The sequence below is a fragment of the Malus domestica genome, chromosome 11 (assembly GCF_042453785.1).
Source record: "Malus domestica chromosome 11, GDT2T_hap1".
Classification (NCBI taxonomy): Eukaryota; Viridiplantae; Streptophyta; class Magnoliopsida; order Rosales; family Rosaceae; genus Malus; species Malus domestica.
In genome coordinates, this window is record NC_091671.1 from 12,401,779 (window position 1) to 12,473,867 (window position 72,089).

Sequence of the window (72,089 nt, forward strand, 5' to 3'; positions counted from 1 at the left end):
CCGTATAGTTTCCCAAAAAATAATAATACATACGTATATAGAAATCATGCTTGAGAGTAGTGAAAATCAAGTGTATGCCATGTCAAGCATCTCAGCAATGAAATAAGTAAGCCATGAGGAATAAATCAATGTAAAATGATATGTCAACCGAAGTCACCTAACATGACCTGTACGGCTAAGCCTATAGCTTATCTACCAATTCCTGCACACGTGTTGGAACCACCTAATGTGGTCTGTACGATAGGCTGGGTGTAAATAGATACGCTCAAGTTCTACTATCACGTGAAGGTTGTGCGAAGTATCGCAAGTCACCTACAAGTTGGAACCACCTAATGTGGTCTGTACGACAGGCTGACACTTGCCTTAGATCCAAGGTGAGCGTGTGGCAATGGAGCTCGTAGACGGTCGGAAAAGGGGTTTGAAAGTGGTCTTAATGACCACGGTTGGTTCCTTCCAAAAAATCTAGAAAATGATCTCTGATGTTCCTGTGTTCTCAGCTTCACCAAGGCGACACTTAAGGTTAAATATGACTAGATCAAGCTATAACAAAGAAAAGTTTGAGGAGTCTCGAAGCTCTCTATGGTCAGATAGATGAATGAACAGTGATGAAAGTCACTGTGTAGTTCCATTTGGGTGTCCTGAATAATTGGGTACGAAGGAGGTGGTCTTCCGCGAGATTGTTGGTTTAGGTGGTCTGAGGAAGAGCCAACAGAGATGATGATCATGTTGGGTGGTCCTCGGCATGGTTTGTACGTAATAGGTGGAGAGTTTGAAAGTTGGAAGGTGAGGGATGAGAGAGTTAGAAAAGAGAGAGGAAAAATGTTTGAAAATAAGAAAAATAATGGGAGAGAGAGACCGAAATCTCTGGAAGGTGAGGGTATGGAACAAAAAAATATCCTTATGTTGTGAAATTACCAAAATGCCCTTCATCTTCGTAGTTCCATAAAATCTTCATCGTAGCTCCAAATTCAATTCCGTTTGTGCCTATGCATTCGTATCGTCAAATACTTCAAGAATACACTAAAAGAATATTTCGTAAGTCCCACTATAATCTGGTCAAAGAAAGTCAATACCCTCGCCACTAGGGCATTTTCGTCAATTCCCTCAATTAAAATAAATAAAAATGTAGATTTAGGGACGGGTTGTCACACGATCATGCTCGTGCAGAATACATTTTTTGAACCACGTTGTGCTACACTCGACTTACACGTTTTAAATGTATTTATATGTGTGAATTGCTTCAATAATTTTTTTTATGACAAAAAGAAAGTCAAATATTTGAAATAAATGAATAATATTCGACCATGCTAGAAGAAACCACTCATAAACCAATCAAAGTATTTGAATCCACATAATAAAAACGGTCTTTCAATTTCCATATACATTCTATTGAATTTGCATTAAGAATAGAGAAAACAATATTTAATAAACAACTGATCGAATTACATTATTGCTAGCCCATTGTGAGGCTAACCCCACCCCCTCTCCCCTTAGTGTAGGAAACATCGTTTGTTCAAAAAAAAAAAAACATCAGTTGTCAACTAATTGAATCACATTATTATGCGTGAGCGAAAGACCTTCTTTATAATTGGCACTACATGCCTCTTGAGTGTTTAAAAATAGAGAAAATAATACAACTGATTGAATCACATTATTATACGCATGTGAAAGACCTTTTTTTATCATCGGCGATACACGGCTCTTAAGATGTTTTGAACATGTTTAAAAATAGAGAAAATAATATTTAATAAACAACTGATTAAATCATATTATTGCTAGCCCATTGTGAGGTACCCACCCCCTCCCATTTAGTGTAGAAAATATCGTTTGGTTAAAACAAAAATACAATCATTTGACAACTAATTGAATCTTGAAGGAAAAATTTGTGAAAACAAGTTCATTTGAGCAACATCTATGCATGCAATTAACAATTAAAGGTGGAATCATGCTTGTTTGCACTAAAAAACAAAACTTTACCCATGAAATTCAAGGCCTAGTAGTTGTGGTGAACCAAGACTCAACTCAAATCTTAAAGAAAAGTGTTGAGAAACTTTTATACCTTTGAAGCACCTCTTTGCTTAGCAAAGGATATTCACCCATGTGAGGGCTTTCTTTCCTTAGTTTCCTAGCTCCTTGGCTCCATGGATGTGGATGAACTTTGCTTCGTGGCTCCATGACTTCTTAGATATGGATGAAGGAATGGATTCTCCAAGTTCTCAAGAAAGGGAACCTCTAAGTTTCCACAATAAGGAGAGCATTGAGGAAGAGATGAGTGACCTAGGAAGAAATGGATGCTAGTGCATTCTTCCCAGGGTGGCCGGTCTCCTAAGAGGAGAGAGAGCTTTTGTGTTTTTCTCTTTCTCACTAGAAAACCCCTTGTGAGGGAATGAGTTATAATTTCCTTTCTATAGCCACTTACATTGAGTGGCATAATTGAAATTAAAACCAATTCTCACTCACACTCTTTATGGTCGGCCATGTGGGTTCATTGGGCTTTCATGCCCTTTGTGTTTTCAAGTTGTCATACAACTTGAGTTATTGGACTTGACATTCGAAGCCTATTGGGCCTTGACGCCCAAAACTAACCCGAGGTCTAAAACGAACTTATTCGTTTGATTAATTAACATATTAATTAATGCTCGCCATAAATAATTAAACTATTTAATTATCCTTACTCATCTCCGTTGTTTCTTCAATCTCTACCTTTCACGTTGTTTCTTCATAATGTGAATTGAAACCTTTTCAATTCTCCCTTATTGATTATACACCTTTAGGGTTTCCACAAACCATGAGTGACACCTAACAGTATGTCATGGCTACCCAAGCTAATCAGAATGCAATACAGTCTTTCTCTAATACAATACTCTTGACCACATTGTTTGATTTGATAGTTTATTCATGTCTACTATCCAATGTTATTATTTTACTTATATGATTACCTTAAATGTGATTTGGAACGAATTCCTAAATCTCATTCATACTCTGGCTAGAGATTCTTAATCATATCATAGAGTATCACTACAAGAAAACATGGATTAAGTGATTGAATTTTTTGTGGTGCGTGAAAATTCATCACATATAGGTAAAACAAGTGACGTTTTTTTAAATCGTCACTTTAAGATTTTTGCAGGACATCAAAATATTTTGCGTCACTTATACTTTTGGATTCGCCACAAAAAAGTAGGCGGGAAAGTTTACTACCAAACAAAATTTTAATAAGTCACGCAATGTTAAATTCATCACATAAGAAGAGGGAAGGCCACATGGCCATTCCTCACATATAATATTGATTTAAAAATAAAAAATATAGATGCAATTATCAAAACCCCCAAATAACAAAACCTATCTATTTATTCTCATTTATTCCCAGTCTTCAGCACCTTTTCGTCTACTCCTTCACCCTAACGTCGACGACCGGCTACTTGGTGGTTGCCAGCGACGGCGACTACCACCTCTCCTTCGTCTCCCTCCCTCAGCCATTCTCCCACCCTTTGATTCTTGTTCACTAACTCTCTTATCTCTCTGATATAATAAGATCAAAATTGGGGAAAGAGAAGTTTGATTTTTTCTCAAGTTTTTTCAGTTGACAACAAGGTACTTTGTTTCTCTACATTTCTTTAATTTTTTTTGGATTTTTTTTCTTTAATTATTCCCCAGATTCTGATTTTCTTTCGCTAAAGATCCTATTGCTGGTGAACTGTTCTCTACTTCAGGGAGAGTTATACTAGCAGTGAATTTTCTGTTTCAGTCTTGATTCTTCTTTACTCTTTGGAGTCAAAATTTTGGTCTTGGTGGTTAATATATGTTTTTATATTTTTTCTTAGTCCCCTAACTAAGTGTTATCTTTTTGATTTTTTTTTGTTTTTGTTCAGATGTTGGAAGTTTGTAACCATTAAGTTGCATGTTGTCTTTCTTGAGAGAGGCGTGTTGTCAAGAGTCAAGACTAGGTTCGCCTTGAAAATTTTTGGGTAGGGCCTACAGTTATCTTAGTGCCGTTTCTTATTAGCTACTTGTGTTGGGAATTCTTTAGATGTGTACTTTCTTGTGTTTTAGTTGGCTGAAAAATGGTGATGGTAGGAGATCTAGTAGCACATAAATATAAGAAATGATTAAAACTACTTACATCCCTCCATTTGAGCTCCGTAAATCACTCGTAGAGTTCTCTGGAAAATTTAAGTTTGTTTGAATGTATTTTTCATAGATTGATTAATGTACAAAAGGGGATATATAATGAGGTAGAAGGTTACAAGCAACCCTACCTTGGCAAATCCTACTAACTCGGTAAACCCTAAAGTTGTCACTCCTTAAATTAAGGGAGTGCAGCAAGTAGCTAGCACACACTATCAACAAGTCATCTAGATGTCAATCTTTCTCAAATTAAGGGATTAGACTTAATAGAGAATCCCATGGAAAGAGGAAACATAAAATCTGGTAGCATCAGTCACCCCATATCGTCTAATATCCATATGCAACATCAGTATGCAGGATCAGTCATATGTAGCATCAGTCACCCCATATGTATGCAGCATCAGTCATATGCAGCATCAGTTATGTAGCATCAATCACCCTATATCGTCTAATAATCAATCAATATGCAACATCAGTCACCCTATATGTATGCAGCATTAGTTTTTCATTGTGATTCGGGGAAAAAAAATGTTTATATGACATGAAGAGGAAAGGTGGGAAAATGTGAATATGATAGTTTGAGATGATGGATTAAGAGCCGCAAAGTGGACTTCATACAGCACCTTATGGTTGTGCTCTCATCTAACTATACTCTAATGCACATTTATCTTTGTACATATATGAAATTTTTATACTTTCATGATTTTCAGGATTGAAGGTGCTCAAGGTCGAGATTACTTAAGTACAAGACCAAAGCTCCAAGTTGGTAAGTTGTCTTTAATGCTTGCAATTTACAATGACAGATTATTAATGCTACCACTAGCCAAATAATCATTGCATTTGAATAGTAATGATGAATACGAAGTATTGTGCATGTATATGCTAAAAGCATGGTGGTTTTTTTGTTAGATTATTGCAAATTTAGTATCTAGCATGGTGATTTTTGTATGATTTCTCTATTTTCTAGTACGTTTATTTTAGCATCTAGTTGTTATTGAGTTAGGATATGTGAATTTTTCAATTGAGCTTCTTGACGTTTTTTGTTGTTATATTATACATCTATCTTAACAATTTTACATATATTTATTCATATATATATATATATATATATATATATTTTTTTTTTTTTTCAATTATGGCAACCTATTGAAATATGTCAGAATGTGCAGGTCAATACTAGGATTGAAGTGATCTGATTTTATGGATCGACAATGGATTCGTAGTCGGGATTGCCTTAGTTCCGAATATAGAAAATGGATCAAGTCATTTATTGACATTTCTTATCACCATGTGAATGAGAATAATCAAATACCATGTCCTTGTAGAGTTTTCTACAACATATTTTTTCACTTAGTTGAAGATGTTCATCTCCATTTGTTGAATTCAGGTATGGATATGAATTATGATAGATGGATATATCATATGGAGCATATCCAACAAGTGCAAGAAGAATCTTTGGTATCTACGAACAATGAGGCAACCAGTAACTCTAATGTCAACATGTTTAATATGATTGAGGATGTCTTTGAAGGAATAGATGATGATGATGATGATGATGATCAAGATACAATAGGGAACCAAGATACCATATGGGGTGGTGATATGACCAATGCATGGACAGATGTTGATACTTATGAGATGTTGCTTGGTGAAGCTCAAAAGGAACTATACCTTGGATGTAAGCAATATACAGTTTTGACATACGTCGTGGAGTTGATTCACACCAAAGTTGACAACCACATGGAAAACAAGGCAATTGATAAGATGTTAGCAATGATGAAGAAAATGTGTCCCCAGCCTAACAATGTTCCTAACTCATTTCGTGAGTGCAAGAAGATATTGAAAAGTCTTGGATTGGGGTGTGAAAATATACATGGTTGCTACTATGATTGTGCACTATTTTATAAAGAACACAAAAACAAAGATAGATGTCCAGTTTGTAATGAGCCAAGGTATAAGGATAGTCATTATGAGCAGAGGAAGAAAGTTCCAAGAAAAGTGTTGCGATACTTTCCACTTAAGCCAAGGCTACAGAGGTTGTTCTTATCGAGATATACAAGCAAAGACATGAGGTGGCACAAGGAGAAAAGAATCAATGATGGGAACACAATGAGGCATCTAGCAGACTCGAGTGCTTGGAAAGAATTTGACCAAATGTACCCTAATTTTGCTCGAGACCCACGAAATGTCCGATTGGGCTTTGCGAGTGACGGGTTTATTCCTTATTCAGATATAAGTAAGTCGTATAGTATGTGGCCAGTTGTTGTATTTCCATATAATTTGCCCCTATGGAAATGCATGAAAAAACCTTTTTCTTTTTTGACCTTATTAATTCCTGGACCAAAAGCACCTGGAAATGAGATTGATGTTTATTTGCGTCCATTGGTTGATGAGCTTAAGGAACTGTGGGAAAATAGTGTTCCAATCCATGATAAGATGATTGGGAGTACATTTAATTTGTGTGCAGCTATTATATGGATCATTAACGACTTCCCGGCTTGTAGAAATTTATCAGGTTGGAGCACTCATGGCAAGTTGGCATGTCCAGTGTGCAATGAGGATGGATCTCACACTAAGTTGGGAGACAAGTATTACCATATTGGGCACCGTCGTTACTTACCTATGAATCACTTATGGCACAAAAATACTTAACTTTTTAATGGTCGCCGAGAGATGAGACATCGTCCTAGAGAATTCTCAGGTGATGACATACTTGATCAACTTGATTCCCTTTTACTTCATACACTAGGCAAGCATCTTACTAATAAAGATAAGAAGAGGAAGCGGAATGTCGAAGAATTAAATTGGACAAGGAAGAGTTTTTTTTTCGAGTTGGAATACTGGTCCAAATTGAAGATTCGGCATAATCTTGATGTTATGCATATTGAGAAGAATATATTTGACTGTTTGATTGGGACATTGCTGAATACAGGGAAGTCAAAGGATACCTTAAAGGCACAGATGGATTTACAAGACATGAATATTATAAAGAGTTTGCATTTGAAACTAAATGCACATAATACATTGGATAAGCCTTTGGCTCAGTATGTATTTAAGCCATATGAGCGTAAAGATTTCTTGCATTGGTTGAAATCAATTAAATTTCCATATGGTTATGCAGCAAATATATCACATAAAGTGAATGTGGATGAAGGAAGTATATTTGGTTTGAAGAGCCATGATTGTCATGTGTTGATGAAACATGTGCTTCCTATGGGAATTCGAAAATATTTGAAAAAAAACATATATATGGTCCAATTGTTGAGTTTTCTAGTTTTTTTTTCAACAAATATGTGAAAAGACTCTGACTGTTACTGATCTTGACAAATTGGAGGAAGACATTGTCCTCATATTGTGCAAACTAGAAAAAATTTTCTCGCCTGCATTCTTCGTTCCCATGGTTCACTTAGCAGTGCACTTACCACGCGAAGCAAAATTGGCAGGACCAGTCGAATATCAATGGATGTATCCTGTAGAAAGGTAAATGGCCATGATGTTTTTGTTAGTTGCATAATTTTTTTATTTCTACGTACTAACAATTGTTCATTTATCTAGATTGTTGGGTTTGTACAAGAAATTTGTTCGTAACAAAGCTCGTCCTGAAGGCTCTATTGTGGAAGCACACTTGGCATACGAGTCTTCAACTTTTTGCTTAATGTATTTATGTGAAGTTGAGACTGAATTCACCCGACCAAAAAGAAACGATGATGGTAGTAATCCCAATGCGCTCATTTCAGTGTTTGCTCAAAAAGCACATCCATTTGGTGTTCATGTAATGGTTCAACTTTCAAGGGAAGATATAGAAGTGGCTTATTGGTATATCTTAGATAATTGCGACAAAATAGAAGACTTTAGAAAGTATGTGATAGTAATAGTTGAACATTTATTTAAATAATTATAATTCCACAACTTTCACTTACATTTTATTTATTTATGTAGTGAGCATATCGAGATTTTGGAAAGAGATAGTCATGCTAATGTACAACAAAGGCATAGACAATTGTTTCCAGAATGGTTTAGGCAACGGGTCACGTCATTGTATTATCAAGAGCCTAGATTGGTTAGTGAAGAGATTTTTTCATTAGCCCAAGGTCCAAATCAACGTATTGTCCAATACACAGGTTGTATTGTGAATGGCATTCGATATTTGGTCAGACATGTTGATCAAAACCGTACAACACAAAATATAGGGTTATGATGCCGGGGACGCATAATGGTGAAACATGTAACTTTTATGGCATCTTAGTTAATGTCATTAAAGTACAATTTACTAGAGGTTTTAAGGTGATTCTTTTCAAATGTCATTGGTACAATACAGAAACAAGAGGTAAAAAAGTTATACGAGATTATCATCTTACATCATTAAATGTAAATAATCGTTGGTACGATGGTGATCCGTATGTGTTAGCTAAACAATCACATCAAGTATTTTATATTGATGACTTAAAATTGGGTTATCCATGGAAAGTTGTGCAAAAGATACAACATATACACATTTGGGATGTTCTTGAGAAAGATGATGATGAGGAGGAGAAGGACAATGCCACTGACGAAGACAATGATGAGTATGTAGATGAAACTGAAAATTCTACAAGGCGGGTCCATAATGACGATGAAGTTGATATATCATTATGTAGAGATGATGTTGATCCTGAATCTTTTGATATTAACAACGAGGAGGTTCGAAGATTGCTAGGGCGAGGGATGAGGAGGAGGAGGAAGAAAATGAAGAGGAAGAGGATGAGGATGAGGATGAGGATGAGGAAGAGGATGAGGAGGAGAATGTTGGAACCAATGATACTAATGATGATTACAATTGATGACTATGGTGAGATCTATGCATTATAAATTAATATTTATTATCCTACAATAGTAAATATATTTGCCTATCATTTTACAAATAGTCACTATGCTTATAATGGTTTGTGTTTGTATATATTATTATTTTGGTTGTGTTATTTACTTTTATGTTTCATATTTAGATGGCAACTTCTACACAACAAGGAAAAAGGGTGAAGCGGGTGAGGGATCCCTTACCTCCTCCTCCAAATGATGCATTTGCACCGCCACCACCACCTCCTTTGCCACCTCCTCCGCCACCACCACCTTCTCCACCACCACCTGCAGCTCCGCGAGGAAAGAGGGTGAAGTGGGTGAGGGATCCCTTACCTTCTCCTACAAATGATGCACTTGCACCTCATCCACCACCTCCTCCACCAACACCTTTTCCATCACCACCTGCACCTTCGCCAACAAACACTAACCCAGGTAAGAAAGAACCCAGGTAAGAAAGGTAGTTACAATTATTTACTTTTTCCTTATTAACGTAGTTTTCGACAACACATTACATTGATTAGAGATACGTATATTTTTCTAGAGACAGATTTTGATTTTTTTGCAAAAAAGATGACTCGTGGAAAGTCATGTGGGAAAGGTGTCCATGATATTTCAGAGGCCAATAACGAGCTGAAGATGCCAATCATCTTTGATTTTAAACATCAAGTTCCAAGTGATCCAGTTGTGTTAGGTTTTTTCACGTCCGAGATAAGGAATATTGTTCGAACTTATTCACCGGTTTGCTATGAGAGATGGTTTAAGGTCCCAGCTTCAGAAAAGAAGAAACTGCAAGAGAAGTTTGCTTGTGAGTTTTGAATTTAATTCAATTAATTCATTGTAATTTCAAGCATTCACTTGCATATATTTATGTTTAACAATAGGGATTATTTGTTGTGGACTTATCCCATCCGAAGGTTATTAAATATGTTGACAAGAAGATGGCAAAGTTGTACTCTCAGTTTAAGCACCGGTTGCATCTACACTACTTGTCATGTGGAACACCTGCAAGAGGACGAGCTAAGCTTCCAAATGATATGATATGGAATGGGAGACCAAAGAGTCATTGGGATTGGTTATGTGATAATGTTTACAATACTACACTCTTGTTGGTATGTATTCTATACAATCTTTTCTAGTATAAATCCAAGTTAGAAACCAATTCTTTCAACATGAAGACTTCTTGTCGTGTTCTACAAATTCAATTTTTATGGTAAGAACCTCTAACCTTTTATGCTTCATTTTTATTTTGGTTGTCATCTGCTTAATTTTCCAATGCGAAATTGTGACTTGTCGTGTTCTTCGAACATAGTGTTTCTAGTTATAACTCTTGCATTCTAGCTCTTACCTTATATGCTTCTTCATTTTCATTTTAGTTGTAGGCTGGTTAATCCTTACAAAGTGAAATGCATAGACTTTTTTTGTGTTCGTTCTTTAAATTCAGTATTTATGGCTAAAATTTCTACATCTTGGCTTTGTTACTTTTTGTTTCTTATTTTCCCTTTATTTATTGAGATTTTCCTTGTCTTGTAGTTGGTGGCTTTATTCATCTTATTTGTTCTTATGGAACTCATCTGCTTAGTGTCATTTTGCAGGCCACCGATTAGTGTTTCAATTGTTTGTTTTATATGAATTTTGTTTCTTTGAGTGTGATTAAGATCTCATGTTGTTTGTCTATAACATTTATATTTTGTTAGGATAGGATTTATGTATCTTAGCTTACTTGGCTATACAGCCACACACTTTTTTACTTGTAATTTTCAAATCTGCTCAAACACCTATTTAATTAGGTTAGAATTAGGAATATGGCAAAAGTAATATAACCTCTATTTCTGTGGAAATTTTAAGTTTGTTTGAATGTATTTTTCATAGATTGATTGAATGTACAAGGGGGATATTTAATGAGGTAGAAGGTTACAAGCAACCCTACCTTGGCAAATCCTACTAACCTGGTAAACCCTAAAGCTATAACTCCTTAAATTAAGGAAGTGCAGCAAGTAGCTAGCACACAACTATCAACAGGTCATCTAGATGTCAAACTTCCTCAAATTAAAGGATTAGACTTAATAGAGAATCCCATAGAAAGAGGAAACATAAAATTTGGCAGCATCAGTCACCCCATATCTTTTAATATCCATATGCAGCATCAGTCACCCCATATCATCTAATAATCAGTCAGTATGCAGCATCAGTCACCCCATATTGTCTAATAATCAGTCACCCCATATCGTCTAATAATTAGTCACCCCATATGTATGCATCATCAGTCATGCAACATAAGTTATATGCAGCATTAGTCACCCCGTATCATCTAATTGTTTCGATAGCCATATTTGAAATAAAAATATCCTAACATGCATTAATGAATTTCACCTAGTGGTTAAATTGATTGTTACTTCTTTACACTTGGGTAATTTTGAGTTAAAATCTGAAGTTTGTTGACTGTTACTTCTTGAAACTTAGATAATTTGGAGTTAAAATTTAATGTTTGAAAATGATTATCATATACTCATTTGACTAACTGTGTTAGCCTAATGCCCTTGGTAGAAGAAAGAGTATCTTCCATTCAATTTCCTTAAGCTTGGTGTTTATATGTTTCTCTCTACTTAGCTTGTGATGTTTCTAACATTGTTGACCGAGAGAATATAGAAGGTGAGGTGAGATAACCATCTAAGGTGAATGAATATGTACAACTGAAATACATGACGTTATATATGACAAGTTTGAGAGCTTGAAACTTTCCAAATTGTACACATGTATAGCTAACTAAATCTTCTTTTGTATGTCATGTACCAAATGTGTAATGTAGGAGCTTTCAAGGCAAAATGTTGATAATAGGAAGACACAGAAGTATCACCACAATGGAGGGGCAAGGCCATTTATCCAACATGTTAGGAAGGCCCAGATGGTAATGAAATTAAATTACTTATTATACTCATTATGGAATTTACATATTCTAATGTATGTTTCTGCATTATTGAGCAGAAAGGAAATCCATTATCTGTGATTGACAATTGGGGGGCTCTCCATAATGACAAGAACGGTTAGTGGATAAATGATGTTGCCCGGGACAAATATGTAAGTCATTCACGAACTTATCATTTGTGTCATTTTAAGGGAGATGGAGATTAAAAAAAAAATCAAATTTGACATGATACAACTTAGGAAACAAAAATAAAGTGAACATGCAAGATTGAATTGAAAAAAAACTAAATATAACTAGATAGAAGCTAAAAGGTTATATCTAACATACATTCAAACATAAACTACTTTAAAGGTTATACGTTGTATGTTGCCTAATCTTATGTAAAACACATTGAACCATAAACTACAAAATCATATGTAAAGACAGTTTATACCCAATGGTTTGCTTCTACATCAGTTCAGGATCACATCCAAGTATTTAAGTGGTGTTTTCTTAAGCATATTGTGGCTGATATGTTTGAAACAAAAGAAACTTATTTGTTTGTATTTTAATATGAAAGGATAACATGAAGAAAAAGAAGAATGAAGTTAAGGAGAAGCTAATCCAAGAAGCGCTTGAAGGTACTATATTCGATTCCCTACAAGTACCATTGGAAGATGAATTTGGAATCATGGCTAAGAACCTTGGAAGGAAGGGAAAATCTGTTAATGGTGTAGGTCTTTTTCCTCGTACGTATACCTTTAGTTGTGTTTCTTCTATGTCTTCAAGTTCTGAGTTAACTGATATGAGAGATCAGATCAAGATTCTATCAAATGGTTTCCTCAAATTGCAACAGGAAAATGAATAATTGAGAGCTCGGTTGGATTTACAAAATGATGATGAAACCTTGGCATAAAAAATTATGGCTTTTTTGGCTGCAAGTCAGGGGCAGACCAACAATAACTTGAAGGAATCTGATGGTAATAACTCATCTAGTGAAAATGTTTATTCTGAACTGGAAAAACATTACTCGGAAAAAGAATGATTTCGATAGTTATGTCTTTTGTTATTAGTTAAGTATGCACATGGTAGACATTTTTGTTAGCACCTCAATGTGTCTTAGACTTTTCTTTTGTTAGTTAGTACCTTAAACGGTCCATGTATAGGCCTTGGTACCCTTCTTCACAAATTGCTATTATTAAGATAGGTCACTATGGGTTAGATTGTTTTTGGGATGTTTATGTTATTTTGTTGGATGTATAGTTGTTGAACATATTCGAACTTATTTGGTTTAATTGTTGATTAATGAAAATGGGAAGTATTACCTTATAATTGTTATGAGTTGCTATTCTAGATTACGAAAACACGAATAAGTAATGGATTCCTCAAATATTATTCCTAAATAGTTATTTGATTATAACATATGTGACATAAGCCACTTCACCCATCAAAAGAATATGTGACGATTTTAGCGTCACTTAGTGTAATTATATAATTCTGGGATCATATTGAGTGACCCAAAAAGCATGACTTATAAGTCTGATATGAGACGAAAAACATAGGTCATTGAAATTTGTATTTTGTGATGCTAATTTCGTCACATATTAGAATAATAAGTGACGGAAGAAGCGTCACGTAAAAGAAAAATATGTGGCAACTCCAATATTCGTCACTTAAACTATCAGTGACGCTGTATAGGTGACGCTAATTGTGACACTGAAATTTCGTCACATATAGTCGAATGTGACGATTTTTCATATTTATGTGACGAATGTTAGTCGTCACAAAAGCCATGTTTTCTTGTAGTGTATTCTCCCTCAAACGATTTGAAGGTTAGAGATCCCTTGTTGTGCATTCACTTGCCTCTATGGCTAAGTGGCTTAACCCCAACTATGTCGTGGACACCCTTTGACGAAGTGACCTTGACATAGTCAAAGATCAATGATTTAACCATAAGACAACTATGATGCCTCAGGTCAAATGACTACTTTGCATTATCCCAACCATGAGTTTTCATGTGACATGAGTATGAGAACTTTGTTGATCGCGTCCTACATGCTTGTCTTGGTGTCAGTCACACCAATGACTCGAGACTAGTCACTTTCTCCATGTACTGATCTTAACGGACAGTCAATTCCCAATTGGCAATCCTATGATCATGAATGTTTAGGATATGTCTACGAAAGAGAATGACCTCATGAATCTAACTTCTTTATATCACATTCTCCCAATTACATATTCCTTAGACTTATCATTTAAACATAAACATTTATATGAGACGGCTTTAAACAATAATCTTTGCCCTTTATGCTAAACTATATTAGTTTAACATGTGAAATGTCCGTAAAGTATCATCATATGATTGACTTTAGGGCACATTTCCAACAATTTTGAATAGGTTTAAAAATAGAGAAGATAATATTTAATAAACAACTGATTAAATCATATTATTGCAAGCCCATTGTGAGGTGCCTGCCCCTCTCCCTTAGTGTAAATAATATCGTTTGTTCAAAAAAAAAAATCATTTGACAACTAATTGAATCACATTATTATGTGCGTGCGAAATACCTTTTTTTTTATAACCGGCACTACACGCCTCTTAAGATGTTTTAAACGTGTTTAAAAATAGAGAAAATAATATTTAATAAACAACTGATTGAATCACATTATTGATAACCTATTGTGAGGTACTAATTATTAAAAAAAAACTGTAGAAACAGAATTAATTACTAAAAAACACTGTTTATATGACGAAAATACCCATGCAATATTTGGTGCATTTTTTTGGATTGCTTTTGAATTTTTTTATTTGGGGGCATTTTTATCCACTTATTTTGGTGAAACTTGTAACCCCAAAAAACACTGTTCACAACAGTGTTGGCTTTATATATAGAGATAGAGGTACAACAACCTTCAAACTTATGCAATTCAAGTACCAGAAATAGAAATAGATTGTTCAAAAAGAAAAGAAGAAATAGAAATAGAGGAAATTAGACATAAGCATTCAAAATTTACATTTTCTAAACATTTGTGGGTTTTCAACTTTTAATTAGAGTGCTTCCACCTTTATTCATGTCATTTTTCTAATTTCCAACTAAACATTTATATATACATATATATATATATATATATATATATATATATATATTAAAGAATATAAGAGTTCGTATGAAAACAGAAATCGTCCTAAATTCATGGCAATTGAATTTTTTTTGAATTGTGTAACAATTGATTGAGAAAACTGTGAACTAACTCCTTTCCTTTTCTTTTGTTTCTCTTTTTCGTTTTTGTAAAATATGAGTCCTTATTCCAAGAATTAGTTGTTAAGAATTAATATATCGTTGTGCTAAAAGAAAGAATTAATAGAATATTTTTAGTACAACATTTTAACATGAAAACTTATATTTTTTAGGGTTACACATAATGTACCATTATATTTTTATACGTATCAAAATTAGGATAGCACAACGTACCAATAGCTTGGTATTGGTATTTACCAATAAAGAATTACATAGTGTACCTAAATTAATATTTTATAACATACTAAAATACAAATACGTACCCAACTTAGGAATATTGTATAACGTACCAATAATTTGGTATTGGGACGTTATATTTAGACATATGTGCGTGCTTTTATCATTTCTTATAATTAGATGTGAATAGAATCTTTGTTGTAATTTTTTAGAATTTAAAAACTTTTCTATTTGAGTAAAAATTTCTTTTGAAACCAATTTTTATAAGATAAGATTTTTTATTTTTTATTTTTTGAAAGGAAATGATTATATTGAAGCAAACTCAGTGAGAGTTACATTTGTCTTGGAGAAGAAGCTTCTGAATAAGAGTAGGAGGCTCCTCAGTCCAAATTAGTGCATTATTAATAGACAAAGCAAACTTAGCTAAACAATGGGTAACCCCGTTGCATAATCAAGGACCAAAATTAAGCTTCAAATCTGAAAAAACAGGAGCAATTTTTAGCACATCGTCCGCAAATCATTCCCAAGGCCGATGAATCCGAGTGAGTCTTGTTGAGGAGTTTTAGTAGTTTTGTGATATTAATTCATTTGTGAATTAATTGGTAAATTGAATATAACAAAGAACATATTTTTTAATTAAAAATTTGTAAAAGAATATTTAATCAAAAGTCTTAAAGCTATACATGTTTGATTTAAAAAATTCAGAATTGAAGGACCTGCGAAAACGATTTCCCTAACAAAAACAGAAGAAGAAAAAATTGATATGTAAAGGGTAAATTTATTAATTCAAAGAATAAAACAACTTACGACCTCTAGTGGCAGAGCACTTTACCTTACGCCAATGACAAGGGTTTGGGACTTGCCCACCCCCTTTTCTGGACCAAAAAAAGTAAAGACAAAAACCATTTACACCAATCAAAATGTCTTACTTTAATAAGACTGAAAATTCAGAGTGCAATAATACACATACATGAAATCATATGATCTAAAACTCTTATCAATCAAACAAGAGAGTTCTTAGTTGATTTCTTAACCTCATGGGTATCATTATCTTGGCTCAAAAGTGGAGTGCCATCCTTTCCTTTAATCGGAGATCCCAATGAGACGTCACCACCAGCTTGTTTCTTCTTGTTTTCCTGGGCACAAAAATATGAATACAATCCCATCCCAAAAATGGCAACCAGAATTCCAATTATATTCCTCTCAGTGAAGGGGTCATGAAGTAATGTGTAGCCAAACCCTAGAACAAGGCATGTCTTGAGGTGACCTAGCACTTGATATGTAACTGGGGATGTCTTGCCAATTACTAAGAAGGTGCTGAAGTTCACAGACACAGCTATCAGGCATGAAAGTACGATGAATACCTGCACACAAAAAACAAAAAATAATGTAAAAATATGTGAGAATAATATCTTCTTGTCAATTTTATAATATCAAACAATCTATCAAGAGAACATTCAATCGTATGTATTTTTATCATCTAGATGAGCAACTTCTCTTGTTAAATAGGTTGACATGTTACAGTGTCATATTTTATATCAATTAGAACCATTAATCGTGAACATGTTTCATTAGCTCATTTTCTTCTTAAGCAGCCTTAAGATGTTTATATATATATATATATATATGTTGCCACATTATCAATCATAATCATAATTCCTCTTATATTAATCAATTTGACATATTATATATGTTGCCAGATTACAAATAAGAAGAGTTACTATGTTTAATTGAAATCAATCATGGAATATAAATTGCAATTAATATATGTAAAGGAGAATGTACCTACCAATACTATAGAAGAGTATTTATGGGCAAAAACATTTTGCTTGGTAAGGAACTGGTCCACCACAGGGCCTGATACAAAAAGAATAGCTGCTTGAAAAGGGGCTGATTGGTAGAGAAGCTGAGTAGAGGAGACATTGAGCCTTTTCTGTATTGTGTTTGTTAGCTAAATTGGAAACTTAGTTAAGAATTAACTTGTTCTACAAGCAACTGAGCCAGATGACCTGCCCAAAAGAGACTTGGAAAATAGATGGTAGTTGGAAAAAAAAAAAAATTGATATACAAAAAAATAAAATAAAGAATACGAAGGATACAATTTGTCCAACACAGGTTGTTACGATGGCTAGAAGAGAGAGAATCGTTCCAACAAAATTGAGCTGGAGGTCTGTCACTGAGGCAATTCCAACTCCAACAACTAATAAGAAGAGAGAAAACTTGATCTTCTGGCTGCAATAATTAGATAAAAGTAAAAGGGTTACTAATTTTGAAATATATATATATAAACTTGTGGACCTTCCATTTAAAAATGCATAATACCTGAATTGCTTTTTAAGGAAAAGAGTTTCCAATAACACAGTAAAGGGTATAATTGCAAGCTTGGTCATCTGCAAAAACAGAATCCAAAATGTTATAACAAAGACAATTGTGCAGAACATATGACACTCTCGAGGTGACCTAAAATTAAAACTAAATTAAATTACCTGGTAGAATCCAATGGAATTGAATCCGAGGCTCAAGTTTAGCAATCCAATGGAAACTCCATTAAGAATGCCAAAGAGCATGACAGTCTTCATGTCAATTGACTTACTCTCGAAAAATTTGAGACGTTGTGCCGCATGAAGGGTGCCAAATGTTACCATCAGATGCCAACTGGTAAGCGTCGTTGCTACAAAAAAAAAAAAAAAAAAAAGAAAAAAAAAAAAAAAAAAAGAAAAAAAAGATTATTGAAATGACAAAAGAAAATTTAGTTTATCATCAAATGAGAAAAGAAAATTTGAGTTATTACCAAAAGGGAAGCCGAGATTGCTCATCAAAGCTTTGTTGCATATAACAATAGAGACGGACGATGCCACTGAAAGAAACAGTGCACCAATAACGCCCAATTGGAATCCAGCCATTTCTCCCATGATCTTCAGTGATGATGTATATTCTATCATGAAAAGAAAAAGAGGATTATGATATAGTTTTGAGAACTAATTACGTACCAGTATTAATATAATATGTTTTTCCAAACTATGTCAAGTGCTGCTTGCAATTGAAATTTAGATAACTAATGAACGGTTGCTGGAAACTTATCATTTCTAAAGTACACTAATGAGGAAATTTTAATACAATGTATGACTTGCCAACCTACACGGTCTAATGATAATACTAATTGGTAAGCTTTAGCTACCTTCTTAATTTAATATTGATCAACTTGGTTAATTTACACCATCATCTTCATCACACTTCTGAATTATATGCAGTAATATCACTTTGTCAAATAAAAAAAAACATGTAGAACTAATGAGATCATAACGTGAAAACGACCATAAGAGTTCCTTCTTTGACTATTATATGAGTAAAAACTGGATTAGAATATGATAAGGAAAAAGAAAAAAAGACGATATGAGTTGCTAATGAAACCAGAAAACCTGATGGGAGTCTAAGAGCCCCAGAAACCTCAGCAAAGAAAACCAATTGCAACAAATGTGATCAAGGTTACTGGTCAACCTCTTGAGATGATCAAATGTGCCAATTATGAGTTGCTAATGATACATATATATAACCCTAGCTTTACAAACTGATGGTGGAGTTGGATATGAACGACCAAGCTTTAATTAAACCACGAACTCAGAGAGAAAGGAAAAGAGAGAGAAAAAGAGAGATAGAATAGTATTGTCGCGGCAATAATTGGATTTTTATAAGAATGCAAAGGTTTTGCACCCTTTTTATTTTAGACGACTTTTGTCGTTGGTGCCGAACTCCGTTAAATTTAAAACAATATTTGGATATTTTATTTATAAAGAAAACTAACGAAAAGTTCAAAAAAACTTTAGTTTTAATGAAAATAGACAAATAAAAGTGTAGTGTACAAGGGAAAGGTAAAAATGTGGTTTTTCGTTAAAAGTAAACAATACCGGAAGTGTTTCGTTAAAATTCCATTTATAACATGTTCCTTTCCTGTTTATCCAGAAGCAAGTTAACGGCAACTATAAGCAAACCTTGCAACTGACAGTCAAATTAAAACGACCGTTAAGATGTCAACCTGATATTAATATGAACTTCCAAAATGAACCTTTCACTTCCTAATTGGAAAGTGAGTTGAAAAGAGTCCTTGATGAACATATGAAATTTTGTTCACCATAGAATGTGACCGTGTTTCATATTTCTTATGTAATTTATTTTACATATGTGAAGATGATTTTTAACTTGAACGTTATGAATAGGATTCATTATGTTCCTGATCAAGTAATTTGAATAATTTAATTAAAAAAAAACATGTTTTAACCAAATTAAAAATCCCATTTTTGACAAAAAAATGAACCTAAAAATCTTTTTTGCTCATTGATCGAATTCATATGAATTTTGGCATGACGTAAGTTCAAAAATTACCATGGTCAATTCATTTTGACCTTTTATTCAACAATTCGTGATGTTGCGCATCTTCTAGCTAGCCAGTAATGATTGGCGACTGACTTATCAAGTCTATAATTAGACGGATCGTGTTCATATATTTGGTGGGAGGGAAAGGGTGTTTTAGACCAAATGGATTTTCTTTTATAAACTGCTTTGCACACCATGACAATGGTGGAAAAATATTATTAAAGTCTTGGCAAACAAGCCAGGACGGTGAGTTGAAACGTTTCTTTTATGAGGGTGAGGTATCTGCAATTGCAAGCAAATTGTTTGGCACTCTCAACCTCAATTAGTGTTTGGTGAAGGTAGAAACTTTAGTCCTACTCCAAATTTTGTGTAAAGAAAAGAAAATATTGGCCCATCATTTGCCCCTTTTTATAGCATCACACATCACGGCGAGAAATTTTTCATTGTGACGGGAATACGGATGATACATCATATGTTTTTATGTAGGTGGTGGGAAATTTTATTTTTTAAGTTATTAGTTTTTTAACACACAAATCCCATCACTTGTATAGTGACATGTGGTGTACCACCTTATGTGCCGGTTACATTGAAAAATCTCTCCACCAAGGCATGCATATAAATGGACAAATAAACTTACCTTTCAAAATCTTAGAACATCATGCGGGTTTTGGGATGATAAGCATTTTATTTCATGAATATGAAAGTCATATATGTATATGCATGGTACTGCAGTCTTGAATCTTAAGCTAGTGTTCTGACCATCTAGCTCAATGTAGCATCATATTGTAGCTAGAACGTATAACATGTTAAAAAGAAAAAAAATAAAAACTCATAATAAAAACTCCCAGAATAAGGGGGTACTTGCAGAATAAGCCACTAACTTCACATCCTCAATTGCCAACCTATCATCAGGGAAAGCACAACCAACTACTTCTTGCTTCTCCGGCAACAAATCGCACGCCTTTGGAGTCACATTGCCTGTAATTCCCTGAACATCAGTGCAGTTCCATTGCAATTTCTTTGGCTTCTCGGTCACTCTTTAGAAATGCATATCCCCTTGAAAGGATCATTAGGAATTCCCTCCAGTCTCTCCGAATAAGTAACATTCTCAGCCACAACTTGTTTGTAGTTGATGTTTGATTACAAAGGCAATGCTTTAGGATCGAAGCCGGGATCCGGGTGTGACCCGTAAGAGCCAGTCATCCAAAAAACATACTTCATAGACTTCAGGGTTATCCTTCTTACATAGATATCTTCGACATAAGCTCCTCTTCCTACTGCAGTTTTTATCCTCACACTTGATTGAGTGTCAATGGCTGTGATGTCCTCAGCTCTAACATCTCTGATTCCACCGGACATTTCACTGCCTAGAGCAATGGTAGCACTGTCAGGTGAAATGCAGGTGAGTCTTCTGAACACAAGGTGCTCCGTTGGGATACCAACTTTTATTCCGTATTTGTCCCATCCACTGTTGCGTGAGTTAGTTTTAGAATAGGAATGTAAATATTGTGTAAATATTAGAGTCCTTTATTAGGAAGGATATTTCTTTTGTCCTTTTTTAGTTTTACCTTGGAGAACAAGGATTGTATGTAATATATTCCCAATTATGCAATACATGGAAAATTAAGCCGTAAAATTCTATTTGGCATCAGAGCCAAGTTGCCGTAACCCTAGAAACTGTAAAACGATATTTTTCTTCCGTTGCTGTGCTTGTCCGACTTGTTCCTGCGCTGCCTCTTGCAGAAATCAGTTGGGCCGTGACTGTTGGAATTATAGCAGGCTTTGTTTTGCTGCTGCCGTGCCTATTCAAATTGCAGCAGCTTTGTTTTGCTGCTACCGTAAGTTGTGTTTTATCAAAAATCGTGGGTGCTGTGAATTGTGCCGTGTATATTGGATTTGCAGCAGTGAAATCTTGCTGCTGTCGTGTGTGGTGCTGTGTGCTTTTGCAATTGTTCCGTGTATGGTGTACTGTGTTCAGTTGCTGTAACAATTTGGTCGTGCCATGTATTAGCTTCTGGCTATGCCGTGTGGATTGTAGCACCTTGGATTTTGTGCCTTTTGTCTGGATTGCAGCGTGGATTCTTGGTGGCAATTGAAGCTTTCAATTGTTGCCTTGACTTCTTACTTTCAATATTTTTTTTTTCTTTTTGACATGAATTATTGTTGTACTTAAGCAATTTGAGGATAGTCTGCTGCTCTGCCGTGTGAATTGCAATTTTGGAACGAGAACTCTGTGTGTTTTCTTGCAGCGTGTGGTTCTATAATTGGTGTGGTGTTGTGATTGCTGTGTATTACTATCTCGTGAGTTATTACAATGGTGAATACGGGTTGGATTCTAGACTCGGGTGCAACCGATCATATGACTTTTGATAAGAATTTATTTACTAGTATGACAACTAGTTCACGGAAGTGTATTGCAACTGCTACCGGAACAACATCATCGGTTTTGGGGGCCGGCACTGTGAACCTCACGCCAGCCCTTTCCCTTCATCACTGCCTGCTTGTTCCTTCGTTGTCTCATAATTTGTTATCTATTCCTCAAGTTACTGAGCAATTAGATTGTGTTGTACTTATGTATCCACTGTTTTGTTTGCTTCAGGATATTCAGACCAAGGAGATAATTGGGCGTGGCACTAAGAGAGAGGGGTTATATTATGTGGATGATGTCGTTTCTGGCAGAGCTAATGCAGTTCGAGCATCCCGTACCAATAATTTACATGAAGTTTGGTTATTGCATCGTCGGTTAGGACATGCTTCGTTTGGGTATTTGAGGCGTATGTTGCCTAGTTTATTTCATAAAATAAAAGAATCAGACTTACATTGTGAGGTATGTATTCTCGCGAAGAGTCATCGCGTTTCGTTTCCTCCTAGTATGAATAGAAGATTGTTTCCTTTTGAACTTGTGCACTCTGATGTTTGGGGTCCCTCTCCTGTTAGTACTTTGTCTGGAATTAAATGGTTTGTTACCTTCGTTGATGATTGCACTCGTATGACTTGGATTTATGTGATGAAGAATAAAAGTGATGTGGGTATGGTGTTTCGATCATTCTCTCAAATTGTTACAACACAATATTCCTCTGTTATTAAGGTTCTCCGCTCTGATAATGGAGGTGAGTATATTGGGTCCGAGTTGTCCGGCTTTCTTCGGGATCAAGGAATTCTACATGAGACTACTTGCCCTCATACCCCACAACAAAATGGGGTTGCTGAAAGAAAGAACCGTCATATCCTGGAAACTGCTCGTGCCTTGCTCATTGGTGCATCTGTACCTAAACGGTTCTGGCCTGAAGCTATCACCTATGCCGTGTATGTGATTAACCGTATGCCATCCCGGGTTATGGATTTTCGTACACCTCTCCCAGTATTGACAGAATTTGTTCCAGTAGTATCAACTAATACTCTTTCTCCTCGTGTGTTTGGGTGTGTAGCCTATGTTCATATTCACAAGATTCATCGTAGTAAGCTCGATCCATGTGCTCACCGGTGTGTTTTTCTGGGCTTTGCTCCTCAACAGAAAGGGTATAAGTGCTACCACCCTGAAACTCATCATATGTATGTAACTATGGATGTTACCTTTTCTGAATGTGAGATCTTTTATGATTCGACTCCATCACCTTCCGATCACCAGGGGGAGAATATGAGTGGTGATCTTGGGTGGTTGGAAATATGTAGCTCAGGGGGAGTATTTATCGACAAAAACAGTTGTGAAAGCTCTCAGCAAGAAACTGCCGAGAATGTGAGTATCATTCAGCCAGGTAGCACCGAACCAGCTGAGTCTTCTCAACAACATATTGCCGAGTGCGATGTAGAGTGTCAGCAGGGAGTTGCCGAAACAGTTCCACCGCTCCAGCAACCATTAGCTACCGAACCCGCAACCCCCTCTCTCTCAAGCTCAATAGTGCCACCCAATGTCTTCTCTGAATATTTTTGAGGTAAGTACTACTGATGCTCATGTAACTAATCCAGATAATGTTATGAGTACATATAAGTTGCCGCCAAGGCAAAATCGTGGTGTTCCTCCTGACAGGTTTTCTCCTGAAGGAAAAGTGAAGTATCCAATAGCTCATTATGTGTCATGCTCAAACCTTGCACCAGAACGTCAAGCCTGGGTAAACAATGTGGAAGCAATCCAAGCACCAACCCGAGTTGAGGAGGCCTTGAAGGATCCTAAATGGGCTGCTGCGATGGATGACGAAATGATGGCACTACATAAGAATGATACATGGGAGGTAACGGAGCTACCTAAAGGAAAGAAACCTGTTGGGTGTAGATGGGTCTTTACGATCAAATACAAGGCAGACGGATCGGTAGACAGGTATAAAGCAAGGTTAGTAGCAAAAGGCTATACTCAAACTTATGGTGTTGATTATCAGGAGACATTTTCTCCAGTAGCGAAGATGAATACAGTACGAGTTCTGATTTCTTTAGCTGCAAATTTGAATTGGCCACTAAAACAGTTTGATGTGAAAAATGCTTTTCTTCATGGGCACTTGGAAGAAGAGGTATATATGGATTTTCCTCCGGGGTACGATGCCGGAGGGAAAACCGGAGTATGTAGGTTGCGAAAGTCACTCTACGGACTTAAGCAATCGCCTCGTGCGTGGTTTGGTAGATTTACCCAAGTTATGAGACGAATTGGGTATTATCAAAGTCACTCGGATCATACATTATTTGTGAAACGGGGAAGTGGTAAAGTGACAGCCTTAATTATTTATGTGGATGACATGATAATAACAGGTGATGATTTAGAAGAGATGATGAAGCTAGAACAAAACCTTGCCGCCGAGTTTGAGATGAAGAATTTGGGAGATTTGAAATATTTTCTTGGCGTGGAAGTTGCTCGGTCATCTAGAGGTATTTTCTTGTCTCAGCGTAAATATGTTCTTGATTTGTTAAAGGAAACAGGTATGCTTGGGTGTAAACCTGTGGATACGCCTATTGTGGAGAAACATCACTTAGGGATTTATCCGGATCAAGAACCAGTGGATAAAGGCAGATATCAGAGACTGGTAGGAAGACTAATTTATTTAGCTCATACCCGTCCAGATATAGCCCATGCAGTAAGTGTGGTGAGTCAGTTTATGCACTCGCCAAGTGTGGATCATATGGCTGCTGTTATGCGTATCTTGGCGTATTTAAAGTCCGCCCCAGGGAAAGGAATCTTGTATAGAAATTCTGGTCATCTAAAAATTGAGGGGTTCACTGATGCTGATTGGGCCGGTGATGTGACTGATAGGCGTTCTACTTCTGGATATTTTACGTTCGTTGGTGGAAATTTGGTTACTTAGAGAAGTAAGAAACAGAATGTGGTGTCTAGGTCTTCTGCAGAGGCCGAATTCAGAGGTATGGCACATGGAGTGTGTGAAGTTCTTTGGTTACGTAAGTTGCTTTGGGGTCTTGGTTTCAAACCAAAGGAGGCTATAAAGTTGTATTGTGACAATAAGTCGGCACGAGAAATTGCAGAGAACCCGGTACAACATGACAGAACGAAGCATGTGGAGGTTGATCGACATTTCATTAAGGAAAAGCTCGAGAAGAAGATTGTGTCAGTACCATTTGTGAACTCAGAAGAACAGCTTGCCGATATTCTCACTCATGCCGTGTGTAGAAGAGTTTTTGGTGACTCACTTGTCAAGTTGGGCATGTGTGACATCTATGCTCCAACTTGAGGGGGAGTGTTGCGTGAGTTAGTTTTAGAATAGGAATGTAAATATTGTGTAAATATTAGAGTCCTTTATTAGGAAGGATATTTCTTTTGTCCTTTTTTAGTTTTACCTTGGAGAACAAGGATTGTATGTAATATATTCCCAATTATGCAATACATGGAAAATTAAGCCGTAAAATTCTATTTCCACTCTTTACTGCTATGCAGTCATCTCACGAGACTATGTAGCAGTCCTCGATTCTAGTTTGTGAACAAGAATCTAAAAAGGAAGCCAAACAAAAGGATTGTAGATAGATATATAGTTATTTAACTATGTCTAAGTTTCAATTAAACACTAATGACCAAGAGCTAGAACAAAGAATAAGCAACTTAACCAACCTGGGTCTATCCCATCTGTGTTGGGAGAGTCAATTGGTGCAAGGATTGTTAGCCCTTGGATTATTATATTGCTGAAAGATAAAAACCACAATGTCGGCCACATTGTGTACAGTGGAAATATTTCAGTGTGCCGGACACACTCTCACGTAATATCATGTGCTGATGTGACTGATTACGTGCATTAGCTAAAAAAATGGTCAAACCTGCTGTAAATGGGATGGACAAATCACGAAGGAGAGTTGACCAAAGTAAGATTGGAAATTTGGATCTGATTAGAGTACATAATCTCAATCATGTATGGTCGGGTGTTGTTCAGTTGACCCTTGCGGAACTTTTCCCACCAAGAAGCACCTTGGCAGTCAATTGTGCAGTTGTTACCGGTAATTCAAGTCGGTGAGGTTTGTTCCGAAGATGAGACTGCTGAACCTTCTACCAGGAGCATCTCTGCCTCTCCCATATGAGGCAGTACTGGAAGAAGAGGCCACTCTGACTCATCCTGTTCATTAGGATGGGAAAAGAATAAGCACAATAAAGAAAGGTAAATAGTAAATAGTTCGTAAATTTATATGAAAAAGATGGTCAGATAGAAAGAAAGGAAATCAAGGAAGATTACAATCTAATAATTCAGATTTGAAGAAAAATTGATTACACAATTGTCCAATCACCATACGTTTTCCAATTATATATAGACCATATTACGTTGATATGCTTCAGTTTCATTTAACTTCACCATCACAACTCACAATATATACATAGCATGTACACATATACTTGCGTTATGCATTTAGGTATTTGTTACTTAAATATATGCTTAATTGGTTGTAAATTTGTAATTACAATCAAACTAAGTTTATAAGCTAATTCTATGATATAAAGGTGATTAATCGTCGTACGTATAATATATATATATAGACACACACACACACAATAAATTAGAGGAATATCGCATAAAAAGCATGAAATTTGATCGTATGATGTCAACCATATATAAACAAACAAAGACGGAACTATACAAAAATAAGCAGAAAAAAAACTGAAGAAATCACACAAAAAGGGGCAAGAAATTCAGACCCGAGTTGCAAGAATAAATGGCATGGAGGAAGAGGGTAAAGTGGCTGGTGAGGTTGAAGCTCCAGTGAGCCACCTCCCCGGTGGTACAATAAGCTGCGCTCCACTGTCAGATGCAAAACTGGCTTAAATGATCAATGGCCGCCTTGAAGGCCCTTGTGTTGGAAGTTTTTCCATCGCCAACGGCTCCAAAATCAGTCAAAAGAGCACTATGCTTTCTACAGTTAATGGCAGAGTACTCGACTGTGCCCGAAATCGGTTTTCTACATTCATACAATTTTTTTTGGTATTATTTGATGTTAGTAATTAACATGTAAAGGTGCAAAAATAGAAATATATATATATATATATATATATATATATATATATATATATATATATATAAGCTGCACAATACAAATCTCCTTCGTTACCACGTGAAAATAAGCAGAGGATCCTACTTTATTAATTTCTATCGTTTGACAAAAAAATAAAAAATAACTTCACTAATAATTAAGCTTTCCTGATTCGACCAGGAGAGATTCTTATTAAGTTCAAATTCCAAAACCCTAGTTACTTCCAATTCCTTGTTCTCCAAGCAACTCACTAACCCTAGGATAATACTACTCCTACTCCTACTCCTACTCCTACTCCTACTCGGCCACTCCTACGCCTACTCGCTTATAAATATCACTGGTCTCTTGCTCTCTCTTCCCATCAAAACTTAAGCAAACATATACAGAAACAAGAACCACGCACGTACTTCACTTTTCTTTTTGTGTTTGCAATGGTCGGACCCCTTGTGACCCTTGTGCCTTATGCTTTCTGCTTCCAACCCACGGACCAAGAGATCATCCGTTCCTTTCTTTACAGGATGGCGGTTAAGCGTGAGCTGTTACTGCCGCCATACAACGAGTATGTGCATGAGGAGGACCTCTTTGACTTCAAAGAGCCATGGGAGATTTGGGAAGAATATGGAGGAGATGACCACTTTAATCAAGACTTATATTTCTTCTGCGAGCTCGAGAGGTTATCCCCGACTGGTTTGCGCATCCGTCGCAACATTGGGGAAGGCATTTGGAGCGAAAAACAACCCACTAAGCTGGTTTACAATGAGGACGGACACCCTAATCCTATGGGGAGGAAGAAAATGTTCCTGTACGAGAATCGAGGGTCGGAGGAGCACGGAGGGTGGATTTTAGATGAATATAGTCTGCTTGTTGGTGCTGACGGCCGTGCTCAAACGGCCTCAAAGGATCGCTACGAATTTCCTTCTGTGATTTGCCGGCTGCGGAAGAATGACAAAAGTGGCGGGAAGAAGAAGAGAAACAACTGATGATTAGCTGAGGAGAGATCATGGATATATTAAGATACAAATTAGTTGATGGCATTGAAAATCTGTAACTAAATTTTATATAGAGGTTGTAATTTCGTTTCTTCAGTAGTATTGTTATATGTAAGATGTTAAAAAATATTAAAGCTATTTGATTAATTTCTGCAAACAAATTTATTTTAAATTTACTCGGAATTTCATACTTTGAAAATCTTACGCTTTCCCTTCATTTGCACCCAGAATAAAAGTTCTTGCTCGCCAGTTAGACCTTAAAATCGATTTTAATAAATCGTTTGATGAACCAAAGCTTAATCATTTGATCTCCAAACTCGTAAACACATCTAAATAATAGTTTAGATCTTCTTTAACACCCGTTTCGTATCGATACCATATGAATCAGCCTTTTAACCCAGTGACAGTTTAGAGAAGAAGCAAAACCAACAAGCAGCCGCAGAGGAATTGATGGCATTGATGTGCTGTACTGTATATAAATAGTTTAATTTCAGAATTCATTCAGAATTGGAATGCAACTCCCTTCGCAGACCACAATTCCCTTGGTGAAAGAAACTGGTACGGTAAATTTTCTGTACCTTGGTGAAAAAGAACAAGGTAGAAACTTGACTCAGTCGATCTCAGACGGTAAACTTCTCTCTTCTCTGATAAAACTAGCGACGTTTAAGATACATCTCAGCAAAGGGAGAAAACATTACAATAGGAATTGGACTCCTCCGACACCCTCCCCTCCCTCCTTTGTGTCCAAGCTAAACATGTACAAAATGAGACAGAGGGATGTGTGGGGGTGGGGGGTAAAGGCTTTTGTTTAACGGGATAATTGTATATTTACCCCCTTCCTTTCTGAGCAAGGTATGCCTGGTCTGCGCCAAGGAGGCGAGCCTGAAATTCAGCCCACTCATTTTTGCACCTTGTTCTCACCTGCAAGGAACCAGGCAAGAAAAGTAACCAGTCAGTCACAATCACGGAATTTTTTCCACTACTACGTAGCATTGAATGACATGGGAATGAACACAATAGGTTTATGCAGTTTTCCCCCCAACAATTATGAATGTAAGGATTTGAAAGCAGAAGAAAGTATGGAAAAGGTTGATTTACTAATCCAGTAAATACATGGAAAGGAAGCCTAATCATGGGATATTATAGTCTAAATGGTCACAACCATGAAAAAATTATCGAAAATAATCGAGATGGTAGCTAAACTTCTAAAGTTTAAGGCAATAAGAGAAAAAGAAAGTACGATTTCTTATTTTACCATATCACGTACCCCTTCCCATGGAGCTTTTCCATCCTCCTGATTTCCCTGAACATGATGATTTAAGAAGGATCAAGATCAACAGCTTATTTTATTACAGCAATGACATAAGGATTTAACACAATTCACGACAACAACAAAACAAGTAGCTACAAAATGATATGATAACTTCCTCCTTGTCAAGGTAGAAAATTGCTTGTTACCAATTTAAAAGTAGAAAACTTATCAATTATAACCTCACATCAGACAGAGTGCTAACACCATCACGTCAAAAGCTTTGACAAAAAAAAAAAAAAAAAAAAAAAAAAAACATCGCGTAAAAAAACAAGAAACTATTAATAAGCTTCCCCATCAACACCTGTATCAATCCTTATATAAGATAATAACCAAATATCAACCGTTTCATGTTTCATATAATATTCTAAACACTTAACCAAAGCAAGATGTATGCATTGCTTAACTATTACTGTACCCTATACGGGAAGGGCAGACGTCTATGTATGACTTTTGTTTTGGTCATAGTCCATGTACGATATACATATAAATATGCCGATACATGCATGGATTCTCTATCTAGAAAAGATACCAACGATGACTCACCTGGCCCCCAAGAGAAGGAATTACTTGATGAATAATCCACTGTGAATCAACTACACCAATCTTTTCATGTGCAGGCTGGTGAGACAAAAAAAAGCATAGAAAACAAAAGTATTAGGGTTTTTTTAAGAATAGAAAAGCCTAGCTTATCTAGCAATTGCAACGCTTCCAGAATGGTACAGGCTATCTCATGCCTACTTTTACTACTCCAGATGAATTGAATTCCAGAAATAGATACCACATCTCAAACACATGTTAATAAATATGTTCGTAAATCGCAGGCACTCATATCGAGAGCAGAACTCATAAATGATCTATCCAACAAAGAGGTTAGGCATAATCCTATTGACTAAAAGTCTCCTACTTGTACTTTATGCAATTAATTTTTTAATCTCAGTACGTGATTTTTCGTTTATGGAAATCCTCTGCAGATATTAAATGAAATTACCTCTGAACTTTCATGCAAAAGAAATAAGTATCACTAACAAAGTTTTAAAAGTCTTCTCTTAAAGTATTTTTCAGCTAGTGAAAATGGAGGGGGGCAATAAAAGGACAACTAAATGGAACTGTGAGAGGCATCATCAAATGCAGGTTTGGAAGTGAGCAATTTAAACACAACCAGCAATATAAGGAAAATAACATAGCAGCAAAAACCCTAGGAAGAAAATACGAAGAAGAGGAACAATAAAATGCAAAAACTGCTAACCTCTACACATCTTCTGAGAGCAAAATCCAATCCCCATCCATGCACTAAATCATTCTACAAGAACACAACAAGCATTTTGTTATCATTGCAGGGAAGTTATAAAAGAAAAAAAATCCTTCAAAATAGAAGATCATATCATCTGCAAGATATTGTAAATGACTACATCAATAGCCAGCCAGAAATTACAACGATACACCATACCTGAATCATATGCCATGCACAACGCCAAGCTTCCCGAGAAAAGACAGGGGCCATTATTTCCACAAATCTGAACACTCAGATGGAAGTGTCGATCTGTTAGAATCATTCTGACTATAACTGAGACCTGTACTAAAAGAAAACAAACTCCCTCCTTTTCCAGCTACTGAATCTTCCTTCAAGCTAAAGTTGTTCATTCAATCTTGCGAAAAGTATAACCATAATAACAAGCATGCCCTCTGAACAACTTAGTAAACACTTAGACCGAATACAGCTCATGTTCAATATTGACCATGTTATTTTAAATTTTTTCTATAAGCACCCAAGATGTATGCATATTGTTTGAGAGCAGGAAAACACACACAATCTTAGACAGTTAGACCCATATGCATGCACATAACAACATACATGTCCACAGAAAATCATGCTAGAGAGAGAGAGAGAGAGAGAGAGAGAGAGAGAGAGAGAGAGAGAGATCATACGCAGCACAAGGAGGAAGATGTGGGTCACTACACCAGCCTGGTTTCTCTTCAGTATCCCTGTTTATCAATCCAGACATAAGGAAATTAATTTCCAATACATGGAACATTTATATCTGCATGGTGCTTTGAGTGTCAGTGTATAGGGGGCAAGGGGAATTGAGTGAAAGAAGAGAAAGAGCGTACTTGTGAACTTCTCTGTCACCTCTCCTCTTTGTCATCTCCCATGTCAGTCCATTATTGGGCTCAAGACCAGGTTGAGAGATCTCCAAACCATATTTCTTGACCAAATGTATATATCTGGTAATCACACGGAACATTAATTGGAGAATAAGGTAAAAAGGGAATGAGAAGAAGACATGAATGGATAAAGTAAGACCAGAAACCATGTTTGATGAAAGACAACTTACTTCTCTCCATTGAAATGTTCTACTCCCAAATCTTCATCCCAAATGAAAATATATTCATAAGTTGCTACGATATCAGGATGCAAAAATCTCTTTGCGTACCACCTGCAAAGCAATGGACAGTATGACAACTGGCTGCAAAGGATCCATTTCTAAATGACAAAGCAATAAGAAGAAAAAGACAACGAGTTTAAATTTTGAAAAGCTTGTTAATTGAAAAGGTCACACTATGAGAACTTTAAACTATGAAAAGCACCATTGAGACTTACCATTTTGCTTGTCTCTTCACACTAACATGAATTGCCCTCTTTGACCACTCAAACTCCTCCCACTCACTAGTCCGGCCATCATAGTGAAAGAGTAATATTGTGAAGTTCTCGGAGAACTACCAAATGTAAGATCGAACCTCAGTATTTTTGAACATCAAATCAATAATTAAGAGAAAAAAAGAAAGGAGATAACACATTTTTCAACCTTTTTAACGGCTGCATCAATATTCTTTTTCTGGTTTATACCAACAGTAAATGATACCAAATACTTTGGCGTTACTTTCAGATCCTGCAGAGTTCAAGAATGTCATTATAAGCATTTTGCAGACCAAGTTTATTAAGCAACATGCAAAATACATAACGGCCTCCAAGATGGCATGTAAGAGTAAGAGTAAGACTACTACTTCAAGATCGTGCATTGCATACAGACAAAGTTTGACTAGAAATTTCCACAATATTCCTCCAACTAATCTTTCCTTCCAATACCCATCTCCATAGTCCGCCTTTTTTACTTAAACCAAAACCCTCGGATCCTAATTCATTCAGAAATGTGGATACAACATAAACAATAAAATTAAGGGTAAATTGTCAAAATGGTCACTGAGACTTGCATAACGCATCACTTTGATCCCTGAGATTCCAAATCGATAAAAGTAGTCCCTGAGATTGTCCACCATCCATCATTTTGGTCATTCCGTTAAAAACTCCGTTAAGTGTCCTGGAGCTCTTGGCCGGAAGTTTGGGCAATTTTCAAAGCTTCGTAACTCAATTGTTTCTTAACCAAATTCGACCCATAATATATCAAAATGAAAATAGGAAGGTGTAGAATAAGATTATACCTATTTCAAAGCCCAATGATTGCTAGAGATGACCGGAAAATAGCCTCAAAGTTGACTGGTTCGAGTGAAAAATTGAAAACTCGCCGGAAAACTGCTCGAAAGTGGCAAACTAGAGACCAAAACAGCCACTTTCGAGCCATTTTCCAGCCAAACCACGGTGATTTAGCCATCAAAAAGGTACCATTATCTTTGTATCATCAAGAAGTATGATTTTCGTTTTTGAATCACTTGAGTATTGAAGAAGTTATGAACGTTTAAAGTTTACCCAGTTTCCAGCGAGTTTTCAAGTTTTCACTTGGACCAGTCAACTTTGAGGCTATTTTCCGGCAATTTCTGGCAACCATTGGGCTTCAAAATAGGTATAATTTTATTCTACACTTTCCTATCTTCATTTTGATATATTATGGGTCGAATTTGGTTAAGAAACGATTGAGTTACGAAGCTTTGAAAATTGCCCAAACTTCCGGCCAAGAGCTCCGGGACACTTAACAGAGTTTTTAACAGAATGACCAAAATGATGGATGGTGGACAACCACTTTTATCGATTTGGAATCTCAGGGACCAAAGTGATGAGTTATGCAAATCTTAGGGACCATTTTGGCCATTTACCCTAAAATTAATAATGTTTTGAAAATTAAAATATGTGCAGTACAGGTACTTTCACTATGCCTATCAGATATCATACCTCACTGGGTTCACCCCACAATCTCCGGATATAAAGATCAGATTTAGGAACAATAATTCCTGGAGGTAGTGTTTCCGCACCACGCGGGTTTGTTGGAACATATATCTGCCAGAAAATTAACAAAAGGATATGAAAGGACTATTACTTGGAATGTGATGGACATGAATTATGGGTGAAAACTAGCACTATGAATAAATGTTTATGACCATGGCGGTCTGGAATCCCCGGCTACACTATATCCTAAACATTTTGGGAACTAATTAAGGAAAACTAATGAAAAGGGCTTGAAAACTTTGAGTTTTAATGATAAGGACAAAATAAAGGGTAAAGTGAATAGTACCAGGATTGACTTGTGTAAAAATGTGGTTTTTCGTTAAAGTGAACAGTACCGGGTGCTTTTCGTTAAAGTTCCCAACTAATTAATGTAGGATTATAGACAAAATTATGTGAAACCACGGATTCGGTCACCAAATTTAAAATTGAAATGCCACAATTGCGAAGTATCTTGTACAATAAGTACAATAAGTACCTGAGGGACACCCTCTGATCCTTCATCTTCAAGACTCTTGTTTGAAGGGGGAGTACTAGGTCTACGCAATTGGGTGAAGGCTACATCAAGAGATGTTATAAGGCTTGAAGGTAACCTAATCTGTGAAATTCAAAACAAATCACATACATATACACGTCCAATTGGACATAAGCACATACTGATGAAGGCCGATATACCTTGTTTAAAGAAACTGACGGTAATGATACACCAAGGAAAAATCCAAAGACAACTCCCAAACTTGTAGTGAAAATAAGCTTGGCACTGTCATTCGATTTTTTAACCCCGCTGAAAAAAAAAAAAAAATTAAAAAAAAACAAAACTAATGATGAACAGAGAGTAAATGTAACAATCTTATGAGGCATCGGGTATTCGGGATCATCATGACAATACGCACTTACCTGCGGTGTACAGTGCCCATTATTGGTGCTGTCTCTGAGACTCAACTCAAGAGCTTACTCCCAGAAAAATACTCAATTGATTCGGCAACTTCTCAATCCAATATTGCATTCTTCTTCAGTCCTACAATCTTCTATCAAACTACAAATCCCCAAACTTTCACTCCTAAAAAAATCAACATCAAAACCACAGCCAAATCAATACCATAATTGTTTGACCCAAAAAAAAAAAAAAAAAAAAATCAATACCATAATTCTCCCCTGCTCATTTCTCGCATCACATTTCACATTCTTCATCAAACCCATAATTTATTTATATATTATCAAAATTAGTTCATATCATATGATCCCAACGTTCGATTAAATAACCAAATTCAATTTCAGCATATGAACGTTATGAAACGAAACAAAAAGGGAAAAAACCTGAACGAAAATTAAAATTCACATTCTCAATTTGTTTAACGATCAGAAAACTGGGAATAAAAATATTTAAAAAACATGAACGGCATTGCGGAGATTCTAGGGTTCGGAGATTACGGCGGTGGCCGGAGATCGTATCGGAGACACACAGAGAGAGAACGCAGTGGCACAGCGTTTGCAGCACTTCCACGGCTACAGTTGTTGGGTTTGATCAATTTTTTTCCCCGCTTTGCTCCTCCAGCTTTGATAAACGTACATGGGATTTTATTTATACTCTGCTTCTATGCGTGCCACGTACCTTATTTTACATTACAATTTAGGTGTACACTTCCAAAAATACGATGACATGCCACGTTTCCATTTCTATGGATTCTCCGTGTCAAATCTAATTGGACACAAATAGAATTAGTAAAATACTTGCAAATTTTCATTAATTTCATTCCTTTTTATTTTCCTTTTCAATGCATTCATGAATCGAGACATTTTTATTAATTTCATTCTATAAATCGTAAACCAAAACTATATAATTTTTTTTCAAAGTGTAATGTAGGGGCATTCATTATGGTTATCAGATGTAATGTTGACCTTGGCTACTTGGTGGCACATTGGGCAAAAACTAATTAGGCCCATGTAGTAAAATCTGTAGGACAATTATTACAAATGGGATGGTGGATATTGCAGTCACCAATGATGCACCATTCGGTTCTCTTCTCTTTCTCCCACCCCCATACTCAAGGATGGATTTGGATCCTCTCCTGAGCTAATGAAGAGGATCATCCTGACCCATAATCGTGGGCCGTTGAATTTTTATCCAATGACTATAATTATTATAACTTTAAAGGGATCCCCTATTTGTAGCCGTTGGATAAAAATCCAACGGTCCAAGATGATGGGTCAGGAGGATCCTCTCCATGAGCTCAGGAGAGGATCCAAATCCCTCAAGGATGGCTATTTGGCAGTTACAATGCGTGATGTTGCAAACCAAGAAGAATAGCCTATTTGGTGGGCCGAATGGGACAGGCTACTGGACATTAATATAGACTTGTGTCTAAGCCGTTATTTGATGCGATTAAAAGGCATAGCGGACGAGATTCTTATTTCGAATTTAAGTCAGGAATTACACATTTCATAACGTGTCTGTTGACAAGGGTTACAAGTCTAACAGGCTCGCACCTCCTCTTGTTGTATCCAAACAATAAATGAAAAGCCCAACATACCCAATCTTAACCTAACTAATCCAAAATACAAAATCCTATCATATGTGTCTGTCCTTCCGAACGAGCCCAAAATGTGTTTCTCATATTTCTCTCTTCCTGCCTATTCACGATTACTAGTATTGGTGACGTTAGTGGCTTTGGGTTGTTTTGGACATGATTTATGACTATTTTGTTTTTTATTTGAATTTATGCAAGAAAATTGTCTCTTAGTACTACAATTTAATGATTTTTCTCTTCAGTTGTAAGTAAGAAATAATTTTTTTAAGGCCCCCCTCAACTTGAGGTCCATGGTCATCACATTCGATGCCCAACCACTAAGGTAGGTGTTGAATATTTTAAGAATATAATATGATGTAACACATAAATATGCGATTGTTTGATGAGATGGGATTCAACCCAATAATCACACCTTTTGAAATGAAACAGTGCACCTTTATCTATTGGCGAAAAGACATAATGCATTCTGTACATATGCATTCCTTTACGCCTCTTGTATCAGACATATCCATTAGAAACATTGTTGCAATGTTTAGCTATATCTCATGGTGAGAGGACACACCAAAAACCAAAAGATATGTCTAAAAGGTGCAATTCTCTCTCTCTCTCTCTCTCTCTCTCTCTCTCTCTCTCTCTCTCTCTCTCTCTCTCTCTATATATATATATATATATATATATATATATATTGGTGACATTAGTAGAAAATGAATTATTTAGAAATTTGTTGTATATACAATTTCCTTGCTCTCTCTTCTCTCTCCACCACATTCATACATTTTCTTTCTAGTTATTTCTAAAGGAATATAATTCGGTTTTGCTAATCGAATATTCCATACTTTGTTGTATCCTGAAAGTGATTTGCCAAGAACCCTTTAGCAAACTCATTCGAGTGGGGGCAAATAACACTTTAAGGAAACAATTCAAGTCGTACCTTAAAGTCATCTTTCAGATTATTCTCTATATTTCTCCAATTTCTCTAACAATCTTAAAGTGTTATTTTCGTCATGGAGAACAAATCTGATAACATAGCTTTGAAGATTATCAATCACGATGTCTACAAGTTAGACAAATTTGATGGATCAAATTTCACCTGATGGAAGGACAAGATGTGTTTTATGCGTACTGTTCTAAATGTCATATATGTGTTGGACCCAAAATTGGAGCTTATTTGTGAACCAAGTGACAAAGACTCGGACAATATAGTTGCCGATTGAAAGAAGCGTGAAGTAGATGAATTGGTATGTCGATGACACATCTTGGGCACATTATTTGATCGTTTATATGACCTGTATGCACACATTCAATCTCCAAAGGAAATTTAGGAAGCACTTGAACACAAGTACACAACGGAAAAAAACAGGTACCGATAAATTTTTAATGTTCAAATATTATGAATTCACTATATTTGATGACAAACCCATCCTAAACCAAGTTCATGAATTATTGGTCTTGGTCTCAAAGCTTCGTGAACTTAAAATAGTTATTCCGGATTCTATGATAGTTGGGGGCTAAAATTAACTTCTACACATGGTGGAAGATATTAGTTTGGAGGATTTGCAAAAGGGTATTCAAACTGAAGAGGAAACTCGAAATCGTGATAAGAATTTTGCAAATCAAATCAAGATTTCTCTAAAGTTCACATTGTCGAAAGAAACAAATATAAAAAGAACTTCAAAGTCAAAATTGACAAATAGAAGTTTAAGAAGATCAATTCCAACAACAATCAAAAGAATGCAAATGGTGTCTGTTACCATTGTGGAAAGAAATGTCGTTACATTCGTGATTGTAGACACAGAAAAACAAGTGAGAAATATGCCAATAAGACCAATAATGCAAATATGGTGGAAAACTCTAGAATTGATAACATTGTTGCAATGGTATCAATGATGCATATTGGTATGATTACCGAACTGAATATGGCAGCGGCAATAAAATCCTCTGATTGGTGGCTTGACTCAGGAGCTACTATATATGTGTGCAATGACAAGACACAATTTAAGACATATGAAGCATCAACGGACAATCAAGAAGTTTTAATGGGGAATCATAATTCCACCAAAGTTCTAGGAAAAGGAACCGTTGAACTTCAATTTACTTCTGGGAAGAAATTGACATTGCTTAATGTACTGCATGTTCCAGAAATTAGAAAGAATCTTGTGTCTGCAAATTTATTATGTTAGAACAGTATAAAGACTGTTCTAGAGTCTGACAAGTTGATAATGTCGAAAATGGGGATGTTTGTTGAGAATGGGTATTCTTGTGATGGGATGTTCAAACTAAGTATTAATAATAAAGTGAATTCTTCTGCTTATATTGTTAAATCTTCCTCTTATTTATGACATTTACGTTTAGAACATATAAATTTTAGATCTTTAAAATACATGCGCACATTTGGTTTAATTGCTTGCAATGATGATTATAATGATAAATGTGAAACATGTATTCAAGCGAAAATGACTAAGAAACATTTTCCAACTGCCGAAAGACATACAAATTTATTAGACTTAATACATTCTGACATATGTGAATTTAATGGTATTTTAATAAGAGCAGGAAAAATATATTTTATCACATTTATAGATGATTGTTCTAAGTTTACTTATGTTTATTTATTGTCTAATAAAGATGAAGCTTTTTAGTGTTTTAAGCGCTATAAGGCTGAAGTTGAAAACCAAAAGGGAAGGAAAATTCAATACCTTCGTAGTGATAGAGGTGGTGAATATTTTTCACATGAATTTGATATTTTTTTGTGAAGGGCATGGTGTTGTACATCAAAGAACTGCATTCTATACACCACAACAAAATGGTTTGGCAGAAAGAAAAAATAGGACACTCACTGAAATGATTAATGCTAATACTCCAAAATATTTATAGGGTGAAACATTGTTTACTGCATGCCATATACACAATAGAATTACATCTATGAAGACACATGTGTCACCATATGAAATTTGGAAAGGAAGAAAATCAAATTTGTCATATTTGAGAGTATGAGGTTGTGTAGCTTTTTATAAGGCACTTGATCCTAAGAGATCCAAGTTGGGTCCAAGAGGAATTAATAGCATATTTGTAGGATATGCAAAAAATTCAAAGGCATATATGTTGCTTAATTTAGACTCGAACAAAGTAGTTAAGTTTAGAGATGTCGAATTTATAGAAAATAAATTCTATAATGACTACTCAGTGTCTGGAAAAGAGAATGATCAAACACCTTTCTCTAATCCGTCTACTAGTCATTCTCAAGGTGAGAAAAGAAAACAGTCTGAAACTGTTAATGAACCAAGGAAAAGCCAAAGGGTAAGAAAAGAAAAGACTCTAGGCTCTGATTTTATTTCATCTCAATCTATTGTATTTTTAGTCGAAGGAAATAGAACAAAAGTTCTTCAGAAAATACCCATATTGTTGAATGTTGAGGATGATCCTAAAAGTCTAAGCGAAGCATTGACTTCAAGAGATGCAGCCTTTTGGAAAGAGGCTATAGATGATGAATTTGAATCATTAATATCTAATCATACATGGGTTTTAGTAGACTTGTCCCAAGGATCAAAAGCAATAGGTTGTAAATGGGTATTTAGAAGAAAATATAATACCGATGGGTCTATTCAGACATTTAAAGCCAGGCTGGTTGCCAAAGGTTTTAAGAAGAAAAAGGGAATAAACTATTTCGATACATATGCACCAGTAGCTAGGCTTACATCAATTAGAATATTGTTTGTATTGGCTTCTTTATATAATTTGCATGTGCATCAAATGGATGTGAAAACGACTTTTTTAAATGGTGATTTAGATGAAGAAGTCTATATGGAACAACCAGAAGGGTTTGTTCTCCCTGGAAATGAAAAGAAAGTTTGTAAATTAGTCAAGTTGTTATATGGATTAAAGCAAACACCAAAACAATGACATGAAAAGTTTGATATTGTCATTTTATCATATGGATTTAGACATAATAATGCTGATAAATGCATATACTCTAAATTCACAAATGATTATGGTGTTGTTATATGTTTATACGTTGATGACTTTCTAATTTTTGGTACAAACATGAAAGGTGTATCTGAAACTAAAGAGTATCTAAATTCAAAATTCAAAATGAAGGACTTGAATGAAGTGGATACTATCTTGGGAATTAAAGTAAAGAAGAATAATAGGGGTTACGCTTTATGTCAGTCACATTATATAGAAAAATTGCTTCTTAAGTTTAAGCATCTACAAATAAAAGAAGCAAATATCCCTTATGACCCTAATGAAACTTTGCTTAATAATTCTGGTAGGTCCGTTGCATAGCTTGAGTATGCTAGTGTAATTGGAAGTTTAATGTATGCCATGCATTGTACCAAGCCAAATATCGCATTTCCAGTAAGCAAACTTTCTAGATACACTAGTCATCCAGGTACTGCTCATTGGAAAGTAATAAATATAATTTTTGGTTTTCTTAAAAGAACTATTAACCTAAGTTTAACTTACTCTGAATTTTCAGCAGTACTTGAAGGATATTTAGATGCAATTTGGATAACAAGTGCTAATGATAATAAGTCTACATCAGGGTGGATTTTTACAATTGCCGGAGGAGCAATTTCTTGGGCTTCGAAGAAGCAAACATGTATAGCACATTAAACTATGGAATATGAATTTATAGCAATAACAGGTAAAGAAGCAGAATGGATTAGAAATTTATTATTGGAAATAGAGTTGTGGCCACAACCAATACCATCCATTTCTTTATACTAGCATAGTGAAGCTACTTTGTCTAGAGCATACAATAATGTATACAATGGAAAGTCTAGACATATTAGCTTAAGACATGAATATGTCTATCAATTAATAACTGATGGAGTTATTAATATTATTTATGTTAAATCAAGTAATAACTTGACGGATCCGTTAACGAAAGCACTTTCAAAAGCTTTGGTAGTTAGTACATCTAGTGGAATGGGGCTAAAACCCTTTATTGAAAATTAGCCACCAATAATGGTAACCCGACTTTATCTAGAACATCACTAGTTTAACAGTTTAATGGGTAATAACAAGTTATTGATAAGTGGTTGTGAAAGCACTGAAAATTAATATATAGCTCATTCTAGGATGATCAGTGCAAGACTGCTACGTTTAGGAGGATGAGTTTTATCTCTTAATGAGGTTATTTGTAGTTATGTCTATAGTAGCAGGAACATGGGAATGAACCTCACCTATATAAACATAAGAAGTGGTGCCGCTTCTACCAAGAGTTGGGTTTTCTCTTGTAAATGTGTGTGAAACTAGGATGAAGCACAAGGCCATAATAGTGCTTAATTAATTCAGAAATTTCTTTAAGGAAATAAGACATAGTCATGTGTGTAGTAATTCCAGTTTTAACATAAGAATAATTGGTTTAAACTTAGGTCACCATCGCATTTGTTATAACTTTGAATTACTTACACTAATTAAAGGTTTAATTCAAAAAACACCTTTATTTTATGCATAATTATATCGGTATGCTTGTGATAATTATAAAGAGAGAATTGTTGTAATATTATTTTCTATATATGTTCTTAAAATAAGGAAGGGTTGTTGAATATTTTAAGAATATAATATAATGCAACATATATATAATGGGTGCGGAAAACGACTATCTACTGAAAATGGGTGAAGTTATGGGGACAACAACCAAGGCTACAGACATTATGATGATTGGGAGTATAGATATCATACAAAATATTATAAATATATAGGAAAAACTGAACAAAGGATTGATCGGTATTTACCTTGAAGATGAGATACTCAATAAATTGACTAGGAGTAAGACATTTATGCCATTCAAAATCAGTTGTGATAAAAATATTCTTCATATTGAAAATAATGAATTAAAATTAATGATGCGGATATATTTGAAATTAAGTTTATTGAAAACTTATTTTGTAACTTACAATTGTTTCAGCAAAGCTGGATGATGAAAGAAAAGATGATGATGCTCGCAGGCATATTACTTCATAAAATAAAAGTATTTACAAAATTTAACTGAATACAGTATGCAGCTGAATATTGGACTCTGTTCTTGTTCTAAAGAATTCGCAGAGTTTTCAGCCCTTTCGTTTTGATGGATAATACTTTCTTTTATGGACTCAGGAGTGATGATTGAAGTGAGAAACCCAACTGTCTTTGAGCTGGAAGATGCTAAAGTAAATGATTGTTGAGGCACGGGCCGAAAGTAAACAACTGTGGAGGCACGGGCCATGATTAAGGGATGAAATGATGGATGAATAGTAAAAGTGATTTTACTATTCATAAACAGTAACTTGTCTGGAATCCAGAATGATTTCTGTCAGTGATGACGACTGCTACTTTTGGTACTGAGAGAGACATTTTCCTATTGGAATTACATGCAAAATACTATTCGATTACATGAGTAAATTATTACAATTAATGATTACAAATCAAATGGGTCTTGGGAATCCTGGTAATCTGCCCATTTGGTTTTTTCCGTGTTAGCTGGTTGTTAAGAGGATGCGTCAGAAGATTTGGAGTCTGAGTCTTCAATGTGGAGCATGGTTACTTCTGCAAGTAATTGTTGGGCAAGGTCCTTGAGATGGGAAGATTTTTCTTTCTTTTTCGAACTCGACTTGGATGACTTAGAAGTGCATTTGAGAGATGAAGAATGACTAATGTCTGATAAGGATTGTTCTGGGACTGTTGGCAATGCCATTTTCTGCTGGACTGGTTGTGCCGAAATGGCTTGAACTTGGGCTTGAATGACGGGAAAGTCAGAGAGGACTAGGCTGATGATCTTCTGATGATTGAACTTGTCCCACCATTTGACTGCTCTTTATCGATAGACTTCGCCAATTTCAACTTCATAATTCCACTTCATTATCCACGGGATTTTGTATTTGGCCATGAACGAAGGAACAAGGGTGATAAAGTGGTTGAATCTGCTTCTGTCGAATTTCTTTTGAAAATTATCTGATAAGATTTGCATGAGATCCTCGGGAAGGAGGCTGGTTTTTGGGCCATAAGATGACCACCATCTGGGAAACTATGTTGGGAAATTCAATCTGAAACTTTTATCAAAAATAGTAAACCATGAATGACTAAAGTCTTCTATTTGGTGAAGAAAAATGTTAGACCAAGCGTCGATATAATCAAAATAATTGTATTTGTTATTGGGAATAAGAACATGCTGAGAATGAAGAGGTTTGGATGTGTAAAGGGGTAGTCCCTATTCTGTCTCTGTTAGGAATTTTCCAATGTAAAGGGAATGGTACAAAATTTTGTTTGCATGAGTTGTATTAAAAATTGGCTTAATAGCAATGGATTTAGTTTCACTGAGAATGACTTGATAATATTTGAGACTATTATGTGGTGCATTTGGTAAATAATAGAAATTGGCCGAGAATACCGTTTTGGCTATTTTGGCTGATGTTTATTCTTGGGAGATATTGGGAGGTATGCTGAAAAGGTATTCCTTGGGTGATTTATTAACATATGGAGATGTTTTAGTATAACTAATTGATTGGCTTGATGATGATGGGTAGTGGGATGAATATGGATCATACTAACTGACGAATGTCGTTTGGTAGTTTGGTCTTGGTGTGAATCGGTTGGTCATAGCTAAGGCTGATGAAGAATCTGAGCTCGATTCTTGTTTTGGTGGTGGTAAGGTGGCTGGAAGCCTTCTTTGATTAGGCTTTTGTCCTGACATTCTTCCCCTACAAAAATTATCTGGTTAGGAAATCAGGAATGCAGTTATGGCTGCCTTTAATGTATTCAATATCAAAATAAAAAATACTTAATATGGCTTGCCATTGTGCAAAAATTTGTTTTGATGCAATGTTTTGAATATCTTTTTGTAAAACATGTTTTGCAGATTTGCAATCAACTCTGACAAAAAACTTTTGATTTAATAAATCATCTTGAAATTTGCTAATACATAATACGATAGATAATATCTCTTTCTTAATAGTACTATAATTACTTTGTGCTGGATTCCATACTCCTGAATGGAAATGAATAATTTGTTTAGGAGATACGGAGGAGATTGACTGCTTGAGGATACCTCCATAACTAATGTCAGAGGCATCAGTTTCAGCAATCTTGAAAGAGTTGGGAGTTGGAATGCCAAGGCAAAGCAATGTCTTGACATGTGTTTTAATTTGTAGGACTATAGAAGTATGAAGGTGAGACCAAGGCGGAGGATTCTCCTTGAGGCGATCAAACAAGGTTTACATTGTTGTCTGAGATGTAGATAAAATTCTGCAACATAGTTTAATGATCCTAGAAATCTCTGTAATTGGGTTTTGTCAGGGATTTCATCAGGAAATTTACCTGCAAATTGGATGACACGGTCTATAGGTTGGATGGTTGACTGATGGATATTGTATCCTAAAAATCTAATTTTGGTTTGAAATAACTTAATCTTGGTTGCAGAGACAAATTTGAATCTGCCAAAATCCAGACTTCATATCAAATTTTGAAAAAATAACTCCTTGACTAAGCCTTTTGATTAAATCTCTTTTATTAGGGATTGGATACTGAATCCTTTCCAAAACTTCATTGAGAGGTTTGTAGTTAATAACAAATCTGGGAGTTCCTCTTTCTAATTCGGCATTTTTTTGGACATAAAAAGCTGGGCAAGACCACGATGACTTACTTTTCCTAATTATCCCTTTATTAAGGAGTTCCTGGATTTCTATTTTGTAGAATTCCATAACTTCTTGACTCATTTGGATGGGTCTGGCCTTAGTAGGTATTTTCTTTTCATCAAAATCCTTTATATAAGGAAGTTCGACAATATGTTGTTTTCTGTGCCAAAAGGCATTAGGGATATTAGAACAGATCTCATTAACAAGTTTCTTTTGAAACTTATCAATAGTTTCTAACAAAGATTTATTTGTTAGCTGTTCTTGAATTCTTCTTTGATGAATTTCTTCTTTTAAAAATTTAAATTGTTGTGATTTGTGGTTTACAAGATTGATGGATTTTGAGATACTATCTCTTTGGAGTTGGTGTAATTTTCTGAGGTCTGTTTCAGTACAGAATTCAAAGGTGATCTTTTGACCTAACATCTTAGTAGATATCCTATTGTGATGAACCTTAAAAGGATAGAGAAGAGCTAGCAAAGGGAGTCCTAAGATGACTGGATCCAAAATGTTCTTAATTAGAACAAACGAAGTTTTAAAACAAACATTGTCTTGGCAAGCATGTGCTTTTGGAATTTCATATTTTAATTGCATTGGTGATTGATTTGCAGCACTAAGTATTTTTGATGACTTATGAAAATAATTAGTAGGAATTAATCATTCTTGAATACAATTCAAGTATGCACCTGAATCTATTAGGGCAATTGTATCTAAGTGAAAATCTTCAATGATTATTTTAATTTTAGATTACAATTTCTGGATTCTTATTTTGTCTAAAAGACCTAAAACTAGATCTTCTATGGATTTTTCTTTAGACTAGGAGTCTGAATCATAACTAGAAGAAGAATTAGTGTTTTCATGGTTGACTAGTGTCTGTGTATGAATTTTGGTGAGATGAGTGTGAATTTCTGTATTATCTGACTTTAGGAATTTAATTTCTTCCTTGATTTTGTTTACTTCTCGCTGTAAATCTTTTATAGTGATTTCTTTCTTAGGTTTATTGAATCGTTCTAAAGTTGTGCTAATGCTAATTTTTTGAGATGATTGGGGTTGACTGGTACTGGTTTCTTCTTGGGAGACCAATTTTTTGAGTTTCTTTAAATAGAATGATTTTAATTCGGGGTCATCGACTTTGCTTATTAGTTCAATAAGAAGATCTTCTTGTTCTTCTTGTTTGTTAAGGACTGAGATCTTGTTATTACAACAAGTATTATTACATCCTATCTTAATGTTGGGAGAAGAAGGACTACTTGAAGAATTGTGTGAAGAAGATGAATCAGAAACTAAATCATCTTCGGATTGACTATGGTCAGTGTCTTTGAGTTCCAAAACTTGGATAAGCTGTAATTTCTCTTCGTAAGAGATTTTCAGCTGATTGATGGTTTTCTTGACTCTACATTTGTTGGTGTAATGGCCAAATTTACCACATTTGTAGCATTTACCCTTTTGGCTTTGGTCTTTAGGATGGAATTTTTTGGAAGATTTCTTCTTCCAATTAGAGTTTTTGGGTTTTTCGTAAAATTTATTTGTTTCAAAATTCTTATTTTTGAATTTATTGTATCTATGATATTTCTTGCTGGGGTATTTGTTGTAAGTTTATGATTTTTACTTTTTCTTGGAGGGAGCAATTGGGGGTAACCCGTATTGTTCGCAGAACGTTCCTAATTCGTATTTGGAGATGATTTTATCTTTATTAACTTGTTTTGAAATTTTCATATTGATACACATCTTCAATCCTTCCTTTTGGATAATATTAATTATATTTCCATAAGTAAGGGTATGATATAGTATGATCCCTTCCTTGTTTACTAAGCCATTTCAAATTTTGTGAGCAAACAAGTTTGGTAATCCATTAATGAATTTTTCTTTCCAAAATGGTTGATTACTATCTTCTCTAAGCATAACCCTAGACATAAAAACATCTTTATACCATCTGAAGTCACTTAAGGTTGGATATCTTAAGTTACTTAGTTGGTCGTGAATCCTAGAGGTGAGATTACTAGGTGTTCTTATGAAATGTTCTATAATTGTTAAGAGTAAAGTGTTAACTGCATCTAGGACACCTTGCCCAATTTGTTCATAAAAAATAGGTATTCCTTCTTCATCTTTTTTAACAGCATTTTTTATTTCATTTCTGGACTGTTCAGTGAGATACTTTTCCCACCAGGAATAGAGTATTCCTGTAAATCCAGTGACCAAAAGGTCGACAATTTGTGATTGGTTGAGATTATGATTGGTAATATAGCTATTAGCAACCATAGAGATATGTTGAAGTTTGTTGAGAAGTTCTTGTTTTGATAAACCATCTATATTTCAGTCATAGAGTTTATTAGAAGGGACTGAGAATTGATTTTGGATGTTTCGTTCTTCGAATTGAATGTCCGGAGGTGTTGGTCTGGGATACCAATTTTTGGTAAGGGATGTTGGATTGACTCTTTTATTTGTAATTCTTTTAAGTTCAAGGTTTTGAAAAGCTTGTTCAACTTTTCGGATGGAATCTGAATCAGTTTCTGACTCAGAGGATTTTGAAGATATTTCTGATTGAGATTCATTTGGGTGATTTAAAACATGAACTATTTTTTTTTGTTTTAATTCTAATAATATTTGATCTATTTTTTGGCTTGTCAAGGTTGTTTTCAAGGCTGTGGCCTTTGAGGAATATTCTGGAAATTAATCAGGGGTTTTTCCCTGATCGTTGATTTTGGTTGAGAAAGTTTGTCAATTTTAGTTTCAATTTTATCTAATTGTTTTCCTATGTTATGAAGACTCTGGTTAGTAAAATTGTTTTGTTCAATGACTGGCTTAACTCCTGCATCTTCCTTGGGAAGTTTAAAAGGAGTAGTTGGAATTTGTGTATTAGCAGTTTTGATGAGAATTGTTTCTTGTGGGGGATGGCTGGAGGAGACAATAGTTTTGTCTTCTTTAAGCCAATTTTCTTTGGTTATTACCTCTAATTTTTTTGCAGGCTCATAATACTTTTCAACATAATCGAAGAAAAATACTTCAAACCTATGGGTTTCCATAAAGTCCATTCCTTATAAATTTCTAATTTTTGTTCTTTGGTATATTTGTTTCTGAAAATATTTCTTCGAGGAACATTCTGTGTAGCTTTAATGTCAGCATTGAGCCGTTTTTTTGTTCCATTTAAAAGGTTTATTTCAAACTAAAAGTTAATGGTTAACCTAACTTGCTTCAAAGTCAAATCCTGTTGGAGAAGTTTGTTCTCCTTGATCTTGAGTATGAGGTTGGTAGACGGGATGTGTTACCTGGGATGTGGTTTCTACTGATTTTAATTTGATATTTATCAAATCATTTATTAATTCTTGTTGGGTAACGGAAGAACTGGTGTTTACTGCTTTTAATTTCCTATTGGCTAATGAATTGATTAATTCCTGATCTTGACCCATCCTATCGGTTGGTATGGATCCAGAAAAAGAATTTTTGCTAGGAGCAAATGATCTATGTGAGTGGACCAACTCACAATATTTTCTGGCTGGATGGTCAAAGTTAATTTTAACAGTCTCATCAAAGTATTGTTCTATATTGTAGAGGTTGACTAGACTGTTTTGGATGGCTACTGGTTTGCTTTCATTGATTAAACACCAATCTGAAGGTATACTGATATCTGACCACCAAATGGTTCTGTGAACTTTGATATTTGCATTTTCTTGGTTGGTTTGGATTAAGAGTGTATGGTCTCTATGACTTTTGGTTAAAGTTTGGAAATTCATGTTTGTGCCAGTGACTTTATAGTAAACTCGATATATTAATGCCAAATGCTGTGTTCTTTCAAGGACTTAGTATCTTGAAGTTTTAATGTTTAATATGAGTGCTTTCAACATATGAGGATCTGAAAGACTTATGGTAAGGTCTGGAAAACAACCAAAATGGATAGGTCCATTGTAAAGACTGGATTCAATCATTCCAAGTATACTATCACTAAAGTTAGTGAATCTAGCATCTCGAAGGCATAACAAAATAGAGGTATTAAGGCCTCTACGTGCTAAAGGTTTTTCGGCTATTTGAACTAAGCCTATGTGAATATAGTTATGACCATCTTTTCTGTGTGTTTTTATTTGTTCAGAAGAAAATAATTGACAAGTTTCATGTTCTTTACTAAGAGCATAAGCTTTTTCAACCGTCTTAACATGATGTTCACTTCTAAATGAGGCTACTGACAATTTCTTTTTGTAAATGTTTTTATATGAAACCTTGGGGATATTCCAATCTCCAAACTCAACACTGTCATCAGTTTGAAAATCAGGTTTTTGTTCTTCATTAAAAGTGTCTGGAATAGTACCTAGACTGGATCTAGAGCTAGTGCTGACCATTGAATTAGATCTAAATAATCTACTCATGAAGTTCACAATATAGGCAAACAAAATACATAAAATTTAAATGCGTCACCTTCCCCGCGTATTAGCTAAACTCTTTCCCCGCTCATGTGATCCACTTATGCCTTTCCTGGGACTTATTGTTTGGAACACGCCTTACTGTTTGGTTGGGGAGCCGAACAAACATACTTAGAAGATTAACAGATAAGATAGATTGTAGATTGAAAGAATGAAAATGAACCTGACTTGTAGATTAAGAAGATGCAAGTGTGTGTGTGTGTGTGTGTGCAGCTGTTTGACGAGATGGGATTCAACCCAATAATCACACCTTTTGAAATGAAACAGTGCACCTTTTATCTATTAATGCATTCCTTTACGCCTCTTGTATCAGACATATCCATTAGAAACATTGTTGCAATGTTCAGTTGTATCTCATGGTGAGAGGACACACCCAAAACCAAAAGATATGTCTAAAAGGTGCAATTCTCTCTATATATATTGGTGACATTAGTAGAAAAGGAATTATTCAGAAATTTGTTGTATACACAATTTCCTTGCTCTCTCTTCTCTCTCCACCACATTCATACAATTTCTTTCTAGTTATTTCTAAGGGAATATAATTCGGTTTTGCTAATCGAATATTCCATACTTTGTTGTATACTGGAAGTGATTTGCCAAGAACCCTTTAGCAAACTCATTCGAGTGGGGGCAAATAACACTTTAAAGAATCGATTCAAGTTGTACCTCAATGTCATCTTTCGGATTATTCTCTATATTTCTACATTTTCTTTAACAGCGAGGCCTAACATCGCGTTATTATTTGAGACATATCATAACAAGTCTAAAAAAAATAAATATAATAAGTAATAAAGTTATAGTTCAAAGTTAAGGAGTCATAATGCCTACAGTACCACGGAAGTTACCAAACATGGGGTTATTACTAATTAAAGCCTCGAGGTTCTTTGAGAAGATTACCTCCACATTCAGTGGTGAAGTCAGGAATTGTCAAGGGAAAGGGCGAAATTCAAAAGTGTGCAAGGTTCAACCAAAGCGGTTGCTTTCACATTAAAGAGTGCATAGTTTTGACAATATTCATAGAAGAAAATGCTCTATCACCGGAGCGGTTGTAAGCGGGAATAATGTTAGGGATATCGAAATTTTAAACCAAAATTGCAAAATAAATTATGTGTCACAAATAGGAAATAAGCATGTTAATCAACACCTAACTAATAATCCAATCATCATTTGGTTTCCGAATTTGGTTTAAAAAATTTGGTTCATGTAGCATTATCCTATAAGCAGTAACATCAAAACCAATGTAAGAAGCTTAAATTGGCTAAGATTAAGTTCTAAAAGATGTTAGGGTGCTAGCCGGCGGTGGGTTGGTGTCTAGCGCCTAAGCGAGATCTAGACGAGAGCCTCAGCGGACTAGGCGAATTTAAATTAATTTATTATACATCGTATGAATAAACATTAAATAGTATTTATGTTTTTTTTTATAATAATAATACAATATTTATATATAATGTGCAATTTAAGGTAAATATGGTGGGGATTTTAAAAGAGAAAAGAAAAAAGAAAAATGGAAAATAAAACTTACAAGAATAAATAAAAAATTAGTAAAAAAGGGTAAACAAACTCAAAGAAGGTGGGGTCATAAGAGAAGAAAAAAAAGGGGGGAAAATGGGTAAATGAGAAAAGGTGGGGTCAGAAGAGAAAACAAAAGTGAAAAATGGGTAAACAAACGAGTGGAGGTCAGAACTTTTGCCAAACGACGCCGTATAGGAAGAACAGATGAAGGCTTCATCTTCTTCACAAGTTCCGGTCTACCGCTCTGCAACTATATTTTTTTCTTCAGATTCCGTTCACCAAAAATTAAAACACAAGAGCCATCAGTACATCAGTGTAGAGTTGCTGCATAACCAAACCTAGAAATTCGGCAAATTTAAAGAGCAGAGGGGTGAAATCCTCACTCTTGGTGGAGATTTCCGACGAGCGGAGGGGCAGCCGCCCCTCCTTGCCCCTGTGTAGCTTCGCCAGTGACCACATTGGCTTGACATTTTAAATACACGGTTAGAGCATCTCCAAGGGAAATAACAATGGGGTAGCAAAGTTACATTAGTTATGCCACGTAGGAAAAAACACATCTCCCACGAAAGAAGCAATTGAAATTTTTTTTTAATAAAAAAAAATTCAGTTGCTCCTTAGCAAATTGAAAAAATAGCAACTAACCTTTCAAATATGAGTAATGCTAAGAGCATCTCCAAGAGAGATAACAAAGTTTTTCTTTAAAAGTATTATTTGCTAACCCATTTGGCACTTTTATGCTATTTTAATAATTTGTTACTCAAATTCACTATTCAACCAACTCTTTAAATTTTATTTTTCATCTTAAAATATTAATATATTAAGTTTATCTCATCTTGTGAGACCCAAATTTTATTTTCAAAAAACTCTGTACTAAACAATACTTTTTTTTGCTTTTTTGAATAAACGACATTATCTACGCTAAATGATGGAGAAGTGAGCTAAGCCTCGCAATAGACTAGCAATAATGTGGTTCAAATTCATCTTTGGCGAGAATCGAACCTAATACATCTCACTTACAAGTGAAGAGGAATACCACTACCTGCCTTTGAATAAAATAGATTGTAGGGTCCAATTTGCTAAATTGAAGAAGTAGCAACCGACATTGTATATCTACAAAGTTAATTGCTAATTTTCAATTTGATAATTCAATTCTTACTTCCGTTGGAGATGCATTTTTTCTACGTGGGATAACAATCTAACTTTGCTACCCTATTACTACGTCCCTTTGAGATTCTCTAATCCTCTTTCAAATGTCAGGTGAACATGGTGGTAATTTTCTCAAGTAGCAGCGTGGCTTTAAGAGTAATAACCTTTGGTAATTCGTATGTTATTGTGGAAATTAGCTCTCAGTTTACTTGAGTTTGTCTACTTTTTTTATGTTTTGCTTTGTTTACGTTTGGGTTTTGTGTTTGGTTTGGGCTTGAGGAATAACTTTATTACTTATTAGAGTCACCTCTCGTTATTATTTGAGAGGAAAATCAGCTTGTAATAATATGCCTCAAATATTAACACGTGGTTAGGTCTGCCTAAGTGTCGGGCAAATGAGGCCACTTATATTTATACTATATTGGTGTATTATATGATGTGGCAACCGAGGCGTACAATTGATAGCCAATGACATAAATTCATTAATTGACATCAATGTAGACATCACTTTGTCACATAATATGATACGCTAATGTGGTACAAAAACATGATCTCCCTAATGCTTTTTTAACTAAAATAACCTCTAATATACTATTTCTCCACCCACTATTATACCTAGAAAATTGAAATGTTATTTCTCCAACAATGAAGTCTTCTCCGACGACAATTTACCAGCAAATGAATGACCTTTCAAATACTACTATTGTTGTATGATTATGCACTCCCATAAGTACCATCAATATCCAATGCTAACTTCTTACCCTTTAATTGGAAAAGGCATGCACATTCTATCCCCATCATTTGTCTTTTTTGTGAATTCAGCGTAAATATTGTCAATTTTTTTCACAACCCAATATAAGTCTAGGACTCTTGCTACCTTTTCGTGCCCAACCAATTATTATTATATATCTTTCAAAGTCTTTATAGGTAATTTTACAAATAGGTAAACTTGTGATTAAATTTTTTATTAAAAAGTGCGTCGGGAGATAAGGCACTTGGATGAGATTAACTAAAATCTTTTTTAGAACACGTTGATGGGTTATATCTATCATAGAGTAAATCATAAACTAGTTCACACATATTATAACACTTAAATTAGTTATATCACATGGCTGTGTGCCAAAATATGCACTAGTTTTTGTTCCAATAGGTTTTTAAGTAAAAAAATGTGGGAACTTGAATGAAATCAACATCCCCACTTAGTACTATCGTCTAGTGATATTTTTCTTCACTTGCAAGTGAGAGGTTTTAGGTTTGATTCTCGTGAATATTTAATTTGGTACCAATTTATTTCCCCACCCACCCCTTAGAGTATCATTACAAAAGTGTGTAAACTATAAAAACAAGTCAAAGTGGATTGTCTAACACTAGCACTTCCGCGTAACAACTCTACCAGAGGCGAGCCTATTACAAGAATAGCATCTGGTACGCTTGTTACAATTTTTACTGCCTAATAACCAATTTGGTCCTGAGGTAAGGAATAACCAGTTACACTAAAAGATACGGTCAATACATCAAAAACCACACTTGTAACCCAAGTCAATTCACGAGGTTTTTTACAGCTGCTGATGAGATACACGCTAAATACGTGCAGGATCATCATTAGGACCATCATACTTGCCGATCATCGATGAACTGATCAGATTAACCAACCTAAATTAGCTTCAGTCATTATATATTGAACACAACCCGATAGCTACTTGTACTGAAAAACAAGCCTAATTCCCCATAGACAAGAACATATGTTGACGTGAGGAGGAACATATTTACAAGTTATATCATCGGCAAAATTGCCTAAATCTCAGGACGTTCTTCGAATCAATCATAGATTTTATCGAGATAGGTAAATCAAGGGGACAACCCCCCCTCGCTGAAGAACCGTTTATGAAAATTTCATCTCGTATGGCTCAAATAGAAACACCTAAATACTAGTTCTAATGGATGTGTGAAATATAAAGTACTAAAGAATAAAATCTGAAAGCTCTTCTTTGTGGTTATAATGCCAAAAAATCAAGTCAGCTCATTTGTCTATATATTGATTGTTATAGGCCTCTTGAATCTTCCATCTACCTATTTTCTTTGGTGTTATTTATGTTTAATGCGGCTTTATTGCTGTTTTCTTTACTATTGAGGGTTTAGGGATAAGGAGAAAAAGATAAAAAAAACAATATCAGGTATTTATCAGGTGTTTATCTGGGATAAGGAGAAAGGCAAAAAGAGAAATGAAAATGTGAGACGTCAAACCATTTTGAGAGCAGAGTTTACATTCATTGAACAATCTTTTCCTTTGCTTACAAAGTTAATTACAAGCCAACTTTCGGCTGCATTACAACATTAGCAACACAATCCCAATTTCCCTTGCCAAAAATCTATCCTCACCAGTCACCACCTAATTCAGCATTATTTTTCCTCCACTCACCCAAATTGTTCTCAGCACCAACCCCACTCACATAAAGTTCGAAAGAAAAATAAAAACAGAAATTACAGAAATAAATAAAGAATAATCAACTAACAGAAATTTAATTTTTAAAATTTGGCACACCTTGATGGCAGACCTGTTTGATGGTCAACCATCACTATCTCTGTGGCATTATTGCATCCAATTACATCCTGCCCCAACTTTGCCCCAGCTGCCTTTAGGCCTTTCAGAGAGACTGGCTGGTTGAAGAGGTTCAAAGATGGCAGCCTTGAGGCTGGAGGCAATTTCCCACCTGGCAAAAAGTTTCTAAAGTCTTCCTTCAACAATGGCACCTCAAAATCTGACTTGTCATGCTTCACAACATTGTCCTTGGCACTGATATGTGCCCCGGGTTCCATATGGTTAGTCGAAAAGCTTGCCTGGTTCGGAAAGTTTGGATAGAGACTGACGTACCCTCTGAGATACATCATGTCTATGAGGAACTTTTTCCATGAAGCTTGCCAGCCATTAGTCCTGGACTTGGGAATTTGAACCGGGTTTTTCTTGGCGTCTTCTGTGAACCTCATGTTCATGTAGACATAGAATTCTCTCCATTGCTTGGGGAAGAAGACTGCACCCCAACTGCATGGTAACTGATGGACATATGGTGTGTTTGGATGGATGTTCTTGAAAAATTCGGTTGGATTCCACTTAGGCCTTTCTTTCACCACTTCAACCAGCTTAGGGGTGTAAAGAGAGATTGAGGAGAGCTCTGGGAGGGACACTTGGGGGTCATAGTGATAGGCTAAGAGGGCGTATTTGATCCATAAGTAGTAGTAAGGAGAGACTTCAATATCATCCTCGAGTAACAGACCAAAATCGTCGTCGGATGAAGGGTACCAACTCTCGCTGACAGCTCGAATAAGTCCTCCTTGGATGATTCGTCTTCTGAGGGTTTTCGGGCCATGAGGCCAGTCAAAGGAACTTACTAGTTTAATAGTTGCCTCATCCACTTTACTGTCCATGTTAAAGCTGATAGGTACCTCATCACCAAGATAGTAGGCATCACTGAGAGATTTGAGCAGCCTTGTAAGTGAGTGAACTCTGTTTTGGGTGATGATGTTGATGGATAACCGCATTCGGTTCCAATCTGCATTCGAGAAATTCGTAGGTAAGATGCATGCTAAAAGAAAGTATGAAAGGGTACGGAAAGTTAGTGATACATTTTAAAGAAAATTTGTTATCTTAATTGGAGTTAAAAGCTATCAATTTATCTTACTTGGCAGTGCGGTTGTTCTAAGATCAGCCATCCAAAGAACCTTAGAAATCGAAGGCCTTGGTAAATGAACCAATGTTGTAGCATTCGTATTTGTTTCTGTCGCCATTTTCAATGCTTTCTTCACATTAGGATCAATGTCAGCCACTGTGATCACTACACTTGGGTTGTGAATCTTGATCAATCCTTTCATGCTAGCATACACTCCTTGCAGCACTACCACCTCCGAGTTTGACACTCCTGAAAGAGCTCCCACAGCCAAATCGAATATCTTAAACCTTCGCTCTTTACAGACCAACATAGGCCACTTGAGAGCAGTTGCTGCGTCTTCACAACTGCAGTAACTTCCGCCCGAGACAGCGATGTAAGCTTTCTTGCCAACGGTAGACCTGAATTTCTCAAGAAGGGGTGCAAGTGCCTTAACTTCATCAACCGAATGAGCATAAAAGAGAGCATCAACCTTTTGAGGATACATTGCAGCCCACTGAGTGATATAACCAGTAGATAGTGCTTTCCACCATTGATCATCTCGGACTTGAACGATATCCTTGAAAATTACAGTGGTTTCTGACACATAAGCAAGCCTATGTTCACTGTCGCCCCAAGTTTCCTTATCATTTGAGTCAACTGGAAGAACAAATGATCCTGCATTTCTGTACTTTTGAAGCTGATAGCTGCATTTTCACCAAAATAAAAAGTAACCATTAGAACTATTCCAAATGGCTAAATATAATCCAATTTGAGAATTGTATATCCAGTTGATAACAGATTACTCAGAAAAAATTCTGAAAACAGTAAAATTTTATCACTTGGGTTTGATCGAAATTCAATTTTGTCGAAGGATGAAAATCTAACTACCTCTCTTGTATTACAAAATTTAGACTTTGGATGAAATTGAGGTTCCACTATAAAAACAATTAGTAATATGGGGAGTAGCTCAAAATACCATGATGAAATTGAGGTTCGACCATAAAACCAATTGGTAATATGGGGAGTAGCCCAAGATCATATAAGCACATAGCAAACCTTGTCCCTCACCAATGTGGGACAACTCTTAACAACTTGTAGGCACAAATAAATGCCTTAGTGTGTGTGAACTAAACTACAGGGCTGCCCTCCATATATGACCAGTCACTTTAATGCCCTACGTAATTACTAATCCACTACTCTAGGCTCGGTGCCACAAAAACTCCTAGATTACATGGAGAATGGTATTCAGAGTTTAACTTGTAACCAATGTTCCAATGTTTTTGCAAGAAATATTTGAAATTTTAGTTGTTGGTTTGATCAGCCTAACACAAAAGAATCGACTGCTGTAGTTGGCAATGTCCTCCCAAGCCAAATGCAATGAAATAATAATCCCACAATGCAAAAGGGAATTTGGCAATGTCCTCCCAAGCCAAATGCAATGAAATAATAACCCCACAATGCAAAAGAGATCTGGAAAATTTCGACATGCGCAACGTGGGAGTAAGTAAAGTACAAGACACAAGCAAGTGGATGCAGAAAATCAATTAGTGGAAACAAGGAAACAAAAATACCAAATATTAAAATAAAATAATTAATATGTATATCCACAACAGACAAGTTGACCACATTATTAGAGCAATAGTGTTTATATTCCTTCACACAAAGTAATCCCAATTAGAAAGAAAATCTGATTTAAGTACGGAATTAAAACTTGAAAGGGCCAAATGGTGACAGAGTCAATCTTCAACCTTTTCTACACTTTGTGTTCGCAGTTTATTCTAAATCAATTTTCTAAAGTATGCCTGAATTAATTTGATTTTTAAACATATGATGAAATATAGGATTTGAGTCTAAAGTTTCCAGCTAAGCCAATACAATTTCTGATTTAAAAACTTAGAAGTGCTGGCTACTTGGTTGAAATTAACAACATTTCGTGCAGATTTAACAGTAATTTTCTGCAGTAATTAAGAATATAAGCCTACATCAAGGTAAAAACTTCTCTACTAAGATGAAAACAATCAAGCGGATTAGTTCAGTTGGGTAGAGCAGTGTGCTCGCCCCGTATATTAGAGCGGTTAATATTATCGCTTTCTAAAAAACGGATGAAAAGCAGTCAAAAATGTACCTGAGGTGTAGATCTTCGCCAGTCGAAAAGGTGAAGGGTTTCTCAATGAAAAGTGTCTTAATATGCTCTGCAGACAAGAACCAAGAACTGGAAAGGAAGTCCACCTGCACGATTTTATCCAGTGTGATATCATAAGCAGGGTCAGGCAAATAAAGCCCTGCCTCCTTAGACCTGAACTTTCTGTAGCTTGGAAAGGTAAAATCCTTCTGCCTGAATGGCAAAATTCTCCCTATGCTTCCCAAAACCGCATTCTTGTACTTCTCCGTTCCCGCTACATGTGACAAAATCTGCAGCATTTTCTTCCCAGGAATCATGTCATCATCAAGAATGTACACAAGATCGGCTTCGGTTTGTAGAGCCATTTGGAACCTTCCATAGTACTTGAAGTCATAGCTTGAACTTATGAAGCTTATCCTCGAATCGTTGTAGCTTTCGACAATTCTCTTCAATGAAAGCTCATTTGGGCTACCAAATGAAAGCACCCAAACATGGTGGAAAGGAAGGGTTTGTTGAAGCAAGGTGTCCAGCTGAGCACAAAGTGTTTTTCTCTTGAAGTGGTTTAAGATCACTGTGACTTTTGGTCTATTGGGGCCTTTCAAATCCCACTTCGATTTCATTGCCATCAACTGAGCAAGAGTTTCCGTGCCAATGGATTTTCTCTGAAAGTCCAAAACCTCATTGTAAAGCTCTGTCTTAAGCTTGACCATCTGGGCATCGTTGGACTTCTTCTGCATGAAATCAATCTTTTCATGCTCGCAAACTAACGAGGGTGTGATTGGAAGGCTTTCGGTTTGAACAAGAGAAGCAGATTCTTGATAGTGGTTGAGAATGTGGGGTTGGATTATATAGTGTTTCCATTGCTGTGCAATCTTGGTAGCCCATGCAAAGTCTGGTTTGGTTCGTAAATCGATCGAAGGGCTCATGTAGTAAAGGAGGAATGTTGCATAAACTGCAAAGGCAAATTGGAGACAAGTGAGAGCAGTTACAAGCCTAGAAGAAGTGCTCTTAAGAGACTTCAATTTGGCCTTCCCTCCCACGTAATCATTTAGCATTCCTTCCAAGTAGTCCGCACTTCTCGTGTTTGAATTTCGAGCCATTTCCATCATTTGAGTTCAAGTCCAGATCAATCTCACACCTGAAAGAAAAAAAAAATATCATCAACAAACAATTCATAAATCGGTCATCGGCCTTGGATCTTGAGCTACAAAAAACTTGTGAAGCAATTTAAGTTTGAAACTCACCAAAAACAAGAACCCAAATGAGCAAAAACAACAAATATGAAATTATTGGAGTGCTAGCTATGAAACAAGTAGAGGTTGAGATTATTAACGAAATTTCATCAAACACTTGGACCTCACCACCACCAACCACCTTGAGGAGAAAAGGTTTTGAGGAGAGGCCAAAGGGGCTTTCAGGTAAGCTGGTCCTAATTGTGTTGACAAGCTTTGAGGGGTCATGTGTTTATATATATCTATGTATCCATATGTATGTATATGTTTAGAAGGAAAAGTACAAGAAAAGTGAAGGGGAAGCACCCCATGGAAAATGCAGCAAAGGTCACATGGGGCAAAACGCATATAATTTAAAGGGACGGTTAGGATTAAGTTATAAGAAGATTGTTTTTTTTTAGCCGCGTTCCCTTCACTACAACCCTTACATTTCCACCCATACCGTTGAAAGCCGGCTTTGCTGCCGCAGATAAGGGCTCCTCCTGCGTTTTCGGCACTGCTATGTGACAAAAAATTCTCACTCTCCTCTCTCTCTGTCTCATATTTACTGCCCACTGAGACCCCACAAGACAATCGAAGCCCTCAAATTCTGAACCTTAGAAGTCTATAATCATTGTTTAACGGATATAGAAACCCAATTGGCCAAATCCCCAAAAATTCACATAGCAGAGAACATCTAAACTAATGAGATTAAATTTGTCAAAATCTCAATTCCCAAGAAAAATTGGTATCTGATTTTGTCTTAAGACGGTCCACACATGGAGTTCATGAACCAGGAAAGAAAAAGAAGTAGTAGTGCATACGCCAAGTTATAAGATACAAATTGATGTGGCAATATTTTATTTGTTTTCGGTCTTAGTCGGTTATAAAAATTATGTATTCACAAAAAGTAAAAATTGGAAATTTGCACATCATTTAGTAACAAATGTTGGTACTCATACTTCCTAGTTTGATTATGAAAAAAATAAATAAAAAGCAGTACTAGATACATTAACTTATAAGATACAAACTAATGTGTCAGTGCTTTATTTTTTATTTGATATTTGTCCAAAGGAAAATGAAGACAACGTAGAGGTAAGACTCCTACAAGCTACCTTGATGATGAAGGAAATGAGTAGAGGTAAGAGAGAAGTTCCTCTTGCAGCTTTGCTCCTTCACCAAAACAGGCGAAAGCTAAACCTGAAATTCACACCACACCATCCACTCTGAACGAGAGCTGCCGCATAGGGTTACAGAGAATGATGCATGTGCATGAGAGGCATAAAGATCGAGTACTATAGAGATAATTAGTTCATAAATAACTAAACAAATCTTTATGTACATTTGAAATATATATAGTTTGACCATATGAAGATACCTAATTGTACATTGCAGCAAGCTGTAATTTGTTGATGGGTTTTTGCCAAACTTTGACAAGTTGAATGCAAGAAACCTTTATTCCTGCGAATTTTGCTTGCAGTGGGGATAATCCAAATGGGTTTGTACCCTTTATTCAAGGAAAATTAGAAATTAGAAGGCAAAGTATGAATTGAGAGAGAAATTTCCTGTATTGCATAAACTGGTCAAGTCGTATTTTTGTTGGTGAATTGCCATTAGAATTGCGGAAGCTGAATAATTAAGAAGAAGATGGGATATTAGGTTTCATAACATTTGCAACGAGGAAAGCTATGCTTACACGTTTGCTCATTCACATCTTGACAAAGTTGGTCACTGGTCATTCAATGTGCTACAAAATAGATTTACTGCTTGGAAATGATAAAAGAGCATTTCGGTTAAGAAGAAGGGTTGAGAAAATAAACTAGTTATATTGAGAAAATACCTAATCAATACATGGAAGTCCTTCAGACAAAATTTACTTTTGCATACGGAAGTCTTAAAAAATAACAGTAAAGAAAAAAAGTGTTTTTGCTCACTCTGTCTGAAGTCATTCCCATTGGGCCCAAAAAAATTAGTCTTGATCCAATTTTATAAAAATCAAACTCCTACAATAAATTGGAAATGCTTTTTATATTAGCATCCCATATTAAAATTTAGAGGCTTTTAGATCCAGGTCCAAAATCACAGAGTGATTTTATGAGTAAGTCCAGTTATCTAATTATATGTATTTATTTCTTTTATACTCATTTAATGTTTTCTAAAAATATTAAAAATCAATTAAAATATTTTAATATTATGCATTTTCCAACTCCAAAATATCTAATTAATATCTTATAATAAAAATACTAATATACTAACATAAATCTATCTACAAAACATTCTACCCTAACTCAAGTAGCAAATTTATGAATGTATATTATACCTATAAGTGAGATATGAAACCTAACTAAAAGGTAGAAAAAAACATAATATACCTACAAGCAAGACACATTAATCTGGTTGATTATGAAAAAAATATGTCATATAGGTAGATAAATACAATTAACCTGTAATATAGGTTGATTATAAAAATTAAAATAAAATCTATAAGTAGGATAAAGCAAGAGGAAGAACAAGAAATAACAAAAATAAATAAATAAAAAGAAATAATCAAAGAGATAATTAGGAAGAAATTTGATTTTTACAATAAATTTTTTCATTGAAGAGATAATTGATAATAGAATAATTAAATTTAAGGAATTGGACTTATTTTGATAAATTGGATTATTCCTACTATTGACTCAAAATATTGGACTTATATCAAGTTTCCCTAAAATTTTAATATTAAATGATTTATTTACCCTACTATACAATGACAATTTTGACCTTATTAGGTTTAAAAAAAATTAATTCTAAATACACCCCAAATCACTTTTAATGTATTATTTATCTTCTTCAACTATCAAAATCCCTCCGACCCTCCATTGTTGAACAAAACCCTAACCAATGAAACTACAAACATGTTGATTGAGAAAAATTATTTTTGACGAATGAAGCACGAAATCAATGTTTCGGAAGCTTCACATGAGGTAAGACTTCATATTCTTTATTATTTTAGTGATTTTAACGACATCGATAATTATTTAATATTGCTTTTGCTGCATTATTCAAGCTTCTATGTTCGTATTCATCTTTTAGGGATCATAGAGATTAGATGAAGAATTAAACACCTAAAATTACCAAAAAATATTAAAAACAGACGACATAGGTTTTAATGGTGGAAAACCACATATGTTTTAAATCCCAGGAGGCATCTTTTGTCAAAATTCTAGGCGGCATTTTTTTTATCCAAATTAAAAGCTTTATAAGATTTGATAAATGTGGGGTGTATAGAAAATATGGGGTGCATGTAGAAAATGTAAGGTGTATATTGAGAATGTGAGGTGTGAGGGTATTATGGGGAAGTAAGTAGGGTGTATTAAGATAATTTTTCATTGAAAAAGAAAATGTGGGGTTTATTTAACAATTTGTGGGGTGTTAATTTAATAAGCCAATCGGAAAATCTGAATTTTAAAGAAAGAATTTCAATTCTTGAATTTAGTATTTTAAGGGTAGTGTTATTTACACACTTCTTTTTTACTCTCACACACTATTTGTTCATTAATCTTTTACATCTAATTCTATTCGACAACACGAAATTAAAAGGATATGTAAGAAGTAAGAATGAGTGTATGAATAGCACCACCCTATATTAAATTTACGAGTCTCAATCATAAACATTTTCTTTAATCAGAAACATTTCATTAATCAAATAAAATGTAGAACATCATGAAAGGGTATGATTCGACTTTGAAAATGGTACGTATCACATGCATGCATGGTCCCTTTAAAAAGAACTAAACACACACAGAAATGTTATTATCTTCGATCAGTCTTATTAATTACCATCTGCTGCTCTTAGGAGGACATAATTATTAATTAAGCACATTTTAAAATAAAATTTAACCTTCATGCATTTGACTCTCACTAGATTAGATCTTAACCTCAATTTAGTAAACTTATACACCAACTTCAGAAACATTTCATTAATCAAATAAAATGTAGAACATCATCAAGAAGAAATACAATTTCACGATTACAAACGCAATGGAAGGGTAATACAAAATCTCAACTATCACTACTACAATATTAACTTTAGGTGGCGGATGATAGTGGCGGATTTAGAAAAATATTGTCGGATAAATTATATCCGACACATTATTTAATTAGTGACGGATATTAGAAAAATCCTGTCGGTTATATCCGACATAAATTCCTGGCAGATAATTACTGGCGGATATTATAAAACTCCTGTCGGTTATAACCGACAGTATTTTTGAATTTTTTTTTAAAATATTTTTGACAGATTATGGCGGTTTTTAAGTTATGGTGGCGGTTATAACCGACATAAATTGATTATTTTATTATTTTAGTATTCTGACGGTTATTATTTTAGTATTGTGTCGATTATAACCGATAGAAATTCACTTTGCGCCAAGCGCTTTTCAATTTGTTGTTCTTTCAGATTTCGTTTTCTTCCTCATCTTCATTTTACTCGTTTTCTCTTGATCTTCAATCTTTATCTTCTCTTCCCCTCAATTTGTAAATTTTCCAATTCTTTTGCTTCATATTTTACAATGTTATATTGATTAAAAATAAATAAATAAATAATGTGTAAAATAAATGCAATATAATACAAACCATGGTCGATGTGCGCAATAATATACATATTACGAATGTTGTGTTTGTAGTCCATAATCCTACGGAGCTCCTCAGCTGTGAACCTCACCTGCACATACAAAAAATTGTCTCTCAATTAAGAATATGCAAACAATGAAGAATTTTAGCAACCCACTGAACCAAAATAGCAAAACGAGCATCGTACCATCTTGTCTCTTCTTCAAATGTCACCTCCAAAAATACTATTAATACCTGCCAACAAGAACTATTAAAACAAGGTAATTAGACAAACAAACAAGAGCAAATAACAAGATCCCATTAATCAGATACTCACAAAATTACACATCATCTAATTGAAATCCAAAGAATATTATGAAAGTAATTTCTCAGATTCTTGAAGCTTGTAAAATGATTTTCTATGCAAGAATTTCGATAAATACAATGCATACAAGTTTATGCAAGAAAACATATGAGTTATCTGTTTAAATCTGTTATGTGATTGAGCAAGTAAATCCATACAATATTCATCTAAATATCAAACGAGTTAAGCACTTTTTCGTAATATTTTCTTTTTCACTCATGGTCCCGTTACCTAATCTCTGAATGTTTTTTTCTTTTTTTTTTGTGATTTTTTACACATGCTATCTCGAAGTATATAGAAACATATTTGACGGTTAGATTGTTGAAATTAGTTTCGTAGAATGCATATCCTATCAAATTGATAGATTTAACAAACACTTAAGAGTTAATGTTATACTTTCATTAAGTATAAAAAAAATATCCACTAGTGTAAATATTTTAAATTGAAGATCGAATTCATTCAATGCATTCTTATAGGGTTGAGGAGTGTAGCTGTAAAAAATCATCAAAATCGGAGCTAAAATAACCGTTAATTGTTATTTTTCGTTTATAACCGTCGAAAACTTTTGTTCTGTTACCTAATCTCTGAACGTTTGTTTTTTTGTGATTTTTTAGGTATGCGATCTCGGAGCGTGTACAAACAAGTTTGACGGTTAGATCATTGAAAAAGTTTCGTAGAATGTGTATCGCGTCAAAACGGTAAATTAAATAAACATTGAGAGTTAATGTTATACTTCCATTAAGTATAAAATAAGATTTTGTGGTATCCACTAGTGTAAATATTTTAAATTGAAGATCAAATTTATTCATTGCATTCTTATAGGGTCGACGAGTGTAGCTGTAAAAAATCATCAAAATCGGAGCTAAAATAACCATTAAATTGTGATTTTTTGTTTATAACCGTCGAAAACTTTTGTTCTGTTACCTAATATCTAAATGTTTGCTTTTTTGTGATTTTTTACGTATGCGATCTCAGAGTGTGTACAAACAAGTTTGACGGTTAGATCATTGAAAAATGTTTCGTAGAATGTGTATCGCGTTAAAACAGTAGATTAAATAAACACTTAAGAGTTAATGTTATACTTCCATTAAGTATCCACTAGTGTAAATATTTTAAATTGAAGATCAAATTTATTCATTGCATTCTTACAGGGTCGAGGAGTGTAGCTGTAAAAAATCATTAAAATCGAAGCTAAAATAACCATTAAATTGTGATTTTACGTTTATAACCGTCGAAAACTTTGGTTTTGTTACGTAATCTCTAAATGTTTGTTTTTTACGATTTTTTACGTATGCAATCTCGAAGTATGTACAAATAAGTTTGACGGTTGGATCGTTGAAAAAAGTTTCCTAGAATGCATATCGCGTCAAAACGGTAGATTAAACAAACACTTAGAATTAATATTATACTTCCATTAAACAAACAATTTAGTTTGTGTGATGACATTTTCATTGTACAATTATCTTTTTGTTTTTTTATCGCATATTTTACATGAGTTATTATCTATTAAACCAAACAATTATTTATTTAATTTTTAAAAACGTATTTAATTTAAATACATAATTTAAAATTTTAGAAGGGAATTTAAAATTTTGGGATGAAATTTTGGTGGGATTTTTGCCGCCATTTTGTAATGTTTTTGTCAGTTTTAATTTTAAAAAAATGTTTCTGTCGGTTTTAACCGACAGTAATGAAAAGATTCCAAAATAAATACCTTCTCCCTTTCCCCTTCCTTCATTTCCCATTTCTGCCGTTGAGCTCTTATCCCTTCTTCTCTCTAGCCTTGAGCCTAGAGCCATGAGAGCTCTCTTCCTCTCTCTTCATTTCTCTCTATAATCTTCAGCCTCATATGTCATCCCTCCCCTCTAATCTTCTCGGCCTGCAACCTAAAACCAAAACAACCCACACCCCCATTTCTGCAAATCTCGACCTCTCGCTTCATCGAACATGTCTTGAAACATAGAGAAAGTACTCTTTGTACCTGCGGTTCTGAAATCCAAAACCCAGCTTAACCATCACCGATGCAAGCCCACAATATCGTCTGCACCGCATTTGAGCAGAAATATGCTCAGAGATCAGAGAGTCAAGCAACCCACAAACTGATCTAAACCGATACATATGCACAAAGGTAAACAACCTCATTTTCTTAGACATCTCCGTTTCTAGTTTCGTTTTTTATTAGAAAATAGACGAAACCCTCGTGCATGTGTGCTTTCAATGCAGGTTCAACAATCAGCAGAATGGTCAAGAACACGAATAAAGTGACTGCAGAATTTCAAATCCGCCTAATACAAGCGGAAAAATCGAGGTTCTAGATCTGCAAGAAAAGGTATAAGGCCTCTTTCCCCAAACTCGAGCTCAATCTTGTGCATTCCATATCTCGAGATGAATCATCTGGGTTTTGTTCTAATAATCTTACAAATTTGTTGAGCAATTTTTGTAAAGTCGGAATCTTTAGTTTCAGTTGTAAGGTATCTGATTTGGGAATTTGTGTTTTGCAGGGCAATTTCTTACAAATATGTTGAGCAGGTTCTAGATCCGCTGTTGTTGCTGTTACGAGACTTGTGAGTGCTGCTGATTTGGGAATTTCGGTTCTAATAATCTTACAAATTTGTTGAGCAACTTATGTCTTTCTCTCTCTATCTATGAATTGAATGCGAAACTCTGTGTTGATATGGAAAATGAAGCTCGAAATTATTACACAAATGGCGGAAAAAAAAAGTTCGAGTGTGAAGTTTCACTTACTGGTAGATGGCTTTCGAAACAGGGTTGTCCAGACTGCAGAAGAAATCCATGGCTTTTGGAAGATGGGCTGTTATGAATCTATCATCTCTCTCCCCTCCAATGTTCTTTGAAGGGTTCTTATGATGCAGAAAATGGTTTATATTTTTTTTATTATTAATATATTTTCTGTCGGTTTTATCCGACAAAATGCTTTTATTTAATCTTATTAATAAATTCTCTGTCGGTTATATCCGACACAAGTTCTGACGGTTTTAGTATTTTCTGTCGGTTTTAGTCTACATAAATGCTCTTATTTATTTATTATTAATATATTTTCTATCGGTTTTATCTGACACAAGTTTTGTCGGTTTTAGAGTATTTTCTGTCGGAAAATTCATTTCCTGACGCTGGCAATTCTGTCGCTTATTATATCCGCCACTGCATCCATTTTCTGTCGGATTTTGCTTAAAATCCAATAGTAATATACGTTTTTTGTCAGTTTTTGAACCGCCAGTTATAGATAATTTTGTATTAGTGTATGTAATCATATCCAACCAAACCAAATGATAACGCTCATGAGAACAAAACCTTACATTACTTTCTGATGAACATGTAAAAGACGATGCTTCTTAGGCAAAGAAGTCGTGCTATGAGACATAATGAAGAGGTCCTCGTAGTCCTTTGCTGGGAAAAAATATGCCAAATCACAAACTAACCAACAAAAAAACCCGAACGGTATGAATCCCCTTAAGCCACCACAATGACACCAAAGAGGAAAAACTGCACCAACCTTTGATGATGTTTGAGTAATGGGGGAAAAAAACCATGGTATGAGTGCACCTACCAAGGCTCTAACAAATGTCGAGTTTCCTCCTCATAGACCTTTGCCAAGAGCACAAATCATAGAAACATCTCGGATTTGAACAACTATCATTGCTCTAAATTCAAGATTGACTAGCAATTCATAATTGCTACAAAAGGCTCTCCTCAATAGAAAGAGAGAGCAACCATAACCACAAAGGTCGACAAATCGAGCAAGTGACCACTATCTGAAATAGGGATGCAAAGAGAAGGAAGAGATCAAGAAGAGTTACCATTGACAACCTAATTAAACAAATGAGATATTGATCTAACCAATCATAGACTAGGGAAAGAAACAAAAATAGATGGGTGACACAATCGAACTCACATATATCAAACTCACACCATTATAACAATACTGTTATATATATGAAACGTAAGAATAATTAATTGGTTAAGTAATAAACTTACTATATTTTTATTTTCCATAAAAATCTATTTTAATACATAATATTAAATATATAGATTCTAATCATTGTTAGACCTTAAAACACGTGTCATGATTTTAAGTGAGATATCTTATGTTCAATTCTAGCCAATTATAAATTTGAACCACATTATTGCTACCCTATTATGAGGCTAAGTCCACCTCATTTCCTTAGTGTAGATAATATCATTTGTTCAAAAAAAAAAAAAACACGTGTCACGATTTTAAGAGGGAGTAACGCTTTATCAAAATTAACGGGTGATAAAAAATGGATGTAATAAAAATTATCTATTCTTTTAGTGTAATTAGAGCAAGTTTTAGCACTTTTTGATAAGAACCCTCAAGAAAATAGGGGTTGGGAGCTAGAAAATTTAGGGAAAGAAAATATTAAAGTCAATTTTCATTTTTTCTTTGTTTAAATAATAATTACGGACTTTTCATATTTTTACTTTACGTTTTCCTTGTAACACTCTAATAAGAAAGGGTAACTGCATTTTTGTACTACATTGGCAAGTGATGTGCACATACTAAAAAAAACAAAAAAGTTTATTTTATTGGATGTTGATTGTATATATTACTTACCCCATTATATATGGGATATGATCAATGGACAAACATTTTGACAAATATTTTTATACTTCTTATAAACCTTTAGATTACAAAATATCCAAAGGTCCATATTCATTCATTAAATGACATGAATGCTTAAGTGGATTTTAACTAATATTAAACATAAAAATAAAATTCAAAAAGCATAAAATATGAAAGGTAATTAAAAATAAAATTAAAAAGGAGAGAGGAAAATAAATCACACTTTAGAAAAGGAAAAAAAAAGAATTTTTTTAATGGATTCCTTTAAACCTGCATATGACTTTTAACATGAAAGATGGTTAATCCATCCAAACCCATCATCTGCAGTATTGCCTTCGGTGTTGCTTCTACAATTGTAGACTGAAAGTAGTTCTTTTCTCAGATTTTTTTTAATAGATTTGATGTTTTACTCGAGAGTATAGGTCTAGTTGAAGGGGAATCACCATAAGTAGTGGAAACAAATTCATTAATTAACTCATGGCTTTGTTGAATTATTTATTGGCAATCAATCTTTTGCTCATTCCTTTTTTGTTATTTATTAGGGTTCATTTTTTATAAAATGAAAGAGGAGAATTCATCCAAGGCATTGCAAGGAGGGAGATGGAGGTTATAGTATTTTTATGTTTTTGTTTTTGTTTTCTTATTTTTTTTATTTTTATGCTAGGTTCAAAGTTTGATTATTGGTTTTTTTTCAATTTTATCCTATTAGATATTAATTTTTAATTTAGATTAGTATTTTCTTTATTAGTTATAATCCACATCATCATCCAAGTCATTTAATTTTAAAACTCTCCGCATCACTCTTAATCTAGACCGTTGAATGTTATAAAATCTAAAAGCTACAAGGAAGTGTAAAAATGTTTGTCAAAATATTTGTCCCTTGATCATATCCCTTATATAAAATAGAGTTTTAAAATGTTTCTAGCATTACACATCTTACAATCTCTTTAACAATTAGACTATAGAGCATTCTTAATCAATTCACTGCGTCTCGAGTTTTCTCATCTTCTTATTTTAGTTTAAATTAGTATATGTCCACACATAAAGTTTGTTAATTTTTTTTCTTTTGTTGATAAAATTGAAGGAGAGACGAAAAAAGTGAGAGAGAATGTGGAGTGAGGAGAAAGAGATATTGTTTTTTTCTTTTTTTTTTAATTTAAAAAAATTAGAGATGATAAAATTACATGTAGGTGAGTTTTTTTTTTTAAAGTAAAATTTTGTCTTGTGAAATTACGTTGTTGTCCTTAATTTTTTTTGTTATGATAGAAAATAAAAATATATTTTCATCATCTTTTAGTTGATAAAGAAAATTTCATTAATGTTGTTTTTTATTAGTAGTATTACTTAAAATAAAAGAAAAAAGGACTAACTAATTGGACACATGGCACTCTTGTGACGCTTTGATGTTTGTGAGCAGGTTAACATGCGGCTATTACGGTGAACCTGTATTGATTGACTAACACTCTCAACTTTCGTTAAAAAAAAAAAAAAAACAAAAGATAACATAAAACATCTGTACCAACGAACTTAAAAAAGATAACATAAAAGTATGAAACACTCGAACTCATTCACTTTTAACCAAAACCATATTTACCAAAAAGAAACCCCTGTGGTGGCAATTATAATATGTTTAGGTTTGAAATATTTCTTCTCCACTATCGTGTAATTGGTGGTTGACCTTGTACGATCAAGAATGGACTATCGAATTATTCCCCTAAATAAAGATGAAAGAAGAATGAATATTTTCGAACTTCTATTTTTTCTCAGTTAAGGAAATTATGTTAAAACTCTCTAAGGAAAACTAATGAAAAGGGCTTGAAAATTTTGAGTTTTAATGATAAGGACAAAATAAAGAGTAAAGTGAATAGTACCAAGTTTGACTTTTTAGTGTAAAAATGTGGTTTTTCGTTAAAGTAAACAGTACCGCGGGCTTTTCGTTAAAGTAAACAGTACCGCAGACTTTTCGTTAAAACTCCCTATAATAAACCCTGCTTGCTTTGGAGCTTGGTGGTCTTTTTTGTTTTTTTTTTTTGGGGGGGGGGGGCGCTTATTAAGTAGAGATTGAGGATATGACACCAGCCAGCTACACTATTTGTTCTTTTCCTCTTTGTTTAAACTTACTCCGTGTTGTTTCCAAAGAAAAAAAAAAAAAACCTATTCCGTGTTTTTATTGGCCCCAAAAAATAAAAAACGTTTGCATTGTGTCCCTATTATGTTATCTATTGAAAAATGAAATATCTGCTTATGTAATCATAAAAAATAAAAAAATAAAAATTAGGGCATGGTAGAGCTTCCTCCGTATAATTGAGGTACACGACGTTGTATAATAGGATGAAATTAATCACCTACCATATATGAAGATTATATGATATGAAGCAAATAAGAAGAGTGCAAAATGGATGACCTCTTCTGTGGAAGCTGACCAATAACAACTAATAGCAATTTTCTCATTAGATAAACGCGATTCAATAACACATATGAGTGAATTATGGTCAAAACTTATATGCCAAATAAGAGAAACAATATAAAATTAATTTACACTTCATTTTATTGGCACAAGCTTAAAAATTTGAATTACAGATACATAAGGAGCTCACTTAAACCTAAAATCAAATTATTGATTTTTGAGATTTAAGTACCTTATCTTCACCTTCACCTTCACATTAAAATAGGAAAAATGGAATGGTGTTCTGTTTTTCTTTTTGGCCTCACTTAAACCTAAAATCAATTATTGATTTTTGAGATTTTTCTTCATTTTTTATGTGATTAATAAGACAAGTTTTGTAATATCTTGGCTTTCATTTTAAACGTTGTAAAACATGCATCCTATTATAATTTCCAATATATTCATCAATTTCTTGTTAGTATTTTATAACTTGATTAAAATATGAAACTATTCGGCAATAATATGACTTCACTTTCTTGATAAATCTCTCTATTAAAAATTATTAATAATGCAAGTGTTGGATTGCCTTGATGGATACAACTTTCCTCCTTCATGCATTGTGTTTTGAGTTCAAACCTTCTTCCCCTCCTTAATGAGAGAAACCTATATATATTTTAAATTCTTGATATTTATTTGTCAAAAAAGTGTTCAAATTTGTGCTTGTTCACAATTTGCCCCTTTTTCAAACCATCAGTACACTAATGATAAAAAAACCTAGTCCCTCTCCCTCTCCCTCTCTCTACGCTCTCATCAAAGGCCATGATTCGACTTTGAAAATGATACGTATAACGTGCATGCATGGTCCCTTTAGTTTTGTTTCCAGAACTAAACACACACATAAATGGACATAAATATTACTGAAAATATGATTTTAGCCTTCCAACTCAATTTTCTTCATATAAAACCCTATATAACTTTTTTACTCAAAGAAAACCCAATGACTAGGATCCACAGAAGCAAATTCATTAATTTCATACTACTTCACACATTTTACATTTTTCACATGCCTAAAATACCCCTATTACATATTTGATGTAGACAATTAATTGTAAGGAGAGAGTAAATGATTTTGCAACAAGAAAAAAAAGACATTAATGTTAAAAATTTATTGCATATTAATTTTTTTTAGAAAGGCTTTGAATTTTCATAAAACTATTCGATTCAATTTTTTTCACCCTACTCTTGAATACTTTTGAATTTATCCTTTTTTTTATTAATATATTAGAACATTGTATTTCTTTATCTACATGCACATTAATTTA

The 72,089-nt window shown here is 34.7% G+C and overlaps 4 protein-coding genes and 1 pseudogene across 6 annotated transcripts; 1 reads left to right on the forward strand and 4 right to left on the reverse strand.

Moving 5' to 3' along the window:
* Positions 1–16,100: 16,100 nt before the first annotated feature.
* On the reverse strand, positions 16,101–19,032 carry LOC103447895 (UDP-xylose transporter 1). The gene is made up of 7 exons (XM_008387103.4): positions 18,762–19,032; positions 18,134–18,277; positions 17,829–18,013; positions 17,665–17,732; positions 17,442–17,574; positions 17,132–17,293; positions 16,101–16,706 (listed from the first exon to the last, which is right to left on the reverse strand). The coding sequence occupies exons 2-7, from the start codon at positions 18,252–18,254 to the stop codon at positions 16,344–16,346; spliced, it is 1,032 nt and encodes a 343-aa protein (XP_008385325.1). The 5' UTR covers positions 18,255–18,277; positions 18,762–19,032; the 3' UTR covers positions 16,101–16,343.
* Positions 19,033–20,542: 1,510 nt separating this feature from the next.
* On the reverse strand, positions 20,543–27,521 carry LOC103413059 (probable polygalacturonase; annotated as a pseudogene).
* A 156-nt stretch (positions 27,522–27,677) lies between these two features.
* LOC103447961 (NAC domain-containing protein 20-like) lies at positions 27,678–28,139 on the forward strand. The gene has a single exon (XM_008387185.2). The coding sequence runs from the start codon at positions 27,678–27,680 to the stop codon at positions 28,137–28,139; it is 462 nt and encodes a 153-aa protein (XP_008385407.1).
* Positions 28,140–28,595: 456 nt separating this feature from the next.
* LOC103447963 (uncharacterized) lies at positions 28,596–35,187 on the reverse strand. 2 transcript variants are annotated; one of them, XM_029088550.2, is made up of 15 exons: positions 35,066–35,187; positions 34,532–34,694; positions 34,310–34,418; positions 34,113–34,232; positions 33,584–33,688; positions 32,265–32,348; positions 32,060–32,175; positions 31,794–31,895; positions 31,570–31,683; positions 31,387–31,443; positions 30,908–30,974; positions 30,707–30,760; positions 30,004–30,078; positions 29,416–29,451; positions 28,596–29,069 (listed from the first exon to the last, which is right to left on the reverse strand). In XM_029088550.2, exons 2-15 carry the CDS (start codon positions 34,549–34,551, stop codon positions 28,977–28,979), a joined length of 1,152 nt encoding a protein of 383 aa, XP_028944383.1. In that variant the 5' UTR covers positions 34,552–34,694; positions 35,066–35,187; the 3' UTR covers positions 28,596–28,976. The 2 variants fall into 2 exon arrangements, with proteins under 2 accessions (XP_028944383.1, XP_028944382.1); XM_029088549.2 differs by lacking the exon at positions 35,066–35,187 and having other exon boundaries at positions 28,836–29,069; positions 29,404–29,451; positions 34,532–34,688.
* An 18,903-nt stretch (positions 35,188–54,090) lies between these two features.
* On the reverse strand, positions 54,091–60,064 carry LOC103418872 (uncharacterized). 2 transcript variants are annotated; one of them, XM_029088552.2, is made up of 4 exons: positions 59,937–60,064; positions 57,614–58,748; positions 55,522–56,192; positions 54,091–55,392 (listed from the first exon to the last, which is right to left on the reverse strand). In XM_029088552.2, exons 2-4 carry the CDS (start codon positions 58,717–58,719, stop codon positions 54,371–54,373), a joined length of 2,799 nt encoding a protein of 932 aa, XP_028944385.1. In that variant the 5' UTR covers positions 58,720–58,748; positions 59,937–60,064; the 3' UTR covers positions 54,091–54,370. The 2 variants fall into 2 exon arrangements, with proteins under 2 accessions (XP_028944385.1, XP_028944384.1); XM_029088551.2 differs by lacking the exon at positions 59,937–60,064 and adding an exon at positions 58,855–59,050.
* Positions 60,065–72,089: the final 12,025 nt, after the last annotated feature.

Bases quoted from the DNA above. Each gene is read 5' to 3' on its own strand.
- LOC103447895 (XM_008387103.4), bottom strand. From the start codon at position 18,254: ATGGGAGAAATGGCTGGATTCCAATTGGGCGTTATTGGTGCACTGTTT. The intron at 17,733-17,828 runs GTAATTTAATTT...CTGTTTTTGCAG, and splicing joins ATTCCATTGGATTCTACCAG to ATGACCAAGCTTGCAATTAT. The intron at 17,294-17,441 runs GTATCCTTCGTA...TTTCCAATTTAG, and splicing joins CAACCTGTGTTGGACAAATT to CTAACAAACACAATACAGAA.
- LOC103447961 (XM_008387185.2), top strand. From the start codon at position 27,678: ATGGCGGTTAAGCGTGAGCTGTTACTGCCGCCATACAACGAGTATGTG.
- LOC103447963 (XM_029088549.2), bottom strand. From the start codon at position 34,551: ATGGGCACTGTACACCGCAG. The intron at 34,233-34,309 runs GTATATCGGCCT...TGAATTTCACAG, and splicing joins CGTCAGTTTCTTTAAACAAG to ATTAGGTTACCTTCAAGCCT. The intron at 32,349-33,583 runs GTATGATATCTG...TGAACTCTGCAG, and splicing joins TGTGGGGTGAACCCAGTGAG to GATCTGAAAGTAACGCCAAA.
- LOC103418872 (XM_029088552.2), bottom strand. From the start codon at position 58,719: ATGATGGAAATGGCTCGAAATTCAAACACGAGAAGTGCGGACTACTTG. The intron at 56,193-57,613 runs GTACATTTTTGA...GTGAAAATGCAG, and splicing joins GGCGAAGATCTACACCTCAG to CTATCAGCTTCAAAAGTACA. The intron at 55,393-55,521 runs GTAAGATAAATT...TCTCGAATGCAG, and splicing joins TAGAACAACCGCACTGCCAA to ATTGGAACCGAATGCGGTTA.